Source organism: Lactuca saligna, chromosome 5 (genome assembly GCF_052625555.1).
Source record: "Lactuca saligna cultivar CGN05327 chromosome 5, ASM5262555v1, whole genome shotgun sequence".
In the NCBI taxonomy this organism is placed as follows: Eukaryota; Viridiplantae; Streptophyta; class Magnoliopsida; order Asterales; family Asteraceae; genus Lactuca; species Lactuca saligna.
Window position 1 is genome coordinate 101,613,787 of NC_136421.1, and position 72,089 is coordinate 101,685,875.

The 72,089-nt window shown below is 35.9% G+C and overlaps 1 protein-coding gene and 1 long non-coding RNA gene across 2 annotated transcripts; both read left to right on the forward strand.

Annotated features, from left to right (window-relative positions):
- Positions 1–26,154: 26,154 nt before the first annotated feature.
- Positions 26,155–29,783, forward strand: LOC144998592 (beta-fructofuranosidase, insoluble isoenzyme CWINV3-like). Its single transcript, XM_078958334.1, has 6 exons — positions 26,155–26,286; positions 27,417–28,276; positions 28,413–28,571; positions 28,654–28,895; positions 29,082–29,172; positions 29,308–29,783. The coding sequence occupies exons 1-6, from the start codon at positions 26,232–26,234 to the stop codon at positions 29,512–29,514; spliced, it is 1,614 nt and encodes a 537-aa protein (XP_078814460.1). The 5' UTR covers positions 26,155–26,231; the 3' UTR covers positions 29,515–29,783.
- Positions 29,784–30,605: 822 nt separating this feature from the next.
- Positions 30,606–31,637, forward strand: LOC144998707 (uncharacterized). The gene is made up of 4 exons (XR_013660407.1): positions 30,606–31,034; positions 31,195–31,279; positions 31,371–31,455; positions 31,530–31,637. It is a non-coding gene; the product is annotated as an uncharacterized LOC144998707 (long non-coding RNA).
- Positions 31,638–72,089: the final 40,452 nt, after the last annotated feature.

A 72,089-nucleotide genomic window follows, 5' to 3' on the forward strand; every position in this document is an offset into this window, starting at 1 on the left:
AGTACTCCAACTTTCCATATGGTTGCATTGTCAAATTTCAACTTTTAGTTTTAACCTGTATTTAATATTTTTCCAAAAATTGTATCTTCTTTATACGTACTCCGTTTTTAACCTTTCTCCTTTCAAACTTTTATCTCTCGTAGTACTACGATTTTTTTCTATGAATGAATTTAGCTAAAACTCAACAAATTTCTTTATACTATTTTGATGTTGAATACGTTAAAAACCCGATTGATTTTTACCATTTATAAAATCATAACTCCTCTAATCGGAGTTGGATTTTTACAAAGTTTATATCCCTACGATTAGGTTACTGTGTGCTTTCAAAATATAATAACCATTATTAATGGGGTATAACTTTTTGGTTATTCATTTTGACCTTATTAACCTTTTTCTTACTTATCAATCATAGAATATCTGATCATATTTTCCTAAAATATGAAATACTTTATTGTTACCATTTGTCGATGCTAATCTCTAGTCACAGTTATTGATGGAAATTTCCTAGTTTTCATAACAGTTGAGAACAACCAAAGAGTAATAAAGGGAATTTTCACCATAAGGGTGCATATCTAGAGATGTATTGCAAGAATTTCAACCAGAACGATCATACTGATAAGTTTTCCAAAAATCAGACTCCAGTAGTAAAAAATGGAAACAATAATGGTTTAAATCATTGTTGTTATGAATCTGGAAAAGTTGGAAAATTCAAAATAGAATGTACAACCATGGAGGAAATTGTATAGGAAGGACATTTGTGATAGGCGTTAGAGATGCAATGAATGACCCGAGTTTGGTGACCGGTACATTTCATGTGAACATGAATATACATTAGTACATTTTGATTCAGGCACCGATCAGAGCTTTATAAACCTTAAGTTCAGATAATTATTAAGTCATAAATCTAGTAGACTTCAAGAAATTTATGTGGTAGAAATGGCTAATGGTCAGCCTAAAAGTACCCGCGAAATATTAGAGAATTGTATACTAACTCCAAACAACCACGCTTTTACATTAATTTAATGCCAATGATAATTGGGAGCTTTGATATAATTATCGGCATCTATTAGTTATCCCTCCATAGAGTTGGTATATTACATTATGAGAAATTTGTACAACTGCCCTGCCTAACAATAAAACTGTAATCATCTATAGAGACAAATCAAAGAAAAGTTAGAGAATCATATTGTGCATGAAGGCACTAAGATATGTGTATAATAAATGCTATAGTTTTCTATTCCATGTTGCAAATAAGAGTAGTAAGAATAAGGAGATTAAATACAGACCATATGTATGTGATTTTCCAAATATATTCCGAGAATGCTTACCTGAATTACCCTTAGTCAGACAAGTTGTGTTTCGTATCGACTTGATTCCTAGAGCAGAACTAGTAGCAAAATCTCCATATAGATTAGCATCATCTGATATGCAAGAGCTATCCAGCCAACTCCAAGAACTTATTGATAAAGAATTTATCATACCAAGCTTTTCAGGTTGGGGGGCTCTGGTGATATTTCTCAAGAAGAAAGACGGATCCTTCAAGATGTGCATTCTAGACTTCGTAACTAGAATCTAAGTTATAACCTACAAGCAACTTGGAAACAATTAGAAATGAGGGATAGTGTACATAGATTTCACATTGATATGTGACTTCTATAACTACTTTAACTGTAACAACTATCCAAACCCATGTTATTTCTTGACTTGAACATCTTTGCATGAATCATGTAGACACATCATGCACTTGACCTAGAAGTGAAAACTAGGTCAGAGTCTCATAGGAACTTAATTCAAAATTGAAAATTAGGAATAGTATACTTGATTCTTTAATTTTACTTGAATTTCGAAATCACTACATAGAAATGCCAATAAACAGACAAAAACCCATTTCAAGCATTATTTCTAACTGGAAAAGTCTATGAAACCCTAAAACAGTTTGAAGTCTCAAAAATTCAATTTATTTTGATATCCAAATATTAAAAACTCCTTAAAACCCTACAAGACTTAAAAACTCAAATTTATAAGGTTTAACATAAAAATTCTATAAAATTATTATCGACTGTATTATACCAATTTAAATATTTAAATTATGGAATAACATCAAGGAAAATATAATTTAAATCATCAACATTTATCCGAAACTTACAAGCTCAAAATCAAGGATTGTATGAAAATAAATCTAGACAAATGCATACTTTATAAAAACATGGACAGATTTATAAAAACTTAAAGGGATTATTTTAAATAAAGTATGTGAGAGGGAACCTCCCTCATAACTTTAAAACTTAGGCCTCATCCCCCACAAGATAACTCATCCCCAAAACCCTAATCGTTTCACCCTCTTACACACCTTATCTCTCCACTTTTCTCTCTAAAACATCCACTCTTCCTTCTCACTAAAAAATATGAACTTAGAAGAAATATCAGTGGGAGAGATTACTCCATTAGATAATTCATGAGCTTGCATACGTTTCTATATTTTGGTGACCGGTTTTCATGGAGAAAAATATCAAAGAGATGGGGTATCTAGAGAGAGAGAATCTCTCTTTACTCTCTTTTCTTCTATCGAAAACCCCTTATTCTTTCTCTCCCTTTCACCCAAAAATTTGCAAGCCAAAGAATTCCATTTTTACTCAAAAATCATCATGATCAAGAGTAAATCTTCAAGGTAAAAATTATTTTCCTTCATTTCCCTTCAAGTTTTCATAAACTTTTCTTGCATTTCTTCTCCTTCTACACCTTTCTTCATAATTTTTCATGTGCATGTTCATGCACTTCGAGTATGCTGATGATGGTCTTGGATTTTACCAAAAACCCTCATGCGTGTTGTTTGATTGTGAAATCTAAGGACCAAAACCAATGTCAAACCCAAAACCTTGAGTTTTTACATGTTTTAACGATCAAAACCAACATGCATCCAAATTTTCTTCTTAAAATCATCATTTTGAACAAACAAAGTCATGTATGTACTACAAACCAACATGCTTGTAATAATTTTCAAGCTTAGGTGCTAGATGTTCAAAGTTCATTGCTAAAAAACTTTTAAATATGTGCATAAAGGATTTATTCACAAACAAATATCTAAAACTCCTTTTCTACCAAAAAAAGATTTTTACTAGAATCCCAATAACAAAATAAGATAATCTGAAACTTTTTAGAAAATAAATCATTTTCCTCAAATTATTGTAATTTTTGCAAGGAGATAGGTCAATAAATAAAATAAAATACTTATTAAGATCTATAATTCCTAGATAAATTCGTGAAAGACCGATAAAGTAAATAAACGTCTTTAGTGAAGCTTTACCATTTTTTTTTACTTCTTGCTATGATTTTTAATTTTATTTTTGTTTAACTCAAATAAATCATAAAACAAAGTTCTTAAATATGACAAGAATTTCACAGCTTTTAGACCTTTTATAAAACTCATATAACTATTTTGATAATCCTTTTCGTAACAAATTTCTACTTTTCCATAATTTTTGTGTATTTAGTGGACTAAATCTGGGAACAATAGTTATTCTTATCCAAAATTCATGAATATTTACCTGTACATATTCTATTATAGTAGAATGTCAAATAAGAAGTTTAGTGATTTTGTCTCTACTATTTTTTTCCTAAGATTAAACACCCATAAATCTAAAATCGGACTCCACCATTTTAAAATCACTTTTAATATTTTTCCCATCTTATATTCAAGTCGTACGAAAAGATTGGAAATTTTTCTTAACTGTTTAGTATTTTTTTTCCATGATTTTTGGTTATTTCAAGAGATTTAATGCAAGAAAAATAGTTAAACTTGTCTAAAATTCAAGAAAACTTACTGAGTTATTTTAACATACTGTGGAACAAAGAATAAAACTTTAGTGAATTTTCCTTACTCTTTACCATATATTTTGATTTTTATGTCAATTAATGCACAAACCTTATAAAATTGTGTCTACTATTTAAAATTAACATTTAATATTTTTCCTGGCTTCTTGGCAATGTATAACACTGTCACAAAAATTATAAGAACTGTCGATGATTATTTACTATTTTTCCAAGTTTTCATGATTTTTCAAGAAATTAAAATGGTGAAAAATAGTTAGACAAATCGAAAATTCAAGAAATTTTATCTTGAGTTCTTTGAGTTCAATTAAAACTGAAATTCAAATTTTAGGAAATTTTAGAACTAATTTGACTTAGTTTTTGAAAATGTTGTCTTTGAACATCTTGTAAAATTTCAAATTTTAACATTTCAAAAATGGAAAATTTTCACTTAAATGGTTATTTAACAAATTGATTCATTGAATTCTGAATTTTCCACAAAAAAATATTGTAACTAAATTTAAAACCAAACTTTTGATACATTATTGGCATAATTCTATTCGATTTTTACATTTTTAGGGTGGAAAAGCGTGTCCAAAAACTATTTGTTGTTCGTTGTATTTAATTTGACTTGTACCAAATTTGATTGTTATATTTTTTTTATGTATTTGTATGCAACTTGAAACATGAGGCCTTATCGTCTTAAGTCCCTTACACTTTACTCCATCCATTAACTCTTCGACCCAATGTTCATTATGGATATCGCTATTAGAAACTTGACAATTCCTTACTCACTAGATTGTTTGAGTACAATCTACCATGTGTATCTATGGAACGATAAGCATAGTTCTTGATAGGACATTTGTCATAGGTTTGGTTGTGAACTCATTATTTGACTTATTATACATATATGAACTTGCTTACTCATTATAGCAACGAACTACTATTATTGTAAACTTTATCACTCATTATAGCAACAAACTTATATTATTAAAAATTTTATTACTTATTTTAGCAATGAACTTCTATTATTGGAAACTTTATTGCTCATTTTAGCAACAAACTTTCATTTATGGAAACTTTTATCAATTTCCAGACATTCTTGATTTATATGTATGTTATTTTTTAAACATCTGAACTCACCAACTATTTCTGTAATTAACCACTCATTTTACATGATTTTCGGGTATCATGTAGTAAGTGGCACCTAGAGATGTATCACTCGTAGAAGCATTATGCATGTTTCGTTTTTTGATTGTATTGTAATTATTTTTAGAATTGTTAAAACTTATTGTAAATTGTTAAGATTTTAATACTATGGTTGGTACTGTCTTTATATTTTGCTAGGAAACCCTTTATACTGTCATTCCCGTGTTTCCGGTTTAGCAAGGTGTGACACAATGAAACTGAAAGTGAGGACATATGTTTCCCTAGGAAAGTGAGGATCAGGTGCCCTTAACTATTTATTAATGTTGTGGTAGAGAGCAGTTCAAGTTCAAATTTTGGGACAAATTTCTCTTAACAGGAGGAGAAATGTGACAACTGTAGAAATTAGGTTAGTGCTAAACGAATAGTGTTAACCTAATCACTGTTGTAATAGACCTAATGAGTACATAAGATATGTTTTTGTTTCTATAGAGTTTTATTCTTTGAATTACATCCAAAATATCAATCAATTCTTGAATTGATATCAATCCCTAATAAATGAATAGTTTTAGTATACATAACAAATGGGTTAATGCATATGAATTAAAGGGATATATGTATTAAAATTTACTATGTGGTATCAATAGTCTCGTCTCCTAGTGCACAAAAATACGAAAATTTGGACATAAAGAACATCGAAAACAAAGTTCATATGTGAGAGTTATGATTTTCATAAAAGCATTTAAAGTATGTCCCTTATAAAAATATAAATTAAAATATAATTGTGAATTTCCTATTGAAGTCTAAATGAAAGTTGTATTACTCATTGAGTCCTACGTGTGGATACAAAAAACATTAAAATCATATCTCGTATGCAAGAGATGAATTTTATAGATCTACAGTTTGATTGGAGTTTTATGCCACGTGTCATAAATGCATGCTGCTTATGTTGCACGTAGCTCTATGCTAAGCATGTCACTATCTCTACACTAAATGTAGCTTATTTCTTTCCACCTACACCTCTATGCTAAGCGCAACACTATCTCTACGCTGCGTGCGGCCTCCACTGGCAGCCTATAAATAGCAACCAAATCCCCTCTCACTCCTTACACCTTCCATATTTAGAATTATCTTCCTATAAGCCTCTTTTCTCTTTCGAAATCTAACTTTTTGAGTCTCTAAGTGAAAAAACCTCTGCAGCGATAGAAAGCTCGACAGAAATAAGCTACCGGTTTTGAAGTTTTGTTTGCGACTTTTTGAACTTCTAACCAATTCCAGCAAGAGCTATAATAATTTAAAGCATGCTACTAGGGTGAGTGTTACGACCCCATTTAAAATATTTTATTACTTTCAGGGGGTGGAGGGGGAATAAATGCAATAATTGTATGATTTCTATTAGGTTTATAGAAATGTTATTAAAACTATATGGGGAATCTGTTAAACAAAAGATAAAGTAGGTTTGTATTGTAAATAACTCTATTTCAACACAAATTCAATAGTAATATTGTGGAACCTTAAATTAAGAAATGTTTTGCAGTATTGTATATTACTACGGGAAGAATAACCAAAAACTTGTTATTAATGTAAGGGTTATTAGTATGCTTCAAATTCATGTAAGCCTTTTATTCATCAAACTAAGTATTACTATACTTAGAAATGCATTAGGCTTATAACCGTTAATTATTAAGAGCGGGAGAATTATGTATAGATCTATACGGGTTGACACCCCCACTTACGATTGCTAGCTATAACCTTGACGATCCAATCACACTGGGTGATAATTATCTTTTTGCTTTTTGTTCACCCTAGTGAAGTGTCCGGAAATGCATATCAGTCTAAACTAGCTCGGTTATGGCACTCATAGTGAATGTAATAAATGTATAGGAAACTTGAAATACCTATAAACATATATGGAATATCTTTTTATTAGGAACATAGTTATGAAAAGTTAGGATAATAAAGATACATAATATATTAGATAGGAAACTAATTATATATCCAAATAATGCTTTTTGGTTTCGAAAAGTATTTATCAACTGTAATATAGCTATACTTTAGGGAGAAAGTATGTTTTGGTTCAACTATTACAAACCTGTGAACTCGCCAAATTTTAGTTGACACTACTTCAAAATGCATGTATTCTCAAGGAATTAGATAGTTGGAAGAAATACTACAAGGAGGATCATGGGACTACAGTGTTCTTTTATATTTCAGTATTTCCCTTGTTGTCTATTTGTTAAGGCTTGTCTTTTACCTTTCTTGCACCCTAGATTAGGGGATATTGTAATCTTCGCTTTCAATAAATAAAAGTATTTATTCTACTATCTTATTGAGTTATGTTTAATTTATGCTTATTACTATAATCAATGATGTCGTCTCAGTGTCCGACGTTTTCGCCACCATATGGGTGTGTGACATATATTGCTACACATAATAAAAAGATATATTAAAATGTTAACCATTTAGATGTAGGAAACAACACTTCACTAAGATAAGTATTTGATATTAGGTTTTTGACATTAGCAAGCATGAGATAGGATCTTCGATATCAATATTCTTCATAACAAAATATCCTCTATAATCTCCACTTTTGTGAAGAATGCATGTAATCATCAAGTTGGTTTATTAACAGTCATAACCCCAAGATGTGATTTTTCTAATTTCCAAATACCACAAAATATGGTTCCTTATATCTTGAACATATGCAACTAAATTCTTCTTACAACTCATAATTGTCACCAACAAGTTCTTCCAATGTACAGTGGTGAGCATCTCTTTATGATCTGTATAGAACATATCTTTCTGATGCACATGGTTCAGCTTCTTCCCATAGTATAAAATCCATTTAGGCTTTAGTATGAACTTTCCATCAACATAATACTCTACATCCTCCAAGCTAGTTCAATATTAGTCACACCCATTTTTGCATAGTAGTAATTTAAAAATCCCTTAACATGTCCATAACCAGTAAGCTAAATACTTAGATATCGTACCTTTGATCTTTTAAGTATATTAAAAGTATGATTCAATGATAAAAGAACCATCAACATTCATTAGAGGGAAGTTAACAATTGTAAATTCCCAATCTTCATTTTCACCTATGTGTACCTTGTATCGATAATTTGGTATTAAATTATCAAATAGAACATCATTTTTTATCGAATCCTTTTCTCTTTAAATAGAGATGAAATGCTTATTTGTTTTTGTGAATCAAAATATGTCACTGTCTACTTAGATATTGTAAGGCGGGAACTCTCTCCCACCACTGGAGTTCTTGAAATTTTTTCACTTTAACATTACTCTATTTCTATTGATAAACATAGTATTCAACTCCTTTGTGTTCTTCATTTCTTAACTGTTAAACCTCATGTTCTGATTATTTCCACACTTTAGCTGGTTAAAATAGGTCTACTTAGAACCTATGTTGTTTATTATTTATATTTTAATAATAAGAGACTTGTATTGTAAAACAATGTTTGTTTTAAACAATGTATGTTCAGTTTAGTTTCACTAAATATATGTCTCACTTGTATGGTTATATGATTAATTATTTACTTATTTGTTTTTCAAACCGATCATATTCAAATTCTAAAATCATTATTCTTATTTCGAGAATTAAATCTTTTAGATTATAAAGTAAACGTCAATGTTCTTTGAAATAGTAGTTCTATATCTAAACACATTGACTCAAATATAATTTGAATCAAATTTATCTGTGAGATTGTTATCTTTATTGTACCAACAAGATACACACATTTCGACATCAAGAAATGAAAACTTTAAGGCAAAAAAATTTAGTTTAGTTGACTCATGTGCATCTTATTTATGTATAAAATATTAGTAAAGTGATTCTCTCTATATAGCAGATAAAGAATTGGTTTGGAATAATACATACTGATGTCTTCCATCCTTGCAAAAGTAACATTTATGTTGCAATATACCACATGAACTACATTAAAACCATAGTCATTGTAAATAAATTTTAAATGATAAAACATAAATCCCAAACTTTGGAAATATTCAAGGATGTTTCAATATGAAGTTGAGAAACCACTTAGTAGGGCCATCAAAGCCTTGGAAATAATATATGATGAACCAAACCATATTAGATATGGTTTACTTACTAATGAATAGAAATACTTTCCCTTTATCATTTTGGGATGATGCCTTAGGCACCATAAATCATATTTTGACTACTACTCTAAGTAAGAAGTAGATAAAACACTTTGTGAGATATAGCATATAAACGCTCCATCCTTATCCTACTTAATGATTTGGGGATGTGAAATTTGTGTAAGACAAGAAGCTTCTAGACATAAGATCTACTGGGTACATATGTATAGGATATCCTAAAGACTGTTTAGGCTATTACTTCTAAAAACGCACCAAAACAAGATCTATACTTCTCTGAAAGTTGAGTTCTTAGAATTCGAGCTTCTAATGGACAAAGCGATTGGACTCATATGGAACTTCAAGTGGGTCAAAAACCAAAAACTAAATAACAGTTATTCAAAATCACAAATGTTCACAAATCTGGTAGAATTTGTTAAGCCCCTGAGAAATAAGGATTTCTAGTTAAGAACTATGTTTTTAATAAATTCTAATGATTCTATAAATTACCAAAATGCTATGTCAGATTCTGAATCCAATAAATGGCTTGGAACCATGAAAAATAAAATGAAATCCATATATGATTATGAATTATGAGCTTGATTTATCTTCCTCTCTATAGTAAGACTATAAGGGATAAGCATGTAGTCAAGGTGAAAACTAACATGGGTTGAAGCCTATACACATTTAAAGCAAGACATGCTGCAAAAGGGTATCAATCATAATATTTACTATGAAGAAAGAATTTTCTAAAGTTGCTATGATTACATCAATTAAGATTCTATTTTTCATACACATGTATTATAACTATGACATATAGCGGATGAATGTCAAAACCACTTACTTGATATGTCAATAATGCACACTTACTTGATAAAATGTGTAAGCTTTAGAAATCCAATTACGTATTTAAAGAAAATATCTCGAAATAATAATTTTTATTTTTCATCTGAAAAGTACAAGTTGTGATCTCATCAAAAATAAAGATGACCTTTATGTTTACAAGAAAACAAGTGGGAGCATTGTCATATTCCTAATCTTGTATGTATGTAACATACTTAATCATGATAAATGACACTCCAACCATGCAAGACGTTTCTTTTTGAGTCATGAAACATTACTAAACGATAGATTAAGGAAATGAATATTATATTTTTGAAGTACATTATATAAAGGTATTCTATTTGACATGGAAAATAAATACATCATATATGTCATGCTATGCATAAGACAAGATCAATGTTAATTCTTTGAACATATGAAGAAGAATCTAATAGGATATGTGGGAAGATCATTAGATGACTATGAAGGACTATCTAAAAGTACTTACATAGAACTGAATAACTTTGAGGAGTTTCTTAGTTTATAAGGAGATATTAATGTGAATTGTTATTCAAGATGCTGACATCAAAACAAATAGAGATAATTATGAATTATAATCAGGTTATGACTTCATTATGAATGAAGATGGTTTTGTTGAAATGAGCTCCAACAAAAACAGAGTTGTACAATCTACTACAAAACAAGAATACATTGATACTTCAAAAACTGTAATCTAATATGATTGCATAAACAACTTCATTAAAACTAGGATGAGTCATTTTATTCAAGGATCACATAGAAATATTTTGTAACAACGAGAGTGCACTTACTCTAGCTAATGGCTCTAAGTCACATCAAAACGCCAATCATATTACCTATCGATTTAACTATATTTGGAATAAAGTTACGTAAGGAGATAATAGTATTTGCAAAATTCACACATATCATAAGTCTATTTGAACCCACTCATGATGCGCTTCCATAAACTAAGCACGAAATGTTGTGCTTGAGCTCCAGGACTTTGTTATTCTAGTAAAGACATTTGTTTGGATATAATGTTTGGATATTAGAACGTTATGATGATAATTATTTTCTTGTTTTGATATATCAAAATATAATCTTTACATAGATATTTCTTTTGTTCTATATTAACATGTTTAATCCATGAATAATATTTTTATTCTTTAAATCAATTGTCATTCGTAATTGTAAGAACAATCATGAAGTAAGTGTTTATGCCATGCTTTAGAAAGAATGGATAATTGTGACGATAAAGCATGGGTCCTAAAGTTTTAACACCCATGGCATTAAGGCTTAACATAATGGCTTAAAATCTAGTTTTTATTCCTTACTTTTTTCATTTATGAATTATAAGAATCATCTCGTCTATCCCTTTTTTTCACTAGTTTTCTTGAAAAGTTAAGTCCTTAAAGACAAAGATGATACTTGTATTTTACTCTCTTTTATGTTAAAAGTTTCTTTTTCTTAATAGTATAATAGTTAGGACTATCAAGTTGGTAACTGTTCATGGATAACTCTACAGGAATTCTTCATTGAGTTCATGCCATCACTCTTTTGATGGCTTATTGAGGTTGCAAAAACAATGCTCTAAGCGAAAAAACATTAAACAATTAAATGATTAGGGCACATGCAACCTAAGAAGGATGTATGTTTTTTTATATAAACGAAACATACTATGAACTATCAAACCACAAAATTTTCCTATTCAAACTTGAATTCATTAGTAAGAATACATACCTTATTGATTATTGAAGTAAACAACCAAGAATCATTTTGTTGATCTTTTGGGTAAACACCACAAGCATCGTGCCTCTAGTGGTTCACACCTAACACAAGCCAGAAGGTTATTGAGGAGAGAGGAGTGAGGAGATTAGAATTTCAGCCTAGCTATTCTAAGGAATGAGTGCTGAAAATCAAAGGTCTAGGAGCCTTTATATAGTGCAGCCAGGAAACCCTAAATAAGCCCAAACCCAATATAATAATATTTTCTTGAATTGGTAATTATCCATCTTCCTGATTATCCTACAAGAATAATTCTAGAACTCCTAAAACCCTCTTAGAACTGTCCAAGGCTATAGGTAGGTTCAAGAATGTCTCTTGTTCAACTATTGAACAATTACACTTTAGTCCCTACATTTTTAATTAATTTTTTAATCACAAAATGAATTCCAATTAGTTTTTTTATTAAATATTAATTAAATATTAATATTTCTAATTAATATATTATTTTGTTAATATAATAATTATTTATTTATTTCAATTTATTAAGCAAATAATAAATCAACCTCTCTTTCCAAAATATCTTGTCCAATTACTAGCTTTGAGGGCAACCCAAAAGGATTGTACTACCATCGATTCAAGTTTATACAAATTATAGTTATGTGCTAGACACCTAATCCAAAAGTCTCCAGCTTGGATAAATTTGTAACTATAATTGCCATTATAACTTCTAAATTGATCAACAAATTGTAGCTTCCAAAAGCTGTTGTCAAACTCTAACCTAGTCAATTATGTGTCCTAAGATAAGTGATCATATAATCATCCATTTTGAAAGATATCATCCAGACATGAGACATGGAATAGAATAAATATCATGTCGAATAATTTGTTTCCCGATTTTTGATTTGTAATGACATAGAACTTCTAATCGAACACATCAATTTAGTCCTGGTTGGGCCCGACACTATAATTCAACACCAAATCACCGAGGGGACCAAAGATATCGCTTTTTCTTGTTAAGTTGAAAGGAACGAATAAACTTTGACTTATATGCTTGCACTATTTACTCATCAAATCATACACAACAATACCTTTTATAACATCAAGTTACTAATGCCTTTTCGTATCATCAACGCGCAATTGATTCGTAGACCAAAACTCATATATCTTCGTTTCAAGATTATAAGATGTTATCTTCTCAGAATTACGTGTCATAAATTCCATGAACTAGTTCTCTGAGTGTGGGTTAATCCAATACATAAATCTCCATTTTAAAGTACTCATGAAAATTGCAGCAATACCATTGATATGTCTAAAACTCTTTAGACAATCTACAATCTAATTCATGAAAATCTTAATTTACCACTTACTTCCAAAAGCATGATTAACTATGGAGTTTGAATAATTGAATTATTCGGGAAGTAAAACATGCAAAAATGAAACACAATAAAAAAATAGAAAAAAGGTAATAAACAAACTCATCAATAATTCTCTATTATTTAATCACCAAAAGTCAATTACATTTACTTTGTTATAAGTTTCAACTAGTTATCTAACTATTAAAAATAATATCATCTCTCAGACCAATGCTCCTAGGATACTGAATGTGTTTGACCCTAGTAAGAAACTTTGTGCGGGGATCTGCAAGATTCTCTTCTGGTGATACCTTCTTCACTACGAGGAAACCTTCTTCTACTATATGTATGATGAAATGATATTTTTTGTTGATATGTCTTGATCTGCCATGATCTCTTGGTCACTTTGTCAAGGCAACCGCTCCTTCGTTATCACAGAAAATTTCTATTGGCTCCTTGATTGTTGGAACAACTCCAAGATCTCTGATGAAGTTCTTCAATAAAATTGACTCCTTTTATGCTTCGCTCACCGCTATGTACTCTTATTAACATGTAGAATTAGTCACTGTCTCTTGTTTGGAACTTTTTCAGGTTACCGCTCCTCCATTTAAGGTAAACACCCAGCCAGATTGTCAATAGAAGTTGTCTCTGTCTGTTTAAAACCTAGCATCAGTATACCCAGATACTCTCAATGTATCATTTCCACCAAGTACTGAGACCTAGTCCTTAGTCCTTCGCAGACACGTGAGAATATTCTTAACTACTATCTAGCAAGCTCTACCTGGATTTCCCTGATAACGATTAACCATGCTCAAAGAGAAGGCTACATCATGGTGAGAACGATTGACCATGATCAAAGAAAAGGCCACATCATGGTGAGTACATGTCATAGAATACATGATAGATCCAACGGTAGAAGTGTATGGAACTCTACTCACTTTCCTATCTCAGCATCGGTACTTGGGCTCTGAGTCTCACTCAGTTTGGTATTACTCTATATAGTTCGTTCTCTTTTCTTGGAATTCTCAATGCTAAAACATTTTAGCACCTTTTCCAATTATGTACTCTCTCTAAGTCCAATTAGTATTTTACTCTTGTCTCTAAGAATTCTTATCCCTAGAATATAAGCAGCCTATCCGAGATCCTTCATAGTGAAACACTTTCCAAACCAAGACTTAACCTCTTGCAAAGTTGGAATGTCATTTCTTATAAGAAGTGTATGTCATCAACATACAATAATAGGAATGTTACTATACTCCCACTAGCTTCAACAGATACACAGGACTCATCTTCACTTTTGGAGAAACCACATTCCTTGACTTTCTTGTCGAAGCAAAGATTCCATCTGCGAAAAGGTTGTTTTAATCCATAGATTGATTTATCAAGCTTACACACTCTATTGAGAAACTTTGCATCAACAAAACCCTCAAGCTGAATCATGTAAACATCTATTGAGAAACTTTGCATCAACAAAACCCTCAAGCTGAATCATGTAAACATCCTCAGCCAACGTCCCATTAAGGAAAGTGGTTTTGTCATCCATCTGCCAAATTTCAAAGCCATGTAATGCACCTATGGTGAGCATTATCCTAATATATTTTATCTTAGCCATGTGTGAGAAGGTCTCGTCATAGTCAACCCCAGGGGTTTGAGTAAATCCCTTCACAACCAGTCATCTAACGCCCGCAGATTCGGGCTAGTCAATTTAGAGATAGTAAGCATTAAAAATGACTTTTTGATAGAATATTATTTCGCATAAATAATCTTAACCAAAGTTATAGCATATGTCACAAGGATCATGTACATATAAAGAACACTGAAATCTAACTTATAACGAAGAAGTAATGACCCGTCAAAGTTTTACGATTAAACCGATACGACACCACGGTCATAAAAAATAATTTTTTGATAAAATACCTTTTATCCTTAGCAGTTTAAATGAAATTTGTAGTATATGTTAAGTCGAGATCGTGCATATAGAGAACGTCCAAATTTGACTTCGTTTGAGGAAGTTATCATTTTTCTAAGATTTAGCATAGTAGTACATAGCCCGTAAATCGAATTTTAGATTCATTGATTTTTAGCCAACACAACCTAAATGATAATTGATGATCTCATTAATAGGAGCTCAATGATATAAACACCGTCGAAAACGGATGGCGGATGACAAAGTTATGATTTTTTTACCGGACTTTAACTGTCTAAGTCTGTTAAAATATGACTTTTAAAATAAAGTCAAAATAAACTGACAGAGTCTAAATGAAAGTTGTGGATCCCATCGATACTTATGTGTGGATTTAAGGAACGTCAAAAAAGGATCTCGTATGCAAAAGTTACGAATTTTAGAAGATAATTAATTTTTGGAGTAACTAGCGAGTGACACGTGGCTCAATCTGAGCCACTTCTTCTTCCCTGTGACTTGCCACCAGATGGTGACACATGGAAACTGAATGCCCATAATTCAGCTATGGAATGTCCAACCTTCATCCATCAAACATCCTAAAACTAGAGACGTAAATCACTTCATTTCTTCACACCTTTCTCACCACTTCTCTCCCAAACACCTCCAAACCCTCAAGGCTTTTCCCTAGCACCCCTAGATGTTAGAAGTGAGTCTCGAAGCACCGAAAAGCCCCAAGAAGAAGATCCTTCGGCTCAGAAGTTCTGCCCGTGCAGAGCCCAATTCCTCGCTAAACCCCCTTGTAAGTGAGTTATGCTTACCATACTTTAAGTATAACGTATATTTAAGTTCATTATCCTTATTATGAACCTATAAACAAGATTTATCAGTGATTCGAAGTCATTCTATTGACTGATCTACTTACAGGGATGATGTCTAGGTTGTGGTTTAATAAGGTGTTTAAAGTGGGATTTCCAAACTAGTATACTTCGTATACCAAATAGACCCTACCTTCAGTGTGATCCTACTTGGTTGTTCCTTACTTGATAGATCATGAAAGTAAACTTTGAATTAATGATGAATCTAGATTAATAATTAGTAGCAATAAATATTAGACTAAAACTTAGTGATAATAATACTAAGTTACATCGACTCAAAAGACACTTGCTAGAAGCGAAGCGTTGTCCGAATTATGAATCATCACTTTAAAAAGTGAGGGCAAAGTTACTTTCATCTTACACATAGATATGAAGTATTTAATATTAATACATGCTATATGTGCTTGTTATATGTGTTCCTGATATCTATGCTAGATGAACGATTTATACATGTTTTACTTGATTTAAACTGTATAAATAGTTTTATATCGATAAAAATATTAGGTAAAGATGGGTAGATGAATGATGAGAGATAAAAGATGATATAAATGAACATTTGCAGCTATGGACTTAGTGTCTTATAGATGAACATTAGTAGCTGTGCCACAACCTGTAGGTGTTTTTGAACTACGTATTCACCAGATGTACTCTAAAAATCCTTGAAACTACACCTAAAGGATAATATTAGCAATTGTACCTAACAGATAACATCATAATCCTAACAGTTGCGCCTAAAGGATAATATTGGGAGATATGCCTAATCGATAATTGTATTGTTGTGGGTTGAAAACTAAACATAATTATTGTATTGTTGTGGGTTAAAAACCCTATGTACTCACCAGGTTTCTCATCCTAATCCACTTAGTTTATTTGTACCATAGGTATCGATGCGAAGATACATTACAAAGAGAGACTAAAGGAGATGTAAATCATTAGTGTAAAGGTCTGTTTATGTTTTGTTTATGTATTGACAATGACATCCCAAGATTTTCATATAAATAAAATACATTTCTTTGGAAATGCTTTGATAATGTCATTATCATGTTCTCTAGGAAAAAATTCCATAATACTATTCTTCAAAAATGATACTCTGATTTTTAAATAAGCATAAATATATTTTTTTAAAATTACCGTGAAATTGGGGATGTCACAGTTGTTATCAGAGCATTAGTTTAAGCGAACTAGGAATTATAGGATTTATTTGTAGACTTAAACTTAGAATGTAAGTGATGATTGCCAGATGAGTGTCTACTATATTTAGGATGTATGCTTGAATAGACACATGCACTAGCTTATTTAGGGGAGATGCCTAAATTGCTTTTATATGCTAAATGATTTATGCTATAATATGCCTTATATGCTTTATGATGCTATCAGATCTTTGTCTATTGCCGATTAGAAATTTTATGTGTTTAGATTTCTAAACATTTAATTATAGTATTAGAAATGACATATAACTTTTTGGAGTAATAAGGAGATTTATAAGTCTCTCATAAATAAATATTGTCATATCTTAATTCTCGTTGATGTACACTGAACATCTGCTAGAGTGTACAGATCGAAATAGTGAGAATTCGCAGCAGATTAGGAAATGCTAATGGAAACCAACAGCCTGAACCACGAGTGATTGAGCATGCACCAGAGGTAGCAGCTGCACCTGAGCCAATCACAATGGCAGGAGTCTAAGCAAAGATTCGGGCTATGATGTCTAAACAAAGGGAGGGGATGATGCAAATGTTTCTTAACAATAGGGATGAACCTACTGTACCCATTGTACAACATAAAATGAACATTGAACAGTAAAAAGAAGGAAACTATAGTAGAACCGTTAGTCAAGCCGAACCACAAGTGGTTAGGAGAAATAACCAGGATGAAGGAAATGATAGGAATAGATGCAAGTATAAAGAGATTAAAACTTGAAAAACATCAAATTTTACTGGGAAATAAGATCCAATTGGAGTTATGGATTGGATCTCTAAGATGGAGCTAGCTTTCATAACATGTGGTTGCAAGAGCAAGCTACAGACCACTTATGTTGTGCATCAGTTTAGGGGTGGGGTTGTTCGTTAAAGGAACACTTTGAGAAAGACCATAAGGCCTAATGAGCCACTACAACTGACATGGGAAAAATTCTTGGTACACTTTAAACGTAAGTTCTGGTCAGCCCAAAACATGCTAGAGTTAGAGAACCAGTTTCTGACATTGAAAAAGGGCAACATGTCCATTGATGAGTATACTCATGCCCTCACAGGCAAGATGGAGTTTGCTCTGCGCACCATCCCTGATGAGTTAACAAAAATCATAGTATAAAAAGGAACTATCATGGGAGTTCACTGCGCCAGTATGCCATACACCTACTCTTGAGACGGCCATCAACGTTGCTAAGGGGCCGTTTGGTTCATTGGAATTGGAAGGAATCTGAAGGAATTAGAATTTAATTCCATCACTTTCCTATGTTTGGTTCAAGTTTTGAGAAGGAATTGGATTCCTACATGTGTCCAACTTTCCTTCCATTGAGGGAAAATAAATTCCTTCTAAAAGATGAGGAAATTCATATTCCTTTAAGTTGGAATGTTGAAGATAACCATACTACCCTTTTCATTTTTAACATTAAATATGAAAAACCTCTATCACTACTCGTGACCATCTCCACCACAACCTTCACCACCACTACCCACCATCTCTACTACCATCCACCACCTCTACTACCATCCACCACCTCTACTACCACCCACCACCACCACATCGACCACCCACCCACCACAACCACCAACATCACTAACCATCACTACAGATGTCGTCGTCACTGCCACCCACCACTACCACCACTTCCGTTACAACCACCACCACCGTCACCATCGCTGACACCATTACTACCACCACTGTCACCAACACCACCACCACCCATAACCTCCGTTACCACCTACACCACCACCCTACCACTATCGTTGTTACTACTAACTCTATCATCACCACCACCACCGTCGTTGCTACCTGTACCCACCACCACCACCACCAACATCCACCACCACTGCTGCCACCACTAACACCCACCGCGACAACCACCAATGCATCTACCATTAACACTAATTATGCTACTACCACCACCACTTCCACCTTCATCACTACCAGACACTGCCGCCATCACCACCACCATCGCTTCTACCACCATCGCCTCTGCCAGCACCACCGTTTACTATTTTTATAATTTATATACTATATATTTACATATAATTATAAAACAAAGTAAAAATAAGAAAAAACCAAGAACGGTAGTTTTGTTATTTTACATTATTCCAATTCCATTTTCCGCCAACCAAACAAAATATAAAATCGGATTCAAATTTCATTTACTGCTAACCAAACAGAATATTGAATTGAATTCCAATTCAAGACAGATTCCAATTCTTAATAGATTCCAATTCATTCAAAAACATTTTGCAAACCAAACACCGCCTAAGTCTGTTGAAGAAATGATCAAAGGCAGAACCTCCAATAAGGTTGAAGTTGGAGAGAAGAGAAAGTTGAGGGGTCTTCAAGATCCTACAAGAAAAATAGGTTCATGAAGTCTAACCCCAACAACAAAAGGTATGGGGATAGTAATGCAGAAATGTTGCATGACAAGTGCAGAAGGAAACACATTGGGGAATGCTCTACAGAAGTGACCTTCTTCAAATGCAGGAAGACTAGTCACTATGCCGACGAATGCACGACCAAGAAAGAAGTCTTCTTTAAGTGTGATGAAAAGGGACACTTCAAGCATGACTGCCCAAATAGGAAAGGAGCTACAAAGCCAAACGTACCACCGAAGCCAAAGGCAAGAGCATTCCAGATGATATGGCGAGGATGCAAGGGATTAGGAGTAAGGATCTATAAAGTCACCATATAAATAGTATCATGTGGTGGAGCCTAATATAAAGGCATAGTATAGGGTGAACTTGAACATCTATTTAATCGTTTCAAGAAATATTATAAACCTTGGTTACATTATCTAATGTGTTAAGTTGTTGTATGATTTTTCTTGTGTGGTGACTTGGAGAATTGCGAGACAATACTTGGGACGAGTATGAGTAGTTGTGAAAGGTAGTATAGGCCTATACTACCGGAAGCACAGGACTCGCACTTGGATGAGGGAAAGTCACAAGGTTAACAAGGCACTAGTAATTGATTTTGTTTTGTTCATATCTGTCATTATCATCGTTTCAGTAATAACTATGAAGATGATTGTTATTCTAACGCTAGTGGTCCTATCAAATCGAGTCCGACTAAGATAGGTATGTTTCGTGATTTAGAGAACCAAGATCGATGTAGCATTTGACTTAAGCCAGAAGATTGAAGTGAAAGATACTTTAAGCGATCAATAGAGGTATTGTGATTGTTGTTAAGGTAAGAAGTTTGTAGCTAGAATTGCTACATGCTAGAATGTGATTATATCACATTAGAACATGAAGGAAGGTATATTTCATTCTGGAATTTGACTCTAAAATACATAAGTCTAAGCGTTGCATCATACGATAAGAGATCATTAGAACATGACCCATCGGTCTGTTATGGTAATCGAAGTAAAGAATTTATCTTAAGTTAAGTCTGTTAAGAAAGAGCAGGAGTATCCAAAAAAGATCGAGTCTATAACTCAAAGGTTACGAGGGAAAGTCCAACACAGTATGAAGAGCGGGTGCAAGATGGAGCACTGCCTGCAGTCAAGAAGTCCAAGAGTTAGATACTCATTTAAAGGAACATAAGAGTTATGGTTATTACCTAGGATGAAGAGATAACGTATGGAGTTGATATACAAGCATTGTCTCATTGATGTTTCTGAGAAGTAGAGATAATAAGTGTACCAGAAGCCCCGAGAAGAAAAGCCTTCGGCTCAGAAGTTCTGCTCGTGTAGAGCCTGGTTCCTCACTAAACCTCCTTGTAAGTGAGTTATGATTACAATATTTTAATTATAACTTACGTTTAAGTTCATTATTGTTATTATGAACCTATAAACAAGATTTATCAGTGATTCGAAGTCGTTACACTTATTGATCTACTTATGAGGATGATACATTATGCTGAGAGATTAAAGGAGATGTAAATCATTAGTGTAAATGTCTGTTTATGCTTATGTTTTTATATTGATGATGACATCCTAATATTTTAATATAAATAAAATACATTTCTTTGGAAATGCTTTGATAACAACTTTATCATGTTTTCTAGGAACAAATTCCGCAATATTATTCTTCAAAAAGGATACTTTGATTTTTAAATAAGCATAATATAATTTTTAAAATGACCGTGAAATTGGGGATGTTACAAGTTGAGCCTTGAAGTGTGTACCTTTCCATCCATGTCGACCTTCTTCTTGAATATCCATTTGCACCTAACTGTCTTACGACTCGATGCATTATAGACCAAATTCCAAACTTGGTTGTCACACATGGACTTGATCTCCCTGTCCATTGCCTCTTTCCATTGGGCTGCCTCAGGGCCTGCCATTTCTTCCTTGTAGTTAGCCGGTTCATCTAAATTTACAAGTGTACTATCATTGATAAAAGTGTCACCATCTGTAGTAATATGGAAACCATAGAACTCAGGTGAGATTCTAAATCTACTGGAACACCTAAGGCGTAATGACTCATCAAGTGGTTCAAATAGAATTTATTCCACTGGTTGAACCCTAATGTCTTCATAGGTTCCTTCATCGTTTGATTCTTGAATATCTTCAAGATCAATCGCACTCCCACTATCATCTTTGCATATGATCTCTCTCTCTCTCTCTCACAGCTCTCTCTATATATATATATATATATATATGTATGTATATATATATATATATATATATATATATATATATATATATATCAAGACTCCCCTTCATGCTACAAAGACCATGTTCTCACTAGGTCTGTTGAACAAATATCCAAGTGACTTTGTGGGTAGCTGATGAAAATACATCTCTCACTTTGAGGTTTAAGCTTCTCATGAGTCTCTCGTCTAACGAAAGCTTCTCAACCCTAAACCTTGATATATGCTAACAAGGGAATTTTCCCTGTCTATATATCGTGAGGTGTTCTAGCAACCTTCTTTGTTTGGACAAGATTAAGTATATGGGCAACAGTCTCTAAGGCATACCCCCAAAACGAAATTGGAAGAGGAGCTCAACTCATCATGGAACGAACCATGTCTAACAAGGTTTGATTGCACCTCTCACCCACACCATTAAGTTGTGGTGTCCTAGGATGTGTCAATTGTGAAACTATTCCACATTAATACTAGGTTTATAATAAATTTTGAAAGTTTCTATAATTCTAAATATAATATAAACCAAATAGTATTTTACATTAACTATTAGGATTAATTAATATCTAAATCAGTTATTCACACATTTAAAAGTCAATCATATTAATCAATAAAATAATTAATAAATTCAAAGATTTATCTCCATACTTTTAGGCTTGTAATTTATCATCAAATATTCGACAAAATCAGATTTGAAAGATATTTATGGTAGATAATTACCAAACAAAAAAGATTAGGTAGATATTTACGAAAAATATGATCTGATCAAATCTCATGTAGTGGGCATCAATGCTCACGTTGTGAGATGCGGTTAATTTGAAAATTTTCGTTTTGATCAGTTCACTATTGTGAAATCACATGAAAGATAACTTGGCTCTGATACCACCGATGGTTCATTGAGGTTACAAAAACAATGCTCTAAGCGAAAAAACCTTTAAAATTAAATGATTAGGGCACATGAAACCTAAGAATAATCTATATCTTTCACATAGAGGCAACATACTATGAGCTATCAAACTACAAAATTTCCCTATAAAAACTTGAAGTCATTAGTAACAATACATACCTTATTGATTATTGAAGTAAACAACCAAGAATCCTTTTGTTCATCTTTTGGAAGTAAGCACCACAAGCGTCGTGCCTCTAGTGGTTCACACCCAACGCAAAGCAAGAAGGATATTGAGGGGAGATAAGGGAGGAGATCAAAATTTCAGCCTAGCTATTCTAAGGAATGAGTGCCGAAAATGAAAGGCCTAGGAGCCTTTGTATAGCACAGTCAGGAAACTACAAATAAGCCCTAACCCAATGTAATAATATCATATTGAATTCATAATTATCCAGCTTCCTGATTATCCTCCAAAGATAATTCTAGAACTCCTAAAACCCTCCTAAAACCGTCCAAGGCTCTAGGTAGGTTCTAGAATGCCTCTTCTTCAACTATTGAACAATTACACTTTAGTCCATACTCTTTTAATTAATTTTTTTAATCACAAAATTAATTCCAATTAAATATTACTATTTCTAATTAATATTTTATTTTCATAATATATTATTAAATTATTTATTTCAATTTATTAATGAAATAGTAAATCAACCTCTCTTTCCAAAATATCTTGTTTAATTGCTAGGTTTGAGGGCAAACCAAAATGACTATGCTACAATCAGTTCGAGTTGATACAAATTATAGTTATGGGCTTAAACACATAATCCAACATCGATCAACATCCAACCTCCCAAGAGGATCATTGTCTTTAAAGGTTGTAACTCTTTCTTCCTATTGTTGTTTTAATTTTGCATGTTAATGCAAATTGATCTGTGGAGAGGGGGCCGGGGGGGGGGGGGGGGGGGGGTGAAAAAACATTTTTATGCTTATTCAAAGTTTTAAAGCTTCCGTTGCTATTTTTAGTGTTTTTAGAAACTGATTTTTGAATAAAACCCAAAAATATATCTCTCGGTTTTATGATTAGATGATTGATAATTTACTTAATTGTTTTTAAAAACGATCACATTTATATTCGGAAATGATTATTCTTATTTTGATAATTAGATCTCTTGATAAAATTATAAAGTAAATATCAATGTTTTTCTAAGCAATAGCTCTATATGCAAACACCTTATACTCAAATATGATTTGAATCAAACTTACTTATGAAATTGTTATTTTTATTATACAAATAAGATGCACATAATGCAACTTCGAGAAATGGATTTTAAAGGCTAATACATACAATTTATTTGACATATGTGAATCTTTTACATATATATATATATATATATATATATATATATATATATATATATATATGTGTGTGTGTGTGTGTGTGTGTGTGTGTGCGCGTACGCGCGTGTTATATATTAGATAACATAGTTTTGTTAGGAATAATACATAATGATGTATTTCATCCTTATAAAAGAAATGTCTAGGTATTATGCAAGATATCACATGAACATCATTAAAAATTATAGTTTTTGTTACTTAAAAATGATAAAACATAAATACAAAATATTCAAAACATTCAAAGTAGTTTTAGTATCTAGTAGAGAACCTACTCAATAGGACCAACAATGGCCTTAGAAATTATAAATGATGAGATCAATACACTGGGTGACATAAGATTAGAAAGACATTTTGAAATTTCTTATAAACCTAAAAAATAACGAAGTTGTCGCTAGTTTATATAATTATTGTAGTCTTTATTAGACGCATTTTATATTTCAAAAAATATACAACACATTAAGATATTAAGTTTTATGGTAAATATAATAATATAACCCAACATATCAATCTCATTAACATATTTAATGAGTAGCTGTCAGGTCAATAGCAAACTAATAATATATATGTTATAAGGAGAAAATGATGAGACCATCAATTAATTAAGTAATGAAAACAACAAATCAAAAAAAAAAAAAAAAAAAAAAAAAAAAAAAAAAAAAAAAAAAAAGGCTTAAATCATCATTTTCCGTAATTTAGGTTTTTTCATAAATAAATTTTAGTTTGGAAATTATTTTCTTTTATTTTATTTCTTAGCTCTTTCTTTAAAGACACATCGATGCTTTCATCTTTTTCACCTATATTTTATTTGAATGAACCTTTAAGCATATCAAAGTCAGCTAACGTTTTATATACAGAGAAACATTATTATTATTATTATTATTATTATTATTATTATTATTATTATTATTATTATTATTTCTTGTTTTGTCGTGGTATTCTTCGAAAACAGTTTCTATCTCATCAAAAGAACTGCCGACTAGGATCCCTCTTTTTAATCCATTTGTATGAAAACGCTTTTGTAAATGTAGGTGTGTGAGTAACCATATGGAATTAAAATTAAAAATTTAAATGAATATATTTATCGATATTTGATTGTGATTACTGAGAAGGTGAGTCATGTATTTGGATCAATGGTTGTATTCATTATCCACCAGGACAATACATGATACTTTCTGAGTTTTTGTCATATTCCGCGTCATTAAAATTAATTTCCGGTACCTTATCCTATTATTTTTGTTGTTGCTTGGTTGGAAAAGTCGACCGTTTTTACCTTCAACCCCATGTAGTTAGAAAGATATTCTATTTCATCCCTTCACTTCTCTTATTTGTTTTTCTCCCTTTGTTGTTGTCCAATCCAACATTCACTTTTCACTTTTTGTTATGTGATGTCATTTATTATTTTTGTTCCAATATATAATAATAATTTTTAATATCTTTCAAATTGAATAAATAGTTTCTTTAAAAAAAAAACGTCTATGTAGGAAGTATCTTTTTTTTGGAATCGGCGATGTAGCAAGTATCAATTATTAAAAACTGCACCTGGTATTCACTATCTACCAGGACTCATAAATGAATTTCTTTTACTGATTAATTCTTACTAATTCACCGTATTATTAATAAGAATATAAGATAAAAGTAAAGTAGTTATCATTTATCAACCAAATCAAGTATCACAAACATCAATACACAAATATATAAATCTGAATCATATACAACGCAAACAAAAAAATGATATATATATATTTAATAAGCCATACTTTTAACGTGAAACAAAGTAGAAAAATTATTCTACATGCAAGACCTTTGTTACGGCGGCTAGATATTTCAGTCATAAAAATGGGTCCTTTAAAGACAACCAAATATAAAATGCATTAATAGTAATAATTTAAAAAAGTGAAGGGTAGGCAGGCCAACTTTTCAAATATAACGAAAGTTCAGGGAGCATTTATTAAAATAATTCGGTATTTCCTGTTAGTCTCAAAGTCTATATAAACCAGCCAATGGACCATTCTCAACTTCATTCCATCCACAACACCCATTCTCCTAAACAACCTTAAAGTCATCGATATCCAAACACACACTCATCATGAATAAACTTCTTTCCTCTTTTCTTGCATTATGTTTTCTTATTATCTTTCAGGAAACCGGCCACACTAAAGTGGCTGGTCGGAATCTGAAAGATGAAATCCTGTTGCCCAATCAACAGATTGAGCAACCGTATCGAACTGGTTACCATTTTCAACCTCCAAGCAATTGGATGAACGGTATGTCCTTTTTCTTTTTTCTTTAATTAAGATTCTCTTAAATATTTTCGAAAGAAATAAGTTACTACTATTTTTGATGGGAAATTAGTTTGTTAAATAATATGTTTATATTAGCTAACTTTCTTTCTTTTGGTTTTCATTGACATGAATACCATATGGACACGCATGGTTGATGATTTGGAATCCACAGATCCTAATGGTGAGTTTATAATTTCGTAAGATGTTATTTTTCCAATTTTAGATAAATGGTTGCTTAATTTTAGAGCAACTTCCGATGTTACTTTCTTGTAATTTAAATATTACTAAAATCGGCAAGAATAACAATATCCACGTAAAAAGCAAGAAAAATGCCACAGACGTCTTTTCTTGTTTTAAGCATAAAAAATGAGAATAATAAATTATTATTATAATAAAAGGCAAATTCGATATAATTTAAATGGATAGAGTTATTAAGGAAGAAAGGAACCCCACCAAATACGCAAAGAATGGTGGAATACCCTCTTCTTCCCCACCGCCCACACCCACTTTCGATCTCGATTGTTATGACATATATGCCCCTATATGCTTTTTTTCTTTTTTTAGCTCCTTTTCTTATATATATATATATATATATATTTCTTTTATGATTTTTACCAAAAATAAATGGCAAATAATACCTCTTTGAAGTAAGATATGGTCATTCGGATATTGGATTGCGTTTTATTGGACAGCTTTGGTCCACGTTCTTTAGAGTTGGTGGAAGCCCAACTTTGAGTATGTGGGTCAACACAAATGGATAATTTTTTTTTTTTTTTTTTTTTTTTTTTTTTTTTTTTTTTTTTTTTTTTAACCGGCAAATCTAATCTACTCCTGAGCTAACAACACCTATTCCACCCATGTTCACGACGGGACTTGAACCCTCGACCTCAAAGAGGGAGGGCACCACCTGATACCGCTAGGCTACAAGCCCTTTGATAACACAAATGGATAATTAATTATTTATTTCAAATTACCTTTAGAAAAAAAAAATTACTATTAGAAGGTAACTAATTGTAACAATTTATCACGAATACAATTATAATAACGTATAACAAGACATTACTTTCTTCAATTCTAATACTACTTTTTAAACTATAATGTTTTATTTGTGTATTATCCATATACAATACTAACCTTGAATATTGTTCTAAATAAATATAGCATTAATATAACTAAGTGCTTATATTTTATTTAAAAATGTTTGACTCACATGAATTAGATAATATCGAGGTTTAATAAAAATATAGAAAGTAGAGTTGTCATTTGAGAATTTTAAACTCGAAGGTTCTAATAATCATTTAATATATGTAGGGCCTATGTTATACCAAGGAGTGTACCATTTCTTCTACCAATACAATCCGTATGCAGCTACATTTGGTGACATCATCATTTGGGCTCATGCCGTATCCTACGATTTAGTCAACTGGATCCATCTCGACCCGGCAATTTACCCGACCCAAGAAGCGGACATCAAGAGTTGCTGGTCGGGATCTGCCACCATCTTACCAGGAAATATTCCGGCCATGTTATACACCGGCAGCGATTCAAAGTCCCGTCAAGTCCAAGACCTCGCATGGCCCAAAAACCTCTCCGATCCTTTCCTCCGTGAATGGGTGAAACACCCAAAAAACCCACTCATAACCCCACCGGAGGGCGTCAAAGACGACTGTTTCCGTGACCCTAGCACCGCCTGGCTCGGCCCCGACGGCGTATGGCGGATCGTCGTCGGCGGTGATCGTGACAACAACGGTATGGCGTTTCTGTACCAGAGTACTGATTTCGTAAACTGGAAAAGATACGAACAGCCTCTTTCCTCGGCGGTTGCCACCGGAACTTGGGAGTGCCCGGACTTTTATCCGGTGCCGTTGAACAGCACTAACGGGCTTGATACCTCGGTGAATACTGGTAGTTTGAAGCATGTAATGAAAGCAGGATTTGAAGGACATGATTGGTATACAATTGGGACTTACAGTTCTGATCATGAGAACTTTTTACCACAAAATGGGTTGAGTTTAACTGGAAGTACTTTGGATTTGAGGTACGATTATGGCCAATTTTATGCTTCCAAGTCGTTCTTCGATGATGCCAAGAAGAGAAGGGTTTTATGGGCTTGGGTTCCTGAAACTGATTCTCAAGAAGATGATATCGAAAAAGGATGGGCTGGTCTTCAGGTAGTGTTTTTAATTTACTTTTGGAAAAATAATATACAACTTTACTTAATTCATATAAAGACTAGTATTTACTAATTATTATTTATACTTTGTCAATGCTATATTTTTTTTTCTTACAATACATTCGTGATTGCAGTCATTTCCAAGGGCGCTTTGGATTGATAGAAGTGGAAAGCAACTGATTCAATGGCCGGTGGAGGAGATCGAAGCACTTCGTCAGAACGAAGTTAAACTTGAAGAAACGAATCTTAAACCGGGTTCGGTTCTTGAAATACATGGCATTACTGCTGCTCAGGTTTGTACCTTGTGCATAAAAAACTGTACTCTTCTCCAGGATGGTGTTAACAAATTTTGTTTGTTATTTTTTGGAAATTTAGGCTGATGTCACAATTTCATTTAAATTGGAGAACTTGAAAGAGGCAGAGGTTTTGGATACGAGTTCGGTCGATCCACAAGCACTTTGTACCGAAAGAGGTGCCTCAAGCCAAGGTGCGTTTGGGCCTTTTGGCTTGTTGGCTATGGCGTCTAAAGATTTGGAAGAACAGAGTGCGATCTTTTTTAGGGTTTTCCAAAACCAGAACGGACGATACTCTGTTCTCATGTGTAGCGATCTTAGCAGGTTTGTAGTGATTTATTCAGTTGTTTTATGGAAAAAGATGCATATGTTGAATAAAATGACTCTGTTTTATGAAGAAAAATAAATTAGAGTTTTCGGTTATAGCGTAGATTAATTATTAGCTTTTTGAATAATCGTGTGATTCTCATGTGTTTTCAATTATTAATTGTTTTTTGTTTGTGTTTAAAGGTCTACTGTTAGGAGTAACATCGACACGACAAGTTATGGTGCATTTGTGGACATAGATCCTAGGTCCGAGGAGATCTCTTTGAGAAACTTGGTATGTAATTTTATTCAACATTTAACTTTCAACCATTATGGGATATTTTATTTTAATTCGAGCTATTAGTTTTATTAATGCACTCCACAGTTGTCATTTTTGCAATTTGACCCCTTGTTTGTTGAATATTTACAGATAGATCACTCAATTATTGAAAGCTTCGGAGCTGGTGGGAAGACATGTATCACTAGCCGGATTTACCCAAAATTTGTTAAAAATGAAGATGCCCACCTTTTCGCTTTTAATAATGGTACTCAAAGTGTCAAAATATCCCAAATGAGTGCTTGGAGTATGAAGAATGCTGAATTTGTTGTGGATCAGACTGTAAAAAGCACAATGTAAAAAATATTGAGGGACACCGAATATATTTAAAAGAGGTAGATTATTCTTGTTAATTACTAAATAAAGGAAGCATTGGAGGCCGGAAGAGTAGGTTTGTTAGCTCTTTCATAGAGGTCATTCTTTCTTGCTTTATTACTTGTGTAAATTTTTTGAGGTTGTACCATTTTTTAGGCATTTATAATTTATTAAGATGTAAGAGTTTGTGCAAAGCACATGATGCCATTGTAACAAATTATTGTTTCATTAATACAATTACAATATTTGAGTAATCCTTCCATTTAAATTTTAAGTTGTTTTGCCTTCAAATTTTATATAATATATAGTACGATCGAAATTAATAAATAAATAAAAAGTGATTTTTATATTTCAATTGATTTGAATGGCAAACCTAATAAATAAAGAAATTTTGTTATATTTCTTTTTTTTCTCCATTTCCTTTATTTTAACACATGATAATTTATGGTAATTTTAAATTAACGATTTTTTATTATCTTTATGTTGTGTTTTTCAATCTCTAAATATTATTAAAACAAAACCTTAAATTCTATAATGAAGAAAAAATGGCCTTTGATTGCATTTCCCTCCTATAGTCTCCACCTTAGGATCATTTTGCTGACATCATCCTGACCCAAAAAAATACACGCGCCTCCCGAATAAAACTTCTTTCTAACGATTCATTCCTAATTTCATTCTTAGGTTTTCTCTCCACACAATCAACACAATCAGCTCCCCATGAAACTCAATAGATATGAACCCTAACCCCTTCCTTCTACCGATATGTGTAACCCCATTTGATTTCATATATAAATGGAATCGATCCTATGCATTCTACTTCTGCTTATATGGAATCGATCCTATGCATAACCCCAGGAAGCCCTAAAGGGCACCGCATCGACCATCAACGATTTTCGATCATCTGTGTTCTACTTCAGATGCAGATGAAATATGTTGAAGCTCGATTACGAGATCGAGTTCTTTATGCATATAAGATTTTGAAAGATAGGTTTTGTTTGAATATGATCGATACGCCACTTAGTCCCATGAAAGTTGTGACTAATTTGCAGGAAGTTGTTTGGGATGCTGATATTGTTCTTAAACTCGATCATCTTGTTTCCTACTCCTGGTGGTCAGTTTCGATTTCCTTTTGCTTTATGCTTTTGTGCATGGATTTTACTTTTATTTTGTTTGATGTTATGATGTTTGAATTATTGGAAATGTTATTGGGGTTTTTGTGCACTTATGTTTGCTTCGAGATTTGGCTCCTTTTTTTTATCTAGATTATCCCCTCTAAACATGTTTAGCCAAAGTGCTTATGCAACTTTAGATTGAAAGAGAGAGTTTTGTTTCTTAAAGTCGAAGGTTTTTCAATCCTTTATGCATGAATTGCAGAATGAAAGCATAGTGGATGATGATTTATTATTGTATGCAGGGTCATTTTCTTCCCATTTTTCTTATTTCATGTTGTTGTTGCCAGAGGATGATTCTCATTACCTGCACCATCAATTCCCCATGTCCGTGATGTATGATCTCTTTCTTTTTCTTCCTTTTCATCATCATTTTTCATTCACTTTAATAAGTAAGACTATAACTATGAACAATCTGTATAAACCTTATGAACTGTGTCATTTCCATTTCTTACATTACGCATCAAGGAATACTTTTTCTTTATCTTTTATGCAGTGGGAACCATGTCATGCAGTCGTTGCCACACCTTTTCTTATTGCATTTGAACTGCTTCTTTGCATCTATCTTGAAAATAGCCATGGTATGACAACATATGATATTATTATATTAAATGTTTAGAAAATAATACCATGTATATCTGTTCTGATTCCATACTAATTTTTTTTATGCAGTTACTAAGCCTCCACCTGTAAGCCTGCAGATTGTCTTCCTTCCTCTGTTGGCATTTGAAGTAACCATTCTTGTTGACAATTTCAGGTGATTGTCTATTCTCTTTATAGCCTGGTTATGCTAATCTTCAATGTACATAACTGATAATCTATCATTTACAGAATGTGCAAGGCCTTATTACCTAGAGATGATGAAAGTGTGAGTGATGATGCAATATGGGAGACACTTCTTGTAAGTTTATTTGATAAAGAAAGTATATTCATATCTATATGCCTTCACCTTTCTTCTCATATTTAATCGAAAGAGACCATTGTCTTAAAGAGTCTAAAAGTTGTATTTTTTCCATCATTTCTGGGTTGCTATATCCATGGTTTTCTTCATTGCTGCCACTGTCTTCACCCTCCTGAAGTTATGTGGTAATATTTTTTTTGTTATCATCTACTTTCTAATTTGAACAGTATCATGCATATGAATAATAAAATCACCATGTAGGTTTTTAATCACTTCTATTCACTTAACAGGTTTTGTAGATGCTTTAGGTTAGTGTGACAATAGAGAAAATTAACATGTAGGTTTTTAATCACTTCTATTCACTTAACTACCTTAAACAACTATTGTTAAGGACAAACATAATTTATTAAGCTTATCTACAAAATAAATAGAGCTCCTTACTTTCGTTCGATTTGCCTATATATATATATATATATATATATATATATATATATATATATATATATATATATATATAATTTGCCTTTCTGTATATTTATAAAATTCTAAGTCTCTTAGTTTGAGTACACGAAATCCATTATTAATTGCAAATCTTAGGTTCGTGTTTTATATATATATATATATATATATATATATATATATATATATATATATATATATATAAACTTCAAACAATCTTTTTTTTTTGTCGACAAACAGATAAATGACTCAAACCACAATTGCTAATTGTAGTAACGCTTCGTCATTGATCATCTACTCTGAAAAAGAAGATTTCCTTCGTAATTTGATTTCAGTAGTATTGTTGAAATTGGTTTTGTATTATTTATATCTTATTCCTTGATTATTATTATGTTATACTAAAATTTAAACTTTGATTAACGATTTTTAGGAAAAAACTTTAATTGTTGTCGGTACGATTAAGCAAGTATGTACCGAAGGGAAATGGTACTGTTTTACTTGTACTATATGTCAAAAGAAAGTCGTGAATCAAATTTTAATCTATCATGATCAGTTTCAAGATAAAGAAGTTTTTTATTGTAACACTTCAAGCTACATAAACAAAGTCATTTCTGTTGTTACCAGGTTTTGAAACTTATTTTATAAATATTATTATATTGTTCTGTTAAGTTATATAAATTTATATTACTAAATATCTATACATCAATGCTTTCAGTTTTAAAATCACCATTATGGTTGAAGATATTACCGGTTCAGTGTCACTTACTTTATATGATTCTGATGCAAAGAATCTTATAAGAAAAAGCGCACAAGACTTGGTTCATCAGTTCTATGAGGTTATACATATTAACTTCATTTACATAAAACAAATTTATTATTTTGTATATCTATTTTTATAAATGTTCTTTTTTTTAGGATGGTAATAACGAAATTTATCCATCTGCTCTGAATATACTATTGGCAAAAAAGATGGTGTTCAAAATTCAGATTACACATGACAATTTGAAGAACAAAACACAAGGTTATGCTATCTCAAGGATTACATCTAACAATACAATCATTGATGAATTGGAAAAATATTGAATATGGATCGAGTAAAATTCTTTACCCTCAATACTACAAAGAGTATACTTATTATCTTAAATTCGTATGTCATGAAAGATTAAATTTTAAGTTTTTCTAATATTATTATCTTATTATTCCTTTCTTTTGCAGTTATCGTTATTGAATTCTGAACTAATTATTGAAATTCTTTCACGAACATCATTACAAACACTTGCTACTGTACGTTGTACAAATAAATATTATGGAAATCTAACATACCACAACTATGTTCTTCGTAACTACAACCGTAGAAATAATGTGGTTTGTGGAATTATCGTTCAACAAAAAAAACCATGGAGAAATAAAGAGCGTCAGTTTGTTCCGTCTTCTGGTACTAACAATGTTTACATTGATTAGCTACCACATACTTGTACTATTTTAGTATCATCATTGTGTGGACTCCTTCTTGCTGAATCCTATGATCCAGATGAATATGTTTCAAAGATTTTATTTTTTTATCAAACTAACGACTATAGATGCCAAATGGATACCTCTTCCGACCTCTGAATACACTGCAACAAAGTTTGCTTTGGTAGTTATCAGTTCGAATCCGTTACATTTCAAGGTCATTCGATTGTCATACACAAAGCCATCGTAAGAGTTTATATGTAGTACATTTTATGTTATTAATTTACTTTATTATTCACTTATATGTTATTTTATTTGTAGTGATATGCCAAAGGAAAAAGTGGACTACGATTACTACAACATAGAATTGTTTTCATCTACTACATGGAAATGGAGGGAGTTTCAAAATATCCAGTTACCATCATCTGTTTATCCTGTTTCTGATGAGGTAGTTACAAGTGGCGGTGTCATATACTTCTTATTATCTAATGATACCACATTGCGATTTGATATTTATTCAGAAGAACATATACTCATATTTGCACCTTCTCCTATTAATGACTTCAAACCGTATGCATCGAGACTGATCAAGTTTCACGGAAAATTGGGATATTCCTCTGTAAGTGGAGATCATATGTGGGCTATTTGGGTTTTCATTCAAAATCAGTGGGTTAAAGTAGATGTTACTAACTACAATGAAGGTGCACATGAATGGTGGGATTATAGAAACAGTACCCTATATTTCTTTAAAGGAAATACGATTGAGTATGTGGTTCCGGTACATCATTTTCAACAAGTTTTTTCATTCCGTTCTGATTTTGATAATGTAATGTCACACCCCCAAACCAGAACGGCGGAAACGTTCGGGGGCGGAGGACGTCATATTCAGTATCAAAACAGTTCATAGAAAGGAAAGTACACACCACCATATATATTAAAGTTTCCAAGATGTTTACATAATTGTATTCATTACATATTCAAAAGATAAATACATAAACATCTTTCAAAAGAAGTAATTAACGCCAGCGCGTTAATCCCAAAAGTTGATTTCCAAACCTGCTTAGCGGTTCCCTGAGAATACAAGTTATTTCAAAGAGAAAATGTCAACAATGAAGTTGGTGAGTTCGTAACTAGTTTAGAAAAATTTAATGTCATTCCCAAATGGGTATATGTTTTCCAGAAAAACTCTGTATTTCAAAGGTGAAGAGTTATGACTGGTTGTGTTGAAAATGAATGTATTAGATCCAGAAAATCCCATATTTTCCCTAATGGTTGTGATCTGAATTGTTGTGTTTTCCAAGAAAATCCCTTATTTTCTTATAAAAGTATGAAATGCATATGAATGTTCGTGTTATAAGTTTTAAATAATTGCACCGGGAAAATCCCTTATTTTCCTATTGTTTGTTTGGTTTGTATATAGGAAAAACCCTTATTTTCCTAGCATGACTGGCAGTCTCTAAAACCGAAAGTTGCAAGAAAATGACATTCTTAAAAGTTGTATCATAGTTTTATATAATAAAGCTATACAAAGATCGCATTTGTTAGATGAAGAATAGTTTTAATAGTTACTTGTTCTTAAAAGCATAATACCATAATAATTGTATATCCGATGAGTTTTATAACCATACTAAACGTAATATGCCTGTAACGACGTTCTTCAGGCATCGCAGCGTTATGACAACTGTCACCCCAAAGGACGGACTGTAGCTAACAGTCAGGGCGCGGGATCATGACTTCCCGTATAGATCTATACACATTTGACACGTTCTCTGAGCGGGATGGTTATAGACAGGACTTGCAGCATTACTTTCTAATAAAGAAAAGTAACATTTGAAGATATACACGTCTCATGGATTCTCAACTAAGCCTGTATTAATGTGATAGTTTTTGTATGCAAAGTTTATCCTTTTCCACAATGTTTGACGAAACATGAATCATAAGTTTTTAGAATGTATAAAACGACTTAACAATGAAAGGTACTTTGAAATCATTATATACTTTGCATAAGTCTAATGCACACAAAGTATGACAAGAGTTTTCCATAATCGTAATGAGTTCCAAGTGATTTATTCGATAAAACAAGTGAAGTGAAACTTTATAAAATACACGATAATAACCGTATGTTTACTTGTATTCCCCCCTAAAAGAGTATAAAAGCATTTAAAATGTATTTAAATTATGTTTGAAAGGGGTATGAACTCACTTAAAAGTTTGAAGATAGCAAGATGGAAAACCGGGTAGAGTTTCGTCTCGGAAAATGGATTTTTCCTCGGGATTCTCGGGATTTCTCGGGAGTAAAATCGACCTTCGGGACTTGCACAAAATGACCAGGGCTTCGGGGTAGTGCGAGCACGGAAAACGAGGAAAAATGCAAGAAAAGAGAGAGATAATGAGCAATTTTTCCGGAAACCCTCGCATCCCTTTTATAGGGGGTTGAACTGCCTCGGTACGCGGGGCGTACGCGTACGTCACGCGTGACCGAGTCCTCGACTGCCTCGCACTTCGGAGGGGACAGGGGGGGGGGTAGGCTCGCATAGGGGCGACGTAGACGATCCGAGGCCGTGGCCTCGAGTACACTGGGCGTACTCGCGTGACTTAGGCTTCGGATAATACCGAATTTTTGAATAAAAAAATATATTAATTATTTATCAAACTTCAAAAATTCATATCTCCTTCATACGAACTCCGTTTTTGACGTTCTTTATATCCACGTGTAGGTGAGACTAAGATCTACAACTTTCGTTTAGATTCCGTCGGCAAATTTCGAAATTATTTTTATTATTTATTTATTAAAATGACGTGATTAAGGAATTTCTTTAAAAATTCATAACTTTTTCATACGATGTCCGATTTGAGCGTTCTTTTTATGCATGTTTGTAGTTTAACGATATCTATGACTTTCATTTAGACACCTAAGGTCAGAAAGTGTTTTATTGAAACTTTGCGTTTTTACGTAACTTCGTATTGCCGGTTTTTGTCGGAAAACTTAGAATGGTCATAACTTCTTCGTTATAACTCGGATTTTTGTGTTATTTATATGTTTGGAAACCTTAAGACGATACCTACCACATAGCGTACTCCAAACAGAGCTTTTGAATACTTCATTTTTCGATGATATTCTAATCCCTTTTTCAAAGAGGTTACAAGACTCGATTTTTTACTGATTTGAAATGACGGGTTGTTACATCATCCCCCTGTTAGAGGGAATTTCGTACCGAAATTTTAATACACAAGAAAAGTCTTAGGGGCTGAGGAAGAGGTGTGGATACTTCTGTTGTATTTGATCTTCTCGTTCCCACGTGAACTCAGGTCCCCTCTTAGCATTCCATCGGACCTTTACTATTGGAATGCGGCTCTGTTTAGTTCGTTTAACTTCCCTATCCATGATCTCGACGGGTTCTTCCACAAAGTTAAGATTTTCATTTAGTTCGATCTCATCGAGTGGAATTACAAGTGTTTCGTCAGACAAACACTTCTTCAGGTTTGATACGTGGAATACTGGATGTACTTTTTTTAGCTCGATTGGAAGTTGGAGTTTGTAGGTCACTGGACCAACTCTTGAAATGATTTCAAAGGGTCCAATGTACCTAGGATTTAGCTTCCCACGTTTTCCAAAGCGTATCATGCCCTTCCAGGGTGAGAACTTCAGTAGTACACGATCGCCAATCTGAAATTCCAAGGGTTTACGTCTTTTGTCGGCATAGCTCTTTTGCCTATCCCTCGAGGATTTCAGTCGTTCTCGTATTTGCACGATCTTTTCAGTAGTTTCTCTGATGATCTCCGGACCAGTGAGGGTGCTATCAAGGACTAGACCTTTTGCTAATTGTGTGTCGCCCACTTCCGTCCAGCACAGAGGTGATCTGCACTTACGGCTGTAAAGGGCTTCAAATGGAGCCGTATTGATACTAGTATGATAACTATTGTTATAAGAGAACTCGACCAAAGGTAAGTGAACATCCCGTGCCTTACCGAAGTCGATTACACATGCTCGCAACATGTCCTCCAAGGTTTGGATCGTCCTTTCACTCTGTCTGTCAGTTTGGGGGTGATAGGCTGTACTCATGTCCAATCTTGTTCCCATGGATTTTTGCAATGATTGCCAGAATCTAGACGTGAATCTGCTGTCTCTGTCTGAGATGATAGACATTGGCACTCCATGGAGTCCTACGATCTCTCGGATGTAGATTCTCGCTAGCTTTTCCATTTTATCGGTTTCCTTGGTCGGTAAGAAATGAGCGGACTTGGTTAATCTATCGACGATTACCTACATAGTATCTTGGCCACCCTGAGTTTTGGGCAGTTTCATTATGAAGTCCATGGAAATCTGCTCCCATTTCCACGTAGGAATTTCAGGTTGTTGGAGTAGCCCTGAGGGTTTCTGGTGTTCTATTTTGATCTTGGCGCAAGTCAAACACTTGCTCACATATGTAGCGATCACTGCTTTCATGTTTGGCCACCAGTAAAGTTGCTTGAGATCTTTTTACATCTTGTCTGACCCGGGGTGTACAGAGTATGGAGTCTTGTGTGCCTCGCTCATAATTACCTCTCTAAATCCACCAAACTTGGGTGTCCATATTCGGTTCATGAGGTAGCGTGCCCCGCCACTCTTGACTTCTAAGTTCTTGTCCATTCCCCTAAGGGTCTCATCTGTCATATTTTCGGGTTTCAAGGCCTCTATTTGAGCTTCCATGACTTGTGCTGACATGTGCGAATGGATCGACATGGCTAATGACTTCACTCTTCGGCCAGAGTACTCCTTATGACTAAGGGCATTTGCCACAACGTTTGCCTTTCCTGGATGATAGCGAATCTCACATTCGTAGTCGTTGAGCAATTCGAACTAACGTCGCTGTCTCATGTTCAACTCCTTCTGGTCGAAGATGTGTTGTAGGCTCTTGTGGTCTGTAAAGATAGTGCACTTGGTACCATATAGGTAGTGTCTCCAGATTTTATGAGCGAAGACCACCGCCCCAAGTTCTAAATCATGAGTGGTGTAGTTGACCTCATGCGTCTTCAGTTGTCGTGAGGCATATGCAATAACCTTTCCCCTCTGCATTAAAACACATCCCAACCCTTGCTTCGAAGCGTCGCAATACACCACAAAATCTTTGGTCCCTTCTGGAAGAGAAAGAATGGGCACACTGCAAAGGGCCTGTTTCAAAGTTTGAAATGCAGCATCTTGCTTTTCTCCCCAATTGTAGGTCACACCTTTCTGGGTTAAGGCGGTAAGAGGCTTTGCGATGCTGGAGAAATTCTGAATGAACCTTCGATAATAACCAACAAGACCTAGAAATTGGCGAATTTCTGTTGGTGTTATTGGTGTAGACCAGTTTTTGATAGCCTTGATTTTTGATGGATCCACGTGGATTCCTTCCTTGCTGACCACGTGACCGAGGAAGTCTACCTTTCTAATCCAAAACTCACATTTTGAGAATTTTGCATACAGTCTCTCAGTCCGTAACGTTTCTAAGATTTGCCTTAGATGTTGACTATGCTCTTCTTTATTCTTTGAATAAATAAGTATGTCGTCTATGAATACTATCAGAAATTTATCCAAGAATGGACGACATACCCGATTCATTAGATCCATGAATACGGCCAGGGCATTGGTTAGTCCGAACGGCATCACTACGAACTCGTAATGTCCGTATCTCATTCGGAAGGCTGTCTTGGGAACATCACTCTCCAGGACTCGCAGTTGGTGATATCCCGATCTCAGATTGATCTTGGAGAAGTAGTTAGCTCCTTGGAGTTGGTCGAATAAGTCATCGATTCGGAGTAGGGGGTATCGGTTCTTGATGGTAAGTTTGTTGAGTTCTCGGTAGTCGATGCACATTCTGAATGATCCATCCTTCTTTTTCATGAACAACACGGGTGCTCCCCATGGAGAGAAGCTTGGCCTGATGAATCCTTTTCCAAGTAGCTCATTCAGATGGCTGGATAGATCTCGCATCTCTGCCGGGGCTAATCGATAGGGTGCTTTGGCTACTGGGGTAGCCCCGGGAACCAGATCGATTCTGAACTCAACTTGTCTCACGGGAGGTATTCCCGGAAGGTCCTCGGGAAAAACGTCGGGAAAATCGCATACGTCGGGCACATTCTTGATGTCCTGGGCTTCGCGTTTCACATCTACAACATGTGCCAAAAATGCGTGACACTCCTTGCATAGGCATTTCTGAGCTTGGATACTTGAGATGATACGAAGAGTGGTACTGGGTTTGTCGCCCAAGACAATGAAAGTTTCACCGGTTGGCAGATTCAGGCGAACGGCCTTATCGTAACATAAAATGTCCGCATGATGAGAACTCAGCCAATCCATGCCAACAATGACATCGAAACTCTTAATCGAGACTGGCATGAGGCTGATTGAAAAGGGATTATCGTTTAATGGTAGGGTGCAGTTTATGTATATCTCCTTAGTGCCTTCGGTTTTCCCGTTGGCCATTTCTACTATGAATGGTTCACTTAATGATTGTGGTATTGATTTTAGCAGGCCTTTAAAGTCGTGACTCGGAAAACTCCTTTCCGCTCCACTATCAAACAAAATGCATGCATACGAGTTATCGAGAAGAAACGTACCCGTAACAACAGTAGGGTCCGCAATGGCTTCATTTTGTCCCATTGTGAAAACTCGGCCCCTTCCGCCGGTATTTCGATTGTATGCCTTTGGGAAGTCCCTGCGGTAGTGTCCCGTGTCTCCGCACTCAAAGCAGGCGCGGCTCATTCCGGTATTAGCAGTGGGGACGGATGGTTGGGTTGGCTCTTTGCAATAGCGAGCTGTATGTCCCTTCTTATTGCACTTGGTGCATTGAAGATCATGACAAGGACCGTGGTGGTGGAAGTTGCATCGGTTGCACTTAGGAAGTTTCCCATTATATGAGCTTGTGGGGGCAGGGTTGGCAGGTACAGTCATAGCGTGGGTCGCTATTGCTTGTTGTTTCTTGGGGTTTTCCTGGAGGGTTTGTCCCCTCCTTTTGTTCCAAGGCCTACTCTGGCCCTGAGCCTCCCTAGATGGATTTGCGGTTGTTGCAATGGTACCCTGTTTTACTTCGTGGTCGATGAGTCGCTGAGCCAGGCGTTTAGCGCTGTTGTAGGTAACAGGGCTGGAAGCTAGTACATGCCCTTGAATCTGGGGTGAGAACCCCCAAATGTACCTTTCAACCTTCTTTGATTCTGGGTTGACCATAGTAGGGCACAGTGCAGCGAGGTCGTTGAACCTAGCTGTGTAGGCAACTAGGTCAGACCCAGTCATTTTCAGATTCCAGAGCTCCTGCTCAAGCTTTTGCACTTCGCCCCTTGGGCAGTATTCTTCCAGTAGTAGAACCTTCAGATCGTCCCAACTCATGGCGTTGGTGACAGTGAGCGTCACCGAATTCACATGGCTTTTCCACCAAGTGAGGGCTCGATCTATGAAAGTGCAAGCAGCGAACTTGACTTTGCTTGCTTCCAGGCATGAGCAGATCTCGAAGATCGTTTCGGTCTTCTCGAACCATTGCATTAGTGCAATGACTCCCCATGTTCCGTTAAAAGTTTTTGGCTTAGCATTAGAGAACTCCTTGTAAGTACATTCTCTTACTTGGCCATGACCAGTGCCATGATTTGGATGATTCGTGCTGCTTCCTGCCCCTCCATTTCCGTGGGAGTTTATTAGCGAGAGGGCTGCAGTTACTGCTGCTGTGATAGCAGCCTGGACCATGGCTGGATCATAAGTTGGTGGTGGAGGTGGTGGTGGTGCCGTGCCTAGTCTAGGCCTTAGGTTTGGACGAGGAGGCGTCGTGCTGCCAAAAGAAAAATGAAAGATTTATAAGTTTTTGTATTTCAGAGTTGAATGATATTGAGTTAACTTCTAATAGTTCTAAGGAATTGGGTTTGACCAACACAAGTTTTTGAGCTTGAAAATAAAGTTTGAATAGATGTACCTATGAATTGAATGAACTACGCATGATTAACAACAAGAAAAGGGATACCCTTATATATATTAAACATATAGTTGTGTTACAGCGGGGTCTAGACAAAAGTTCCTGACCTTTCTAAAGGCCTCTGATTACAGAACATTTTAAAGAAAATAATACTTTTATCCGAAGTCCTAATTTATAACAAAATTTGAGAGTCGGGCAAGTACTACTTGCGGCACGCTTTGCGTTTGGAGCTCGACTCCGTGTCGGACTGCTTCGACTCCATGAGGCGCCTATCAAACGCAACTTGTTGTTCCCTCAATTCTGCGAAGGCTGCATTTGCTTGTGCTTGAAATGCTTCGGCGCGAATGTGGATGTCGTTCTGCAACATCTCTAGGCGGTTGATATCGGCCGTGAGGATTTGTACTTCCACATTGACCTCTCGGATTCGGTTGGCTTGCACTCCGGATTGATAGCACTGGTTGGCGAGTTTGCCAACCATGACCGGAAGTGCTCGGTCGGCTGATCCCCCGCCTCTGACATCATAGAAGTCTCGGCACATGCCGTAGGGAGGGCGTAAGCTTTGTTGTTGGCTCCAATGATGGAGGTGACTTCCCCACACAGGAGTGGGTCCCTGGAAGTTCCTCACGTGAACGGGAGGTTGTGGGATTGGTGGATTGATAATTTCTGGCTCTGAATCTGTGCTAGAGTCATCCCCTTCCTCCAACTATATAGGCTCTTCGTCTTCTTCAGGATCTTCTTCGATCCATCCTCCATTACCTTGGTTGGGGTAGTAGGGGTCATTAGGGTGAGGGAATCCCGCCATTTAGACTGTACGAGAATAGGGTTAAAAATTTACTATAAGCTAGAGCACATGAAACTTACCCTTAAGTTTAATGGTTGACGGCAACACAAAAACTCCCTTAGTATTATGTAATGATGTGCTTTTGGTAAGTTTTAAAATCGTTGTCCACTGCAGGCACTCCTTGGCATACGTTAGTCGGCTCTCAGACAAATATAGTTGATCAGGCTATATTCTTCCCAGTTCCGATTACATGTCCCAAGGCGTACCTGTACTGCACAACTTATTTATAATACTTATAGAGTTATTCGATATAAAACTGTTATTAGTATGAAATGAGTGCATGCTTACCTTAAAACTAAATAAATTTAATTTCAAAAGTATGACTCTTCTCAGAGTGTTTTTGCCCAGTTGAGTTTATAGTTGTATACCAAAAAGAAATGATTTTGATATACTTAATTCCCTATAAACAAAGCTCTGATACCAATCTGTCACACCCCCAAACCAGAACGGCGGAAACGTTCTGGGGCAGAGGACGTCATATTCAGTATCATAACAGTTCATAGAGAGGAAAGTACACACCACCATATATATTAAAGTTTCCAAGATGTTTACATAATTGTATTGAGCATTACATATTCAAAAGATAAATACATAAACATCTTTCAAAAGAAGTAATTAACGCCATCGTGTTAATCCCAAAAGTTGATTTCCAAACCTGCTTAGAGGTTCCCTGAGAATACAAGTTATTTCAAAGAGAAAGTGTCAACAATTAAGTTGGTGAGTTCGTATGTAGTTTAGAAAAATTTAATGCCATTCCCAAATGGGTATATGTTTTCCAGAAAACTCAGTATTTCAAAGGTGAAGAGTTATGACTGGTTGTGTTGAAAATGAATGTATTAGATCCAGAAAATCCCATATTTTCCCTAATGGTTGTGATATGAATTGTTGTGTTTTCCAGGAAAATCCCTTATTTTCTTATAAAAGTATGAAATGCATATGAATGTTCGTGTTATAAGTTTTAAATAATTGCACCGGGAAAATCCCTTATTTTCCTATTGTTTGTTTGGTTTGTATACAGGAAAAACCCTTATTTTCCTAGCATGACTGGAAGTCTCTAAGACCGAAAGTTGCAAGAAAATGACGTTCTTAAAAGTTGTATCATAGTTTTATATAATAAAGCTATACGAAGATCGCATTTGTTAGATGAAGAATAGTTTTAACAGTTACTTGTTCTTAAAAGCATAATACCATAATAATTGTATATCCGATGAGTTTTATAACCATACTAAACATAATATGCCTGTAACGACGTTTTTCAGGCGTCGCAGTGTCGCACCCCAAAACCACGAACGGCGGAAACGTTCAAGGGTGGAGGACGTCATGTACAGTATCACAACAGTGTTATATAATAAACAAGCAACAACATCATCCATTGCATTATAAGTAAAGTTTTAATACATGTGTGTTTCTTTCATTGTAGTAAGACACCAAAAATATACAATCAAAATAAAAGACGAGACTTGTCTGTTCCGTCTTCTCAAAAACCTGGCCTCCGTACCTGTCTACTGATGACCTGAGAATACAAGTTATTTTGAAAGCGAGTATCAGCTTTAAATCTAGTGAATTCATAAGTATATAAGTGTCATTGCCTTGTTTGTGAAATTCTGTTCTAAAGACCATGTAAATCGTTGAATGAGAATGTTGATGTACGTATGAAAACCCTAGAAAAACCCTTATTTTCTATAAGTATGAAATGTAGTCTTCTACCAAGACCCGAATGTTCTGTAAGTAGAATGATAGTTTTCCCTTTAATTGTTTAGTACTAAAGTACTTAGTCTAACTCATCGTTTATGTGAAAGAATCACAAAATAAAGTAAACAGGAAAATGTACTACTACATGTGTTGTCACTAGGTACTAGGACTAACACATCTTATGTCACTGTTATCCCAAGGTACTAGGGTTAACACAACCTATATAACCTAATGAACATCCGAAGATTGTCCACTCACCCTCTGTAGCTGCAGCAGGGTGGAAGGGGGGTTAATCCCATAACAACGTTAACCTAATGATCATCCGGAGATTTTCATCTCATCCCCTGTTGCAACAGGAGATGGAGGAATGGTTAGTTCCGTAACTGAATCCTAATATAAGTAATAACCGTAGGCATCCGTAGATGTTCATCACCCATTGTTGCTAACAGATGGGTTCCAGAATGGTTAGTCCCGTACGTATATCCCGAGGTATTGTGGGATAGAGGCCCATCTAGGTATCCCGAGGTACTGGGGATAGGGTCCTGTCTAGATATCCCGAGGTACCAGGGATATGCAGGAAGATTTAAACAAAAGGTACTAATAAATCATCCTCGCAATTCGAGATACAAGTATTCCGGTTAATGTACATAATTAAGTGTATCTACGTAAAGGTACTCATGTAATGCGTTCATGTACGCGTATTCATGTATCATGTAAGTATATGTAAACGTACTCATGTATCATGTAATCAATTGTAAAGGTACTCATGTATCAGGTAATGTACTGGTATAGACTCATGAATGAACTGACTCTTGTGTGATTCCTTGTAATAGGAATTATGTTTGATATCTCCAAATTATCCCTATGATAGTTTGCTGGAAGGTAATTGGTTGTTCAAGTAGGTTTATACACTCTTACTACTCAAGGGTGTGAGAAACTAAATGAAAACTGTAAACTATTACATTCATACATATATAAGAATATAAGTGTACATGCATAGTTTAGTTCAATAATGTAAAATGGTTTTATAAGACATCTTATGGGTTTTTGAACAATAATTAACAATGACTTGATGTCATTTTAATATACATTTCAAAGGTAAAACAATAGATAACAATGCATTTTTAAGATTTAAAACCATTTCATGTATCACATTTTGTAGTATGTGAAATCTGTTTAAACGACAAACACAGTTATAAAATACATAACAATGATTTAATAACATGTTTGTTTCTACTTGTATTCCCCCCCTTTAAAGCATTTAAAAATCATTTAAAACATTGATTAGGGGTATGAACTCACGTGTAGTTGGTGATTGGAATGAACTGAACGGTATCGGATTGCTAGGTGTCAAGCGAGGACTTGTGAACACACTACGATCCTAATGAACATATAATCACACATATATGCACTCAATTAGACTCAAATGACTAATTGATAATGTTTAAGACATCCTAGACATAATAAACACTTTATATAAGTGTTTTAAGCCATAAGGATTGCATCTAAGCTATTGTGGGACAGGGTATTTGTGTTTAGGGTTTCCAAAGGACCCTATATGAGAGTTTACTCTCTATAAACCATCACACATGGAGTTTACGGTTGTAAACTCTTGAGTTTACGGCCATAAACTCCCAAACATGTGTGTTTGGTGTGTTTTGAAGTCCCAAATGCTTTCTAGAATTGTTCTAACTTAGTGGTTAAGTCCTTGGAAGGGTTTAGGGTCTATAAGTACTCCAATTAGGAGTTTACGGCCTCAAGGCCATTACCCTTAGAGTTTACAGCCGTAAACTCTAAGTAATGTGGGTTTTTGTTGTTTTCAAGCCTCTTGCACTTGTGGGTTATGTTCTAGACTTTTATTCCTAGAATATGAAGGCATTAGGCACACCTTTGTGCCCTTTTTAGGAGTTTACGGCCCAAGAACCATGTCTTGGCCGTAAACTCACTTGTTTAAGTGATTTTGATGTGGTTTGGTCCTTCCATTAAGTGTGTAACAATTTCTTGTAAAGGCCTAGGGTTTTAGGTGTCATGAAAACACACTTTTGTCCATTTAAATGGAGTTTACGGCCTAAGCTTCTCTTGGGCCGTAAACTCACTTTTGTTTGTGTCATTTGATGTGTTTAAGAGGTTGTGCTACTTGGGGAAATAGCCTAGATACAAGCCTTAAAGTCCTAGTGTCCTCAAAATACCATTTAGTGTTAAAATATGGAGTTTACGGCCTACGAGAGTTCTGAGCCGTAAAATCCCAATCTTGGGTGGATTTTGGCTTGCTTTCTTGTCTCTAACATGCATACATAAACATCTAAGGCCTGATTATAACACAAGTGTCGGTTTTGGCTTCGTTTCGGGAGTTTACCGCTCAAGAACACCTTGGGGTGTAAACTCCTAGATTTCATGTTTTAGCCTTCTAAATCATGTTATAGACACGTATAAAGCTTTCTAACATTACTATAAAGAGTTACTCATGTTTTGGTATAAAAACCCGAAGATCCGTCAGAGAGAAAATGGATTTTCTCTAGTCGGAAATGTGAATAATGAATGATTTTGGTTTAGAAATCTATTTATAGTCCTGAGATATTTTGGCAGAAAATAATTTTATTCCTGAAATGATCCCTAATAAAATAGAGTGTTGGAATAACAATGTTGCACAAAACCCTAGTGCACCCACTCTCCTGATATTTCATGAAGTGTAAACCCCGAGTTTCTCAAACTTACGCGAAGAGTCTGAAAATTGACTGTGACTGCTACAACACTTATTGAAGTGATATAGTTTGTACATAATGGAAATTTCGGGTTGTCACATCATCCCCCCGTTAGAAGGAATTTCGTCCCGAAATTAGAATTTAAGCAAATAAGAAATTACAAATAACTAAGCGAAAAGGTGAGGGTATTTCAGTTTCATCTGATCCTCACGTTCCCAAGTGAATTTCGGTCCACGCTTTGCGTTCCAGCGCACCTTCACTATCGGGATACGGCTATGTTTTGTTTGCTTGACCTCTCGCTCCATGATCTCTACTGGTTCCTCCACGAAGTTGAGGCTCTCGTTGATCTCGATCTCGTCGAGTGGAATAACAAGAGTCTCGTTGGATAGACACTTTTTCAAGTTCGAGACGTGGATGGTAGGATGTACGTCACTGAGTTCTTGCGGTAGATTGAGTTTGTAAGCTACAGGGCCGATTCTCGCAAGAATCTCAAAAGGCCCTATGTATCTTGGATTGAGCTTCCCACGCTTTCCAAAGCGTATCAATCCCTTCCATGGTGAGACCTTTAGTAGGACTCGGTCGCCCACCTGGAACTCCAAAGGTTTCCTACGCTTGTCAGCGTAGCTTTTCTGTCGGTCTCTAGAGGCCTTCAATCGTTCACGAATTTGAACGATCTTCTCTGTCGTTTCCCGAATGATTTCCGGACCCGTGAGAGTGCTTTCGGGGACTCGTCCCTTAGCTAACTGGGTATCACCCACTTCAGCCCAGCACAGAGGGGACCTGCACTTTCGGCCATAGAGGGCCTCGAATGGAGCTGCCTTTATGCTTGTGTGATAACTGTTGTTGTAGGAAAATTTGACTAGGGGTAAATGAGTATCCCAAGCTTTTCCAAAGTCAATTACACAAGCACGCAACATATCTTCTAAGGTTTGGATAGTCCTCTCACTTTGCCCGTCGGTCTGTGGATGGTAGGCTGTACTCATGTCCAGCCTAGTTCCTAGGGAACTTTGTAATGACTGCCAGAACCTCGATGTGAATCTACTATCTCGGTCCGAGATAATAGATAAAGGAACACCGTGCAGCCTTATAATCTCCCTAATGTAAGTTCGGGTAAGTTTCTCCATCTTGTCTGTTTCTTTAATCGGTAGGAAGTGTGCAGACTTGGTCAGTCTGTCAACGATGACCCATATGGAATCAAGTCCACCCGTCGTCTTGGGCAACTTGGTTATGAAGTCCATAGTGATCCGCTCCCACTTCCATTCTGGTATTTCCGGTTGTTGTAGAAGACCGGAGGGTTTCTGGTATTCGACCTTGACCTTTGTGCAAGTAAGGCATTTACTCACGAAGGTAGCAATATCTGCTTTCATGTTAGGCCACCAGTATAGCTTTTTAAGATCCAGATACATCTTATCTGAACCCGGGTGGATGGAATAACGAGTCTTGTGAGCTTCGGTCATGACCAAGTCTCTAAAGCCACCGTGTTTCGGTGTCCAGATCCGATCCATGAAGTATAAGGCTCCGCCACCCTTGACCTCCAAGTTCTTATCCATCCCTCTAAGGGATTCACCAGCCACGTTTTCAGGTTTCAAAGCGTCGAGCTGAGCCTCCTTAATTTGCGTGGACAAGTGTGAATGGATAGTTAGAGTCAAAGATTTGACTCTACGACCAATATATTCTTTCCGACTTAGGGCGTCGGCTACTACATTGACTTTACCCGGATGATAACGAATTTCACATTCGTAATCGCTAAGTAGCTCGACCCACCGTCGTTGTCTCATGTTGAGCTCTTTCTGGTCGAAAATGTGTTGTAGACTCTTATGGTCCGTAAAGATCGTGATTTTTGTACCATATAGGTAATGTCGCCAGATCTTCAGAGTGAACACAACTGCTCCTAGTTCAAGATCGTGGGTTGTGTAGTTCACCTCATGTGTCTTCAGCTGTCTTGAGGCATAGGCGATGACTTTACCTCACTGCATCAGAACACATCCAAGTCCTTGGTTGGATGCATCGCAATAGACAATGAAGTCTTCTATCCCTTCAGGGAGGGATAGTATCGGGGCGGTGCACAAGGATCGTTTGAGCGTTTGGAACGCTCTTTCCTGTTTCTCTTCCCAGTCAAAGGTCACGCCTTTCTGGGTCAGGGTTGTAAGAGGTTTCGCTATGCTGGAGAAGTTCTGAATGAACCTGCGATAGTAGCCAGCGAGACCTAGAAATTGATGAATTTCGGTAGGTGTCTTTGGTGCTGACCAGTTCTCAATGGCTTTGATCCTGGAGGGGTCCACGTGTATACCTTCTTCGCTAACCACATGGCCCAAAAATTCGACTCGTCGAATCCAAAATTCGCACTTCGAGAACTTCGCGTAGAGCTTCTCCGCTCGCAATGTTTCTAAGATTTTACGGAGATGTTGACTATGTTCCTCCTTACTTCGCGAGTAGACGAGTATGTCATCAATGAAGACTATGACGAACTGATCCAAGTAAGGACGACACACCATATTCATCAGATCCATGAATACTGCGGGTGCGTTAGTTAATCCGAATGGCATCACTACAAACTCGTAGTGCCCATAACGAGTTCGGAAGGCTGTTTTGGGAACATCCTCCTCTAACACTCGTAGTTGGTGATATCCGGATCGCAGATCAATCTTTGAGAAGTAGTTGGCTCCTTGAAGTTGATCAAACAAATCATCAATGCGGGGCAAGGGATAATGATTTTTAATGGTAAGTTTGTTGAGTTCTCTATAGTCGATGCACATGCGAAACGATCCATATTTCTTCTTGACGAACAAGACCGGTGCTCCCCATGGTGAGAAGCTTGGTCGAATGAATCCCTTCTTGAGAAGTTCGTTAAGTTGACTGGAAAGTTCCTGCATCTCGGCCAGTGCCAAACGATAAGGAGATTTGGCTACTGGGGTAGCTCCTGGCACTAAGTCGATTCTGAACTCGACTTGGCGTTGCGGTGGTAAACCGGGAAGTTCTTCTGAGAATATGTCGGGAAAGTCGCGTACTTCTGGGATTTTCTGGATGTCCTTCAGTTCTTGACTGGTATCGACGACGTGTGCTAGGAATGCATGATATTCCTTTCGCAAGCACTTCTGGGCATGAATGCACAAAATGATACGAAGGCTCGTACTAGGTTTGTCGCCGTAGATAGTTAAGGTTTCGTTGTTAGGAAGGTTAAGACGAACTGCTTTTTCAAAGCACAAGATGTCGGCGCGAAGAAGACTCAACCAATCCATACCGATGATAACGTCGAAACATTTAATTGTGACTGGCATGAGATCTATCTTGAAAGTATGGCCATCTAAAGTTAAGGTACAACCTACATATATGCAGTTTGTACTCTCTGTTTTCCCGTTAGCCATTTCTACCGTGAATGAATTATCTAATGCACATGGTTTTTGTTTAATCTGGTGTGCAAATTTTGACTTACAAAACTTTTCTCGGCTCCACTATCGAAAAGTATGCAAGCATATGAGTTATCGAGGAGGAACGTACCAGTAACTATCGTAGGATCAGCTACTGCTTCCTCGTGACCTAGGGCCATAACTCTTCCCACTCCTCTAGCCATCCCTGCTTTAGGGCAGTTCCTCTTGTAGTGGCCTACTTCGCCACATCCGTAGAAAGCTTGGCCCATACCGACGTTAGGAACCCGGGCGGCTTGAGCTGTTGGAGCCTTGCAGTAACGGGCAGTGTGCCCCTTCCTGTTGCAGTTAGAGTAGAACATCTCCTTGCAAGGTCCGTGATGGTGGAAGTTGCACTTGGTGCACTTCGGAAGGGTTCCAGCATAAGTTTTTGTTGGTAAGGGGTTCGCAGGGACAACAGGAGTCACTGTGGCAGCATTGATCGCCACAAGACGAGGGTTCAGGTTTGGGTTTTGAGCAGCTGGGGGTAGGTTGTTGACTTCTGGCTCTGAGTCCGAACTATCGAAAAAGCCCTCAGCATGGTGATCATCCAAAGGAATTGGGTGATCATCTTCTGGTTCTGCCTCTAGCCAACCAGCATTGCCTTGGTTTGGGAAGTACGGATCGCCATGGGGAAATCCAGCCACCTTAATCTACGCGAGAAAAGGGATATAAGAAATAGTTTAAATAGACGAACTAACTAAGATAATTATAGTAAGATCAAATACCCATATGGTATTTCTCTATGGTTGTGTTGGTAAGTTTTTAGACTTGTTGTCACATCACAACCATTCTTGGGCATATGCTAATCACTCCTCGGACCAACATAGTTGATCAGGCTATGCTATTCCCAAGACTGACTATATATCTCCAGGCTCACTTGTGATGTTCAACAATCGTAATACTTTTGTTCTTGTCATTATGACCCTGGTTTTAGTATAAATGCAGGCACGTATACTTTGTTAAATATTTTATTATTTAAAAGTATAACTCTTAGACAGAGTGTTTTAATCCCATGTATTTATAGTTAGTATATCTTTTATGGGTTGATATACTTAATTCACTATAAACAATGGTCTGATACCAATCTGTCGCACCCCAAAACCACGAACGACAGAAACGTTCAGGGGTGGAGGACGTCATGTACAGTATCACAACAGTGTAATATAATAAACAAGCAACAACATCATCCATTGCATTATAAGTAAAGTTTTAATACATGTGTGTTTCTTTCATTGTAGTAAGACACCAAAAATATACAATCAAAATAAAAGACGAGACTTGTCTGCTCCGTCTTCTCAAAAACCTGGCCTCCGTACCTGTCTACTGATGACCTGAGAATACAAGTTATTTTGAAAGCGAGTATCAGCTTTAAAGCTGGTGAATTCATAAGTATATAAGTGTCATTGCCTTGTTTGTGAAAATCTGTTATAAAGACCATGTAAATCGTTGAATGAGAATGTTGATGTACGTATGAAAACCCTAGAAAAACCCTTATTTTCTATAAGTATGAAATGTAGTCTTCTACCAAGACCCGAATGTTCTGTAAGTAGAATGATAGTTTTCCCTTTAATTGTTTAGTACTAAAGTACTTAGTCTAACTCATCGTTTATGTGAAAGAATCACAAAATAAAGTAAACAGGAAAATGTACTACTACATGTGTTGTCACTAGGTACTAGGACTAACACATCTTATGTCACTGTTATCCCAAGGTACTAGGGTTAACACAACCTATATAACCTAATGAACATCCGAAGATTGTCCACTCACCCTCTGTAGCTGCAGCAGGGTGGAAGGGGGTTAATCCCATAACAACGTTAACCTAATGATCATCCGGAGATTTTCATCTCATCCCCTGTTGCAACAGGAGATGGAGGAATGGTTAGTTCCGTAACTGAATCCTAATATAAGTAATAACCGTAGGCATCCGTAGATGTTCATCACCCATTGTTGCTAACAGATGGGTTCCAGAATGGTTAGTCCCGTACGTATATCCCGAGGTACTGTGGGATAGAGGCCCATCTAGGTATCCCGAGGTACTGGGGATAGGGTCCTGTTTAGATATCCCGAGGTACTAGGGATATGCAGGAAGATTTAAACAGAAGGTACTAATAAATCATCCTCGCAATTCGAGATACAAGTATTCAGGTTAATGTACATAATTAAGTGTATCTACGTAAAGGTACTCATGTAATGCGTTCACGTACGCGTATTCATGTATCATGTAAGTATATGTAAACGTACTCATGTATCATGTAATCAATTGTAAAGGTACTCATGTATCAGGTAATGTACTGGTATAGACTCATGAATGAACTGACTCTTGTGTGATTCCTTGTAATAGGAATTATGTTTGATATCTCCAAATTATCCCTATGATAGTTTGCTGGAAGGTAATTGGTTGTTCAAGTAGGTTTATACACTCTTACTACTCAAGGGTGTGAGAAACTAAATGAAAACTATAAACTATTACATTCATACATATATAAGAATATAAGTGTACATGCATAGTTTAGTTCAATAATGTAAAATGGTTTTATAAGACATCTTATGGGTTTTTGAACAATAATTAACAATGACTTGATGTCATTTTAATATACATTTCAAAGGTAAAACAATAGATAACAATGCATTTTTAAGATTTAAAACCATTTCATGTATCACATTTTGTAGTATGTGAAATCTGTTTAAACGACAAACACAGTTATAAAATACATAACAATGATTTAATAACATGTTTGTTTCTACTTGTATTCCCCCCCTTTAAAGCATTTAAAAATCATTTAAAACATTGATTAGGGGTATGAACTCACGTGTAGTTGGTGATTGGAATGAACTGAACGGTATCGGATTGCTAGGTGTCAAGCGAGGACTTGTGAACACACTACGATCCTAATGAACATATAATCACACATATATGCACTCAATTAGACTCAAATGACTAATTGATAATGTTTAAGACATCCTAGACATAATAAACACTTTATATAAGTGTTTTAAGCCATAAGGATTGCATCTAAGCTATTGTGGGACAGGGTATTTGTGTTTAGGGTTTCCAAAGGACCCTATATGAGAGTTTACTCTCTATAAACCATCACACATGGAGTTTACGGTTGTAAACTCTTGAGTTTACGGCCGTAAACTCCCAAACATGTGTGTTTGGTGTGTTTTGAAGTCCCAAATGCTTTCTAGAATTGTTCTAACTTAGTGGTTAAGTCCTTGGAAGGGTTTAGGGTCTTGAAGTACTCTAATTAGGAGTTTACGGCCTCAAGGTTATTACCCTTAGAGTTTATGGCCGTAAACTCTAAGTAATGTGGGTTTTTGTTGTTTTCAAGCCTCTTGCATTTGTGGGTTATGTTCTAGACTTTTATTCCTAGCATATGAAGGCATTAGGCACACCTTTGTGCCCTTTTTAGGAGTTTACGGCCCAAGAACCATGTCTTGGCCGTAAACACACTTGTTTAAGTTATTTTGATGTGGTTTGGTCCTTCCATTAAGTGTGTAACAATTTCTTGTAAAGGACTAGGGTTTTAGGTGTCATGAAAACACACTTTTGTCCATTTAAATGGAGTTTACGGCCTAAGCTTCTCTTGGGCCGTAAACTCACTTTTGTTTATGTCATTTGATGTGTTTAAGACCTTGTGCTACTTGGGGAAATAGCCTAGATACAAGCCTTAAAGTCCTATATCCGATGAGTTTTATAACCATACTAAACATAATATGCATGTAACGACGTTCTTCAGGCGTCGCAGCGTTATGACAACTGTCACCCCAAAGGACGGACTGTAGCTAACAGTCAGGGCGCGGGATCATGACTTCCCATATAGATCTATACACATTTGACACGTTCTCTGAGCGGGAGACTCTGGTTATAGACAGGACTTGCAACATTACTTTCTAATAAAGAAACGTAACGTTTGAAGATATACACGTCTCATGAATTCTCAACTAAGCCTGTATTAAAGTGATAGTTTTTGTATGCAAAGTTTATCCTTTTCCACAATGTTTGACGAAACATGAATCATAAGTTTTTAGAATGTATAAAACGACTTAACAATGAAAGGTACTTTGAAATCATTATATACATTGCATAAGTCTAATGCACAAAAAGTATGACAAGAGTTTTCCATAATAGTAATGAGTTCCAAGTGATTTATTCGATAAAACAAGTGAAGTGAAACTTTATAAAATACACGATAATAACCGTATGTTTACTTGTATTCCCCCCCTAAAAGAGTATAAAAGCATTTAAAATGTATTTAAATTGTGTTTGAAAGGGGTATGAACTCACTTGAAAGTTTGAAAATAGCAAGATGGAAAACCGGGCAGAGTTTTGTCTCGGAAAATAGATTTTTCCTCGGGATTCTCGGGAGTAAAATCGACCTTCGGGACTTGCACAAAATGATCAGGGCTTCGGGGTAGTGCGAGCACAGAAAACGAGGCAAAACGCAAGAAAAGAGAGAGAGAGAATGAGCAATTTTTTCCGGAAACCCTCGCATCCCTTTTATAGGGGGCTGAACCGCCTCGGTACGCAGGGCGTACGCGTACGTCACGCATGACCGAGTCCTTGACTGCCTCGCACTTCGGATGGGATGGGGCGGTAGGCTCGCATAGGGGCGACGTGGACGATCCGAGGCGTGGCCTCGAGTACGCTGGGCGTACTCGTGTACGCTGGGCATACTCGCGTGACTCAGGCTTCGGACAATATCGAATTTTTGAATAAAAATATATATTAATTATTTATCAAACTTCAAAAATTCATATCTCCTTCATACGAACTCCGTTTTCGACGTTCTTTATATGCACGCATAGGTGAGACTAAGATCTACAACTTTTGTTTAGATTCCATCGGCAAATTCCAAAATTATTTTTATTATTTATTTATTAAAATGACGTGATTAAGGAATTTCTTTAAAAATTCATAACTTTTTCATACGATGTCCGATTTGAGCGTTCTTTTTATGCACGTTTGTAGTTTAACGATATCTATAACTTTCATTTAGACACCTAAGGTCAGAAAGTGTTTTATCGAAACTTTGCGTTTTTACGTAACTTCGTATTGCCGGTTTTTGTCGGAAAACTTAGAATGGTCATAACTTCTTTGTTATAACTCGGATTTTTGTGTTATGTATATGTTTGGAAACCTTAAGACGATACCTACCACATAGTATACTCCAAACAGAGCTTTTGAATACTTCATTTCTCGATGATATTCTAATCCCTTTTTCAAAGAGGTTACAAGACTCGATTTTTTACTGACTTGAAATTACGGGTTGTTACATGTAATTATGCCAAGTAGATATTTGTGATTATATACATTTTATATACATTTCAGGTTGTTGGAGTAGTCCTGAGGGTTTCTGGTGTTCTATTTTGATCTTGGCGCAAGTCAAACACTTGCTCACATATGTAGCGATCTCTGCTTTCATGTTTGGCCACCAGTAAAGTTGCTTGAGATCTTGATACATCTTGTCTGACCCGGGGTGTACGGAGTATGCTGTCTTGTGTGCCTCGCTCATAATTACCTCTCTAAATCCACCAAACTTGGGTGTCCATATTCGGTTCATGAGGTAGCGTGCTCCGTCACTCTTGACTTCTAAGTTCTTGTCCATTCCCTTTAAGGGTCTCACCTGTCATGTTTTCGGGTTTCAAGGCCTCTATTTGAGCTTCCTTGATTGTGCTGACAGGTGCGAATGGATCGACATGGCTAATGACTTCACTCTTCGGCTAGAGTACTCCTTACGACTAAGGGCATCTGCCACAACGTTTGCCTTTCCTGGATGATAGCGAATCTCACATTCGTAGTCGTTGAGCAATTCGACCCAACGTCGCTGTCTCATGTTCAACTCCTTCTGGTCGAAGATGTGTTGTAGGCTCTTGTGGTCTGTAAAGATAGTGCACTTGGTACCATATAGGTAGTGTCTCCAGATTTTAAGAGCGAAGACCACCGCCCCATGTTCTAAACCATGAGTGGTGTAGTTGACCTCATGCGTCTTCAGTTGTCATGAGGCATATGCAATAACCTTTCCCCTATGCATTAAAACACAACCCAACCCTTGCTTCGAAGCGTCGCAATACACCACAAAATCTTCGGTCCCTTCTGGAAGAGAAAGGATGGGCGCACTGCAAAGGGCCTGTTTCAAAGTCTGAAATGCAGCATCTTGCTTTTCTCCACAATTGTAGGTCACACCTTTCTGGGTTAAGGCGGTAAGAGGCTTTGCGATGCTGGAGAAATTCTGAATGAACCTTCGATAATAACCAGCAAGACCTAGAAATTGGCGAATTTCTGTTGGTGTAGTTGGTGCAGACCAGTTTTTGATAGCCTTGATTTTTGATGGATCCATGTGGATTCCTTCCTTGCTGACAACTTGACCGAGGAAGTCCACCTATCTAATCCAAAACTCACATTTTGAGAATTTTGCATACAGTCACTCAGTCCGTAACGTCTCTAAGATTTGCCTCAGATGTTGACTATGCTCTTCTTTATTCTTTGAATAAATGAGTATGTCGTCTATGAATACTCTCACAAATTTATCCAAGAATGGACGACATACCCGATTCATTAGATCCATGAATACGACCGGGGCATTGGTTAGTCCGAACGGCATCACTACGAACTCGTAATGTCCGTATCTCATTCGGAAGGCCGTCTTGGGAACATCACTCTCCTGGACTCGCAGCTGGTGATATCCCAACCTCAAATCGATCTTGGAGAAGTAGTTAGCTCCTTGGAGTTGGTCGAATAAGTCATCGATTCGGGGTAGGGGGTATCGGTTCTTGATGGTAAGTTTGTTGAGTTCTCGGTAGTCGATGCACATTCTGAATGATCCATCCTTCCTTTTCACGAACAACACGGGTGCTCCCCATGGCGGGAAGCTTGGCCTGATGAATCCTTTTCCAAGTAGCTCATTCAGTTGGCTAGATAGCTCTCGCATCTCTGCCGGGGCTAATCGATAGGGTGCTTTGGCTATTGGGGTAGCCCCGGGAACCAGATCGATTCTGAACTCAACTTGTCTCGCGGGAGGTATTCCCGGAAGGTCCTCGAGAAAAACGTCGGGAAAATTGCATACGTCGGGCACATTCTTTATGTCCTGGGCTTCGCGTTTCCCATCTACAACATGTGCCAAAAACGCGTGACACTCCTTGCGTAGGCATTTCTGAGGTTGGATACTTGAGATGATACGAAGAGTGGTACTGGGTTTGTCGCCCAAGACAATTAAAGTTTCACCAGTTGGCAGATTAAGGCGAACGGCCTTATTCTAACATAAAATGTCCGCATGATGAGAACTCAGCCAATCCATGCCAACAATGACATCGAAACTCTTAATCGAGACTGGCATGAGGCTGATTGAAAAGGGATTATCGTTTAATGTTAGGGTGCAGTTTAAGTATATCTCCTTAGTGCCTTCGGTTTTCCTGTTGGTCATTTCTACTATGAATGGTTCACTTAATGATTGTGGTATTGATTTTAGCAAGCCTTTAAAGTCGAAACTCTTAATCGAGAAGAAACGTACCCGTAACAACAGTAGGGTCCGCAATGGCTTTATCTTGTCCCATTGCGAAAACTCGGCCCCTTCCCCCGGTATTCCGGTTGTTTGCCTTTGGGCAGTCCCTGCGGTAGTGCCCCGTGTCTCCGCACTCAAAGCAAGCGCGGCTCACTCCGGTATTAGCAGTGGGGACGGATGGTTGGGTTGGCTCGTTGCAATAGCGGGTTGTATGTCCCTTCTTATTTCACTTGGTGCATTGAAGATCATGACAAGGACCGTGGTGGTGGAAGTTGCATCGGTTGCACTTAGGAAGTTTCCCATTATATGAGCTTGTGGGGGCAGGGTTGGCAGGTACAGTCATAGCGTGGGTCGCTATTACTTGTTGTTTCTTGGGGTTTTACTGGAGGGTTTGTCCCCTCCTTTTGTTCCAAGGCCTACTCTAGTCCTGAGCCTCCCTAGATGGATTTGCGGTTGTTGCAATGGTACCCTGTTTTACTCCGTGGTCGATGAGTCGCTGAGCCAGGCGTTTAGCGCTGTTGTAGGTAACAGGGCTGGAAGCTAGGACATGCCCTTGAATTTGGGGTGACAACCCCCAAATGTACCTTTCAACCTTCTTTGATTCTGGGTTGACCATAGTAGGGCACAGTGCAGCGAGGTCGTTGATCCTAGCTGTGTAGGCGACTAGGTCAGACCCAGTCATTTTCAGATTCCAGAGCTCCTACTCAAGCTTTTGCACTTCGCCCCTTGGGCAGTATTCTTCCAGTAGTAGAACCTTCAGATCATCCCAACTCATGGCGTTGGTGACAGTGAGCATCACCGAATTCACATGGCTTTTCCACCAAGTGAGGGCTCGATCTATGAAAGTGCAAGCAGCGAACTTGACTTTGCTTGCTTCCAGGCATGAGCAGATCTCGAAGACCGTTTCGGTCTTCTCGAACCATTGCATTAGTGCAATGACTCCCCCAGTTCCATTAAAAGTTTTTGGCTTAGCGTTAGAGAACTCCTTGTAAGTACATTCTCTTACTTGGCCATGACCAGTGCCATGATTTGGATGATTCGTGCTGCTTCCTGCCCCTCCATTTATGTGGGAGTTTATTTGCGAGAGGGCTGCAGTTACTGCTGCTGTGATAGCAGCCTGGACCATGGCTGGATCATAAGTTGGTGGTGGAGGTGGTGGTGGTGCCGTGCCCGGTCTGCGCCTTAGGTTTGGACGAGGAGGCATCGTGCTGCCAAAAGAAAAATGAAAGATTTATAAGTTTTTGTATTTCAGAGTTGAATGATATTGAGTTAACTTCTAATAGTTCTAAGGAATTGGGTTTGACCAACACAAGGTTTTGAGCTTGAAAATAAAGTTTGAATAGATGTACCTATGAATTGAACGAACTACGCATGATTAACAACAAGAAAAGGGATATACCCTTATATATATTAAACATATAGTTGTGTTACAGCGGGGTCTAGACAAAAGTTCTTGACCTTTCTAAAGGCCACCGATTACAGAACATTTTTAAAGAAAATAATACTTTTATCTGAAGTCTTAATTTATAACAAAATTTGAGAGTCGGGCAAGTACTACTTGCGGTGCGCTTTGCGTTTGGAGCTCGACTCCGTGTCGGACTGCTTCGACTCCATGAGGCGTCTATCAAACGCAGCTTGTTGTTCCCTCAATTCTGCGAAGGCTGCATTTGCTTGTGCTTGAAATGCTTCGGCGCGAATGTGGATGTCGTTCTGCAACATCTCTAGGCGGTTGATATCAGCCGTGTGGATTTGTACTTCCACATTGACCTCTCAGATTCGATTGGCTTGCACTTCGGATTGATAGCACTGGTTGGCGAGTTTGTCAACCATGACCGGAAGTGCTCGGTCGGCTGATCCCCCGCCTCTGACATCATAGAAGTCTCGGCACATGTCGTAGGGAGGGCGTAAGCTTTGTTGTTGGCTCCAATGATGGAGGTGACTTCCCCACACAGGAGTGGGTCCTTGGAAGTTCCTCACGTGAATGGGAGGTTGTGGGATTGGTGGATTGATAATTTCTGGCTCTGAATCTGTGCCAGAGTCATCCCCTTCATCCAACTCTGTAGGCTCTTCGTCTTCTTCAGGATCTTCTTCGATCCATCCTCCATTACCTTGGTTGGGGTAGTAGGGGTCATTGGGGTGATGGAATCCCGCCATTTAGACTGTATGAGAATAAGGTTAAAAATTTACTATAAGCTAGAGCACATGAAACTTACCCTTAAGTTTAATGGTTGACGGCAACACAAAAACTCCCTTAGTATTATGTAATGATGTGCTTTTGGTAAATTTGAAAATCGTTGTCCACTGCAGGCACTCCTTGGCATACGTTAGTCGGCTCTCGGACAAATATAGTTGATCAGGCTATATTCTTCCCAGTTCCAATTACATGTGCCAAGGTGTACCTGTACTGCACAACTTATTTATAATACTTATAGAGTTATTCGATATGAAACTTTTATTAGTATGAAATGAGTGCATGCTTACCTTAAAACTAAATAAATTTAATTTCAAAATTATGACTCTTCTCAGAGTGTTTTTGCCCAGTTGAGTTTATAGTTGTATACCAAAAAGAAATGGTTTTGATATACTTAATTCCCTATAAACAAATCTCTGATACCAATCTGTCACACCCCCAAACCAGAATGGCGGAAACGTTCGGGGGCGGAGGACGTCATATTCAGTTGTTGGGTTATGAGCATTCTAACACTCCTAAGTGTACATGCAACCCTAAATACCTTGGATCTATGTTTTCTCTATTATACATGCAAATATGAACATCCAAGGTATTATCCTAATCTAGCATACAAAACTATCAATATAACAAGATAGAATACATACCTCTTTGATGTAGAATGTCTTCATGAAGCTTGAGTGCCTAGTGCCCCATGTGTGACACCTCAAATGGTTCACACAACACCAAATACACTTGGAATAACTTGAGAGAATTCTACACTTCATGAAAATCGGCTAGCCCTCTCTAGAATGATACTCGTCCGATTTTGTCAAGAATAAGATCTTTATATAGTGTTACAATTAGGGTAAACCCTAATTGTCATGACTTTCCATTTCCTTGGATCCATGGGTTCAAATACACCATGGAGCATCCATGGACCATCCTATGGGTTTTAGCCCAACATGATTATCCATGGAGCATTAGCCCACTATACAAGTATGGATGATTTACACAATCAACCCATATATTTAATTAGTCTTCTTTTGATCACTTAATTAATCCTAGATTAATTCTTGATCAATACTAATTAAATAATCTTATTATTCTTATTATTAATATACTAGAACTTATAATATATTAATAACCATAAGTGTCTTATTTCTCTCATTATAGTCTATCCAAGTGCATGATGCCATGCAACCCAAATGGACCATGCCGGGTCGGGTCATGTCTTACCAATTATAGTTATGGACTTAGACATTAATCCAACAGTCTCCCACTTGGATAAGTATAAAACTATTATTGCATATCACTTCAGGAACCAACTGGCAATCGTAGCTCTCAAAAGCTTCTGTCGAACTCTGACCTTGTCGATAAATGCTGACCTTTGTCAATGACTTGTCCATTAGATAAGAGATCATATATTCCTCCATTCTAGATATCATATGGACAGAGACATGGATTATAATCATTCTCTCTGTCCATTTGTTGTTTCCCGATTTCCGATTTATGATGACTGACTAATTGAACAAATCAAATCAGTCCTGGCCCGGCCGAGAACTTCCATTTGTCATCATCAAATCATCGAGGGGCCCACATATATCGCTTTTATCCCGAAGGTAAAAGGAATGGATAAACTTCGACTCATATGGCTTGTTCTACTACTTTTTGAATCATACACAAAGGCACGTTTTATAGCACCGAGTTACCAAATGCGGTTTCGTGCAATCAATGTACAACCAACTCACAGTAACAATTCATATCTCTAGGTTTGAATAATATAAGATATTATCGTCTCATGATCACTCGTGATAAAATCCATGAAGTGATTCTAATGAGCGCGGGTTGAATCCAATACTCAGAACTTATGAGTACTCATGAGTGTTGTAGCCCTTTGTCCAACATCTTAGACCTCTACAAGCCAACCCATGACATTCTTGATTCATATCTACTTCCAACATATGACCGACTGTGGATGGTTTGAATAACTTAGTCATTCCGGAAGAATAACCTAGTTTATTCTGGAAGTCAAAACATGCAAAATGAAACACAAGAATAATTGAATCCAATATGGTATCAAAACCTATGAACATAAATAAAACACCTTTTATTTATCACCATATGATTACACATTATTCATTGTATACTATTTCAGCTATCAACTATATTCTTGAATTTAAAACAATAGTTGTCCCATGCTCCAAGCATGTACACTATGTTTTCTAAACACTAGTCATGTCATACACCAAGTATGCATACTATGTTTGTCTATGATCTTTACTTTGTGAACTAGATCAATTGAACATAACTTCAATGATTCTATTTTAACACTCCCAAATCCTTACTGCAAATACAAGAATTCCAAATTCATGTCATTTACTGGTTAGATTCTAAACTTATATGCACTGATCCTCTTGTAACGATTATGCACAAATTCACAAAGACTTGGCAACAATCATTACAGAGTATTCCAAAGGAGATCAGCTCCTTAGATACATCCTTCTTGCATTAAGTTTCCTAATCTTAAACAGATTGAAAATTCTAACTTTGAAACATTTCCAGATTCATTTTGACTATCACTTTTGAACAAGAGTTGCCTCCTTACAGATTATGTCAATATGGTCCTTCCAGAATTATCACTATACTTCCAACTGTCCTTGAGCAACCAATCTTTGGTAAACCTTAGATTATCCTCGACAATTGTTTAATCCTTTTAGTCATATCCAGTTCTAAACCTTTTCCCTTCTTAATGCCCCAGGCATTTGGAAAATTTTAGAAAGGATAACTATAGCACATGTAATCGATCCTATATCCGAAGCATATGGGACACGATTCACGATGTCTCACATAAAGACTAAATCAGTCTTTTGCTATAACATTTCCATTTCTATTTGCCAAGTTCTCATAATTCAGATTATGAAAAGCGATGTCGTAATCATAATCGAATTTTAGAACGCAAATAATGGACCCATATATAGAATTTCCTTATGTTGAGCCATTCCAACATGAAATTCATATATATCCTTGACTAAATGATTAAAACCTCATGATCTAAGCTTATAGATTTGAGATGAAGTATAATTTCCTCTCCCTTAATTATAGCAAAACAACTTTTTCCCAATTGAAACCTTTTGTTTTCTATAATTAATATTGCTAACTTGCAATCTTTATCATAATTATCATGCTCCCTCTAACATGATGATTATTAGCATAACACTTATGCTCCCACTAGCTTTGACATGTACTCAGAAAGCTCGACTTCTAGAAACCAATACCTTATTGAGTTTCTTACCAAAGTTCAGATTTTTGATACTAGATTGTTTTGATAAGACTTTATCAAAAACAGACACCTTCCCTTAGATAGCACACTTGTGTGTCTAAACAATTATGAAGAGGGATGCCGTAATCATAATGGTTAGACCTTTTTGCCACTTCTCACAAGTCCAGGTTAGTGTGCCGGTAAACCAAACACGCTCTACTAACGACTTTGAGAATGCAAATATCATAATTGCTATCTAACTAAAATCTACTTAGTGAAAGTGTTTCCTCACCATCATTTTCATGAATCGGAGAGAAACCTTATGACACTTAGATTTAATGGTGTATGTGTTCTTATCCATGTGAATTGTCAAAACCATAGTCACACGACAAGGATAATGACAAATCCAAACTCATATGGACTGAACTCAATCTTAATTTCTTGCCGCCTGGCAGCTCAAGGGCCTACCATAGCTTCCAAGTTGTTGTGCAACCAATTGAGAACTCTAAGAACTCAACTTTAACTGGAATGGGCACAGACTATGTCAATATGATAGGTTATAAACCTCAAGTCGTGTGCTAGTGAAGAACTTTAGGTTTTATTCTTGATTAGTTCTTGAGACTTTCAAGACCTTTAAGACTCCCACTGTCCTCTTGACCTATAAGACTCCCTTGTCAAACATCCAAGAGATAGTGTGGATTCTAACCAAGACAAACACTTCACATAGTTGGCCTAAGTTGGTCTTTGTTTTATCCAAAACATCACAACTTACCAACTTCAAATGAACAAGAGTAGGACACTTTTACTCTTACATTTGACACGTGTTTTAAACCTTCTTAAAGACATGTCACTCAAATTACAATCTTGGAGTATGACTCTAAGACTTGTATTGGAACGAAGTATGACTCATCTTCTTGATTTAAACATTTCAATAATTCAAGATCCCTTCTTCTTAGTCATAAGAATGCAATAAGACTTCCTTAGAGAACTAATTTTGAAATGGTTTCTTAATCATTAAGATGATCACAAAACTGATACTAAAGTACTCTCCCATCTTTTTAGATTTGAGAAACTTTTATCCTTCTGCCAAATTTGATTCTTCTTATCCACTCTGCCATGCATTGAAACCTTTTCCAATGTCTCAGAGTTACACTTAAGCTTGTACGTATAATCATATTTACTGAGCTTTAGTAAACTATGACGAATAGCCTTATATCTTTTGTGGTGGACTTAATCAGTGCACATGACTATGTACTCGATCCCTTAGTCCATTACTTGACTCACACATCCATGTGAACAAGTAATTAGTCTTAATTTTTCCAATACTTGAAAGTTCTAATTCATCATGCTATACAACTTGCATGATTCCAAGTCTCGGTCCAATTGAGACTTTGGATGATGAGAATCTTTCCTTATTTGGTAAATTTAGACATTAACACAAATGAAGGAATCAATTTCATATTTCCACTCTTGCTATTAATGGAATCATATAAGCAACAATTTTTCCTCAAATGCCATTGTAAGGATATTTTTTAAATAAATAAAATCAAAAATTTTCTTTTATTTTAAAACTATGCGGAAAAACTTATCCTTACAATCCATATGAAAACTTGTTGTTATCTATTCCTAAGCAATACTTCATAACTCCTAAGAAGTAGCTCAAGAATCCGATCTTCAAGCTACGCGATAGAAATCCATCTATGCGATCAGATTCAGCATATTCTTTCTTTATGTTCCTTCACTTTTCTTTGATTCTTAAAACATCAACATGTGACCCAGTCACATCATGTATCAGGAATCTCAGAATAGAAACTTAACAGAGTTAGATTAGTGGACTTTACCTGAAGTAGAGTCAACCTTATTGACTTTAACATCCTTAGGTAAATTTGGCAGGTTCGCATCTAATGACCCTTCCTTTGGCAATATAAACATATGGACCCTTTGATAATAGTACACGGGCCTATTACAGACTTAGCCTTTTCTCTTTACCATTTGGTCAACCTAGTTGACTATGGTCAATCCCTTTCCTTGGGAAGAGAATGCCATTTCTGTATTTCCAGTGTCACCATTGTCAATGTCCATAAAGTTTCAGGAAGTTGATCTTAGCAAATAGATAAGATCATTAAGGGTTTTGTCATAGTATCTTTCATAGGTGTTCCAAACGAACTCACTATGTGACTTGGAAAGTAGTTGAACCACCAACTTCCTCAAGACTTTGACACCCAACTCTCCCGGCTTGTCAATATGTGACTACATCTCCAAGATGTGACCAAACCTAGACCTTGCCTTGCCAATAGGGCTTGAGTGATCTTAAACTTTTCAAGAACTTGTGGGTTAGGGAGAATAATTGGAGGAGGTGAAAGAAGTATGATTTCCAAGGGACATCATCTTCATTAGGAAAGCTTGTTTCAAGAGATTTAAGAAGATCATAAATGTCTAAACTAGACATCTTTTGGGAGATATTCAAGATAGTTGATTTAAAGTCGTTAATATGACACCCAATATGAAATATTAAGGCTAGGACCCAACAAACTATTTTATAACTTAGAAGAGGGATGCCGTAATCCAAGCTATAAAATATTTGAAGGTAGGTGATTGACGATTCACCAATTTCCACCATGAAAAACGAAATAAAAATTAGGTTTTAATTGGTTTTGAAACTCCTAGATCTTTGAGATTCATTGAACTGTTCAATGGCATGTTTCAATCTCGAGTGTTCCCTTCAGGTTTTGTGACTGGGATGCCGAGGATCACAAAACAAGGTGTGAAGTAACCATGCAAATTACTTGGCACCCTTAAGTGTTTACCCCTCAATCGATGTGCCGGTTAACCACACACGCTCCATCGATACTATGATAAACATTAAGTTACCCTTTGCCTACCTTGTTAAATACGAGTTAGTGTGCCGGTTAACCACACACGCTCCACTAACCGACTTAAACAAAGTGCAAAGTGTAATTTCATGGATTAGCACCTTATTCACATTTTCCTAAGTAACTAAGATTGGGTATTTATAAAAGGTTTAGTTACTTAGTATTTATCATTAATACTTTTAATGAAGGGAGAATTCTAGTCCTTGTCCTACCCGTTCAGCTAACGACCCTCCACCAGTCAAGGAAGCGGTGGGTGAGAGTGGACACCCATTAAACTACCATTTTATAGGCTGTAACCTTATACCCCCCTTATAGACCGGTTTCGTGAATGAGGCCTACTAACGGCAAGACTGACTTTACTCTTATACATATATATAAATATTATTAACTTATAATATTGTAAAGTATATGGATTGAATTTTAACTTTTAAAATTCTAAGGTCTAGTTTGGAATTAAAGTATACATGGGGGGTAACTTTACAAATTCCAAAACTTGAGGACAAGTTTTGAAACCTTTCAAAACTCTTGGATTTTTCATAACTTATGAGTTTAATTGAGGTTTAATGAAAAAAAATTCAAGTTCAAGGACAAGTTATGGAAGACATTAAATCATTTGATGATGACATTAAAAATATATACTCTTCTATTTTCATAACCTATGAGACTTAATGACACTTTAAAAAAAAATCTTTTCACTTTCCATAACTTGAGGACAAGTTATGGAGTTCATAAAATCCATTAAGATCAAATATTCCAATTAACACAATAATCAAATAAGTTTTCTATGATCTAGATTAAACTCATAAGTAAAGATAATTCACATCAACAATTTTCAAGAAATTAGATAATCATATAAACTAATACAAATCTTGAAATTTTGACAATTATTCTTTGAAGATCCTTGGACTTCATAACCTAAAGAGTTAATAAATGAGACATTTCACATCCATAACTTATGGAAGTTTCAAAACTCTTAAGATCATAACTTTAAAAAAAACTTTTGAGTTCCAAAATTTTATGACAAAATTTGTAAGTCCTTAAAACCACTTAGATCAAACTTTTAAAACAAATAAAATAATCATATCATTCTATCTTTTAATAAATTGATCTAATTCAACTCTTGTAGTAAAGTGATTCGAATTTTACAAATTCTTTGTTTTTCACAAAAACAAGAAATTATCTTAAAATTTGACAAACGTCGTGTTTTTTTTTCTTTTTTTTTTCCTTCAAGTTGAAAAAAAAAATACATTTGCATCAAATATAATAGAAAACAACCCATGGCTCTGATACCACTGTTGGGTTATGAGCATTCTAACACTCCTAAGTGTACATGCAACCCTAAATACCTTGGATCTATGTTTTCTCTATTATACATGCAAATATGAACATCCAAGGTATTATCCTAATCTAGCATACAAAACTATCAACATAACAAGATAGAATACATACCTCTTTGATGTAGAATGTCTTCAATCTTTAAGAGCTTAGCCCCAATAGTGTGGAAGCCTCAAGTGGAATTACAAATCACCAAAACACCTTGGAAGACTTTAGAGAATATGGATACTTGGTTCTCTCTAGTGAAATCGGCTAGCCCTTTTAGTGTACCACACTAGTGTCAATTTCACCGACCAAGGACATCTTTATATAGTGTGGAGGATTAGGGTTAAACCCTAATACCCATGACCTTTCATTTCCTAGGATCCATGGGTTAAACACTCCATGGACTATCCATGAAAGCTTAGCCCAACCTAAATGAACTTGGCCCATTCCATATATATAAGAGTCCATATTTAGTTAGTTCCTTTTGATCACTTAATTAATTATAAATTAATTCTTGATCAATACTAATTAAATAATATGATTCCATAATAATATATTAGAACTTATAATATATTAATATGTAATCATAAACATACTATTCTCAAAAGATTATCCATATAATTGTGTCGGTGAAGTGCAACCCAAATGGACCATGCCGGGTCGGGTCAAGTACATACCAAATATAGTTATGGACTTAGACATTAATCCAACACTTCAATCTAGTTGTATTATATAGCTTAGATTGTGCTTAATAACATCAAAATCACGATATAACAGCAAGATCTGTGAGTTTACTCCCCAAGAACATCTTGGAGAGTAAACTCCTTTTCAAGAGCCAAATGGTGCCTAGTCTTTCCTTAAGCCATGAAACTAGTTTGGACTTGTACACTAACGAGTTTAGGGACAGAAAACAAACTCAAAGAAACAAGATTTGAGAATTTACTCCCCAAGAACATCTTGGAGAGTAAACTCCTCTTGGAGAGTAAACTCCTTTTGGAGAGTAAACTCCATTTTAAGGGCCAAAAGTGTCCCAACGTCCCACAAAGCCTTGGAAATGAACCTTGAGACTACCCATGACATGTTTAGACATCCAAAACAAATAGAATCAAGGGTTGAAAGTGAGTTCACGGCCAAGGAAGTTCTTGGGCCGTGAACTCCATTTTAGGGTGTCAAAATGCCCTAAATGCCACCCTTAAGCCAAGAGACTAGCATAGCTTTTTACCTTGATGAGTCTAAGACTCAAAACAACCAAAATACCAACACCCACAAGTGTTTACGGCCGCAAACACATGACCACATGGTCTATGGGCCAAAAACTCAAGTTAGGGGTGTTTTGGTGCCACAAACACTTCCTAAGGCTTAGGCATAAATTTAGAATGCTTCCTTATGAACTTTAAGACCCTCATAAACATATTTGGACATGCGTTTACGGTTGTAAACTCATTTGGGCCGTGAACACTCCAAAAGTGCCAAAAGAAGTGGTCTTTCTCATCCTAGGATAAAGCTAATGTCCCTAAATCATTCCCTAGCTTTAATACTTGCACTAACCCATGAGTAACCATGAGTTTATAGCCATAAACTCTCTTGGGCTGTGAACTCATGGTAGTAGACTCATATGTGTGCCTTTATACCTTCCTTTGTTGAATCACATGTGATTCCAACACTTGGTCAAGGTGTTACCTAGTCCCGGAAGGTGTTTCCCATCATATGGTTGTTATAAACACTATATTCATGTCAATATGTGTCCTTATATATCATTTAGGACTTAATGTGTCTCGGGACTTCATTCGTGGAACTTCTCATCCCTACACGCGTACTCGCTAGAACCACTCACAACAGGTGGGTTCATACCCCTTAATCAATATTTTAAATGATTTTAAATTCTTTAATTGGGGGGGGGGGGGGGAATACAAGTAGAAAACAATGTGTTATTAAATCAATATTATGTATTTTATAACTGTGTTTTCACTCAGTAGATTTCACATACTTCAAAAGGTGACACATGAAATGGTTTTCTATCTTAAAATACCTTGATAACAAAAGTATTAGTTTTGAAATGTTTATTAAAATGACATAAAGTCACTCTTAATTATTGTTCAAAACTCCTAGATATCTTGCAAAATCATTATTTTTACCTTCTTGAGCAAAACCACACTTATACGCATATGTTCTTATATATGTATTGATGTTATAGTTTCCATCCTTCGTTCAGTTTCCCACACCCTGATGTATCGAGGGTGCATAAATCTACTTGAACAATCAATTACTTTCCAGTTAATTATCATAGGGATAGTTAGATGAAACAAAACATTATTCCTATTACAAGGAATCACACAAGAGTCAGTTCATTCATGAGTCTATACCAGTACCTTACATGATACATGAGTACAATTACCTAGGATTCATGATACATGAGTACGTTTACATAACTACATTTATTTGAATATGCTTACATGAATGCCATACATGAATACTGTTACTTAGATACATTATCCTGTATTCACTTACCTGGATACTTGTACCTAGAGTTATTAGGAAGATTTATTCGTACCATCTGTGTAAATTTTCCTTCGTATCCCTGTTCAATGGGATGTCTATATGGGACTAACCATTGCGGCACCCAGCTGTTAGCAACACTAGGTGATGAACATCTACGGATGTCTAAGCTTTTAGCAACACTGGGTGATAACCATTCCTCCATCTACTGTTGCAACAGAGGATGAGATGAAAGTATTCAGATGATTATTAGGTTAACGCTGTTATGGGACTAACCCTCCCTCCAACCTGCTGCCGCTACAGAGGGTGAGGGGACAATCTTCGGATGTTAATAGGGTATACTTTCCACTTCAGCGATGTCGTGTTAATCCTGGTCACCCAGGGATAACACTTACATGATTATGCTTTTTCCTGTTTACTTTATTTTGTGATGGTTTCACATAAACGACGAGTTAGACTAAGTACTTTAGTACTAGTCAATAGAAAGGAAAAACTATCATTTTACTTACATAAAATTTAGGTCTTGGTAGAAGACTATCATATTATTTTCCTATTTTACTTTATTTTGTGATGCTTTCACATAAACGATGAGTTATACTAAGTACTTTAGTAGTAGTCAATAGAAAGGAAAAACTACCATTTTACTTACAGAACATTCGGGTCTTGGTAGAAGACCAGATTTCTTACTTATATCAACTGTTCTATTTAAAGATTTATACGACATTCTTAACAGCTTTCCAAAACAGGACAATAAAACTTAATTACTTATGAATTCACCAGGTTTAGGCTGATACTCTCTTTCAAAATAACTTGTATTCTCAGGTCACCAGTTAGACAGGTACGATGTCCAGGCCTTGAGAAGACGGAGCACAGTGAAGACTCGTCATATTTTGATTATTCATTTTTATTGTTGTACATTATGAAAGAACACACATGTATTAAAACTTTACCATTTAATGCAGTGGATGATGTTGTTGCTTTTTTACTACTTTACACTGTTATGATACTTCACATGACGTCCTCCACCCCGGGACGTTTCCGCCGTTCTTGGTTTTGGGGTGTGACAGCATGCGAGGCGCATCGGGCTGAAGGATGATATTAGTTTTAAAGATTAGATAGGTATTTCTAAAACTTGTAAAATGTAATCGACATTTGATGATGAATAAAAGTTGTTGTTTATTTATGAGTAAAGTGTTGCTATCTTTTTCAATTATTTACTATAGTTTCTACTTTGCATGTTTTGACTGCCAGAATTATTACCTTCTTCAAAATATCCACATTCAGTCATATGTTGGAAGTAGATGTGAATCAAGATTGTCATGAAGTTGGCTTGTAGATGTCTAAGTTGTTTGACATAACAAGAGTTGCAACGACTCTCATAAGTGCTCATAAGTTCTGAGTATTGGATTCAACCCACGCTCACTTGTATCACTTCATGGAATTTATCTCGAGTGATCGTGACATGGTAATATCATATAAGTCTTCAAATGTAACGCCCCATTTTTTTTCTCTATACGTTTAGTTATTTTAATTTATTTATTCTTGTAACCTTGGGTTAATTTATTTAACCAAGGTCTGAACTTGTAAAAACAGATACAAAACCATTTTTAACTTTTGCTTGTTTTAGGTTGATTTTTAGTAAATATATTACTTAATTAAATCCGTTCCCTGTGTTCAACACCAACCTACTTTATTATATTATTCACTGACTAGGTACACTGCCTATTGGTGCACTAGTAGATAAGTAGTTAGGATATAAATTTAAATCTAGATAGGTATAGCCTACACCACATCAACATTTCCATCCATGTCAGACTTCTTCTTGAAGATCCATTTGCTACCAACTGTCTTTCGACTAGGTTCTTGATTAATCAAATTTGAAACTTGGTTATCATACATGGACTTGATCTCCATGTCCATTGCATTTTCCACTTGGCAGCTTTGGGGCCTACCTTCGCTTTCTTGTAGTTATCTGGCTTATCCAAATTTTCCCGTGTACCATAAGTGATAAATGTGTCACCATCAGACGTTATATGGAAATCATAAAATGCAGGTGGCATGCTAACTCTACTAGATTGGCAAAGAGGTAATGAATTGTCAGTGGGTTTAATAGGAATCTTATCCTTCGGTTAAGCGCTAGTATCTTCTAAGGTTCCTTTATTGGTAGATTCTTGAATCTCTTCAAGGTTAATGGTATTTCCACTATTCTCTTTGCATATGAGCTCTCTCTCATGAAAGACTCCCCTTCATGATACAAAGAACATATTCTTGCTAGGTTTGTAGATAAAATATCTAAAATATTTATGTGGGTGTCTAATGAAAATACATCTCTCACTTCTAGGTTCTAGCTAGTCATGAGTCTCTTGTTTAACGAAAGCTTCAGAACCCCAAACCTTG

Excerpts from the sequence above, each read along its gene's own strand:
- LOC144998592 (XM_078958334.1), top strand. The coding sequence starts at position 26,232 with ATGAATACCATATGGACACGCATGGTTGATGATTTGGAATCCACAGAT. Across the intron at positions 28,572-28,653 it reads ATGGCATTACTGCTGCTCAG|GCTGATGTCACAATTTCATT; the intron begins GTTTGTACCTTG and ends TTGGAAATTTAG. Across the intron at positions 28,896-29,081 it reads ATGTGTAGCGATCTTAGCAG|GTCTACTGTTAGGAGTAACA; the intron begins GTTTGTAGTGAT and ends TTGTGTTTAAAG.